The 72,089-nt window shown below is 37.1% G+C and overlaps 3 protein-coding genes across 6 annotated transcripts; 1 reads left to right on the top strand and 2 right to left on the bottom strand.

Annotated features, from left to right (window-relative positions):
• Positions 1-35,819: 35,819 nt before the first annotated feature.
• LOC141639761 (putative ADP-ribosylation factor GTPase-activating protein AGD11) lies at positions 35,820-42,434 on the bottom strand. 4 transcript variants are annotated; one of them, XM_074448808.1, is made up of 10 exons: positions 42,041-42,433; positions 41,781-41,929; positions 40,554-40,718; positions 39,070-39,154; positions 38,509-38,584; positions 37,462-37,625; positions 37,139-37,379; positions 36,939-37,055; positions 36,748-36,843; positions 35,820-36,314 (listed from the first exon to the last, which is right to left on the bottom strand). In XM_074448808.1, the coding sequence occupies exons 2-10, from the start codon at positions 41,824-41,826 to the stop codon at positions 36,033-36,035; spliced, it is 1,272 nt and encodes a 423-aa protein (XP_074304909.1). In that variant the 5' UTR covers positions 41,827-41,929; positions 42,041-42,433; the 3' UTR covers positions 35,820-36,032. The 4 variants fall into 4 exon arrangements, with proteins under 4 accessions (XP_074304909.1, XP_074304911.1, XP_074304910.1 ...); XM_074448810.1 differs by having other exon boundaries at positions 40,554-40,697; XM_074448809.1 differs by having other exon boundaries at positions 40,554-40,710; positions 41,785-41,929.
• Positions 42,435-44,732: 2,298 nt separating this feature from the next.
• Positions 44,733-49,211, top strand: LOC141639731 (uridine 5'-monophosphate synthase). The gene is made up of 7 exons (XM_074448782.1): positions 44,733-45,347; positions 46,236-46,572; positions 47,240-47,323; positions 47,498-47,580; positions 47,675-47,762; positions 47,929-48,183; positions 48,804-49,211. The coding sequence occupies exons 1-7, from the start codon at positions 44,884-44,886 to the stop codon at positions 48,930-48,932; spliced, it is 1,440 nt and encodes a 479-aa protein (XP_074304883.1). The 5' UTR covers positions 44,733-44,883; the 3' UTR covers positions 48,933-49,211.
• Positions 49,212-50,103: 892 nt separating this feature from the next.
• LOC141639727 (protein LNK2) lies at positions 50,104-58,645 on the bottom strand. Its single transcript, XM_074448779.1, has 8 exons — positions 58,328-58,645; positions 57,508-57,793; positions 56,355-56,484; positions 53,968-54,256; positions 52,974-53,241; positions 52,510-52,835; positions 52,269-52,426; positions 50,104-50,590 (listed from the first exon to the last, which is right to left on the bottom strand). Exons 1-8 carry the CDS (start codon positions 58,355-58,357, stop codon positions 50,320-50,322), a joined length of 1,758 nt encoding a protein of 585 aa, XP_074304880.1. The 5' UTR covers positions 58,358-58,645; the 3' UTR covers positions 50,104-50,319.
• Positions 58,646-72,089: the final 13,444 nt, after the last annotated feature.

The raw sequence follows: 72,089 nt of genomic DNA, 5'->3' as shown, positions 1-72,089 counted from the left end.
CTGTGCCAGGTGGAACATCACCCTGAAGAAATCAGCACCCAGGACTCCAAAGTCTAACGGACAAACTGAATCCAGCAATAAAATTATCATGGACAATCTGAGAAGGAGGTTACAGGAGTTAGGAGGAGAGTGGGCAGATGAATTGCCACTGGTGTTATGGTCAGATAGAACGACGCCAAAGATTGCAACAGGCCAAACACCCTTCAGCCTGGTGTTTGGTGCGGAAGCAGTCATTCCATCAGAAGTTTTGGTTCCCACTCAAAGGTATGGATGTATAACAGGGGAACTGAACAGTGTAGAGATGGTCAGAAGCCTGGACACAGTAGACGAGCTGCTTGCAAGTGCAAAAATACGTCTAGCTGCCTATAAGCAGTCAGTGGCCAGGAGTTACAACAAGAATGTGAAAGTCAGGCTCCTGGAGGTAGGAGACATGGTTCTCCGAGAAGTGTTCCAGAACACCAAAAACCGAAAGGCAGGTAAATTCGCCTACAAATGGGAAGGACCATACCAGGTAGAAGGAGTTGTTGGCCATGGTGCATACAAACTGATGACTATGGACGGTCAAATCATACAACGCCCATGGAACATAATTCAACTGAAGAGACATTACTTTTGATAATAAGTAGATTTTAGCCTACAAAGTCATGTACCATGAGAAGCTAAATTATTTTAAGTAAATAAATAAAAATCCGGCAGTAGGCATACTACCAATTCCATATCACTTTTTGGTACCTTTGTTTTCTTTTAATTTTCAAACTACTATTGGACGATATGTTCTGACAGCGTCCTGGGACCACAATTGCTCTGGTACCCCATTAGATAGCGTCAGGGACTTCATATCATTCCAATAGACTTTTCTGTTTTCAGGCTTCCCTAAGTACATCACTTTGAATCCTAATGTCTATGGTACGTTGAAAGTGTATCTAGCAGGACTGTCAACTGCCAACGCGGGGTGACAAGGCACATGGCACTCCAACATGCCTAACCTACTTTCTCCACTAGGAGCACCCTCACCAGGCGGATTGTGGAACATACGAAAGGGAGCCTGGTTGACAGCTAAACACGCTTACCCAGCTACCCCTGATACCACCCCCTAGACGTAGCTCGCACTAATCGCAATTAATCAGGGCTCCAGCATGCATGCACACATATATGGAACGTATGGATCTCTGCGCTACCAGAATCCTACAGCGTCCCATCGGTCCTAGAACGACGATAAACTTGCCAAAATTACGCCCTTGTTGGCTTTAAACGTGATGAACACCCCTTGCGTCATGAACAAGGTTAAGTAGTCCAAAACCTGCGGCATACGCCTAAATCAGTCATCAGACTGACACGGCAGCTAGCTGAGTCTAGTTCAGCCTCTTCAGGCTGACTCGACTGGTCTAAATCAGCATCTAAGGTTGACACGGCCACCCCTCATTACAATGCGGCACATGCCTAAATCAGTCAACAGACTGACACGGCAGCTAACTGAGTTTGAGTCAGCCTCCTCAGGATGACATGACTCACCTAAATCAGCCAACAGGCTGACACGGCAACCTCCTAAACTAAGAAAAACGAAATCTAGCACACAGGATGTAATCTAAACTTGCCTAACTATGGCAAGGAGTATTCCAAAACATGGCCGAAATACGGCCCCAAAGTTTAATGGCCACCTTGGCGAGCTACCAGGAAAAGTTTAAAAAACTTACAAGTCTGCCACCACTGGGCCAGACTACCAAAAACGTTCATTGATAAAAAAAAAACTTAATTATCGGTCACATTAATGACTTCCACTTCTGGCATCTCCTCTGCCTGCTGACCTTCTATTTCAGGTACCAGACCAGCTTGCGCACCCTCAGCTGCCATAGCTTCCTGAGCTCCATCGGCAGCATCTTGGGGTAATCCAGCATCTCCAGCAGCAGCCTGCTCAGCCAGCGCAAGAGAATTCACCTCCCCAACTTCAGGCATCAGCGCACTCAGATCAGGTGGGGTGGGGTAGAGCATCTCCAGCTGCCTCTCCTCCTCTTCTATAGCTTGCTGGGTTGGAGCCTCCTCAAGAGCAGCACGCATACCGCTGATTTTTCCCCGCCAAGTAGCATAGGCAACAACATTGGTGGCCAGGGAGATCAGCTCGCTGATTTTCTTGTCAGAGCGCTTGAGGGAATCAAAAAAAGTGTTGCACACCTCCTGAGTACGTGCCAGCTGATCAGCCCCCTCCTTCAACTTCTTCCTAGCAACAGCAAGCTCAGCCTTCAGCTCCACCACGCGTTCCTTCAGATCAGATCGTTGATGTGCCAAGTCGACTGAAGGGTCTGGGGCAGGAAAAATTAAAAGTTAGCCAGAAGAATCAAAGGTAAAAATTTTTAGAACAGGTGGAAGACGAAGATCACTCACCATGAAAGCATTATGCACATCATTCTCAGCCATCTCCTCTGAAGAAAATTCTGAGAAAGTCTCTCTTAGAGGAGGAAAAAGCAACTGGTTGATCTCTGGCCAGTATGGCACCTTATCAACGTTCCCAAAGCCCTCTGGGAAGTGAGCAATAGTACCTCTGCTAGCTGAGGCACGAGGACTGGTAGGAGGAGTAGGGGGATGGCGAGACAGCGGGTCAACCTCCAAAGGTTTAGGCCTAGCAGAACTGGAGTGAGTAGGAGGAGTTCGGAAAGAGGCGACAGAAGCACTCCTCTTGGAGGCAGATGCCACATCAGGGCTGGCGGCGGATCTCTTTCTTTTCACGCTCTGAAGGATAGCTTCCAAAGGGTCAACTTTTGAACCTGCGAGCAGACGTCATTTCAGGCGTCAGGAAAATTAAGTTGTCAATAAAATTGCATGCAAGATGAAACAACAGTAGAAAAACTTACCAGAAGACATGCTGTGAGCTAATTGAAGGGGGTTGGAGGAAGAGGCAGGCGAGAAACCAGGAAGCAGGTCAGGAAACTTTATCTCGGATTCAGAGGTGCAGAACGACTTGTTGCGGGCAGGGATCTGAGCACCTATACGGGTCAGGTAACAGGGACCTGCACGAAGACGATGAAGTAAGCTAGTAAGCAGCAAGATAAACAAATTAGGTGCCAGGGAGGCTACTTACTCGAAGTTATAACCCATTTCTCGAAGATGTAATCAGCAGGCGGCTGGATGGAGTCCTTCCTCACGAAGAAGAAGTCCTCAAACCATTTCTCATCTCGAGATTTGGACACATGCCTGAAGGGAGCCTCTCCAGAGCCCCGGAGTGAGAATTGGCCCCTACCCAGGGACCTAATATTGTACATATGGGCCAGATCACCCAGGGAGATGGAATTGCCGGTATTTTGACAAGCAGCTAAGGAGTAAAGAAGAACCCTCCAGACAGTGGCAAAAATTTGTGCCATGGCAAAGTTGTTTGTAAAGATGAAGTCTTGGACGAGTTTAGGAAAAGGGAAGCGAAGACCATATTTAAATGGGTATAAATAAAAGAAAACCCATCCTAGACGAAGGGCATCAGCTTTTTGACCCGGTTCAGGGATGACAATATCCACCCCGTCACCAAGGCCAAGCAAACTCTTGATCATAGGGATATCAGCAGGGGTCAAGGCAGAGTCACAGTCATGGGGGTGAGTGAAGAGTCCCCGGGAAGGAAAGACCGGATCAGGGTTACGGTCGGAGAGTGTGGGAGTCGATGATGAGTGTCGGGTTTTTCCCATGGTGGGGAAAGAGAAAATGGGAATTAAGAAGAAAGGATGAGAGAAATACCTGGGAACGACGGGGGTAGAACAGTGAAGCCGACAGAGAAAGGAGGGAAGGAAGGTTAAGGATTTGAGAGAGAGTGGGAGAGTTTTGGGAAGTAATTTTGTAATTAATGAAGTGAAGAAAGGAGGTTGAGGTTATAAAGGAAGAGAGAGGGAGTAGGGTGCGAGAAAAGAGGAGGTGGGCGGCTGAAATGATGGATTTGCATGAAAAGGAGTGCAAATGACGGCTTAGGCTTTTAGCAGTCGACTACGTAAATTCCTTGCTCGACACCTCAAAGCGTACTTCACAAGAAATTTGGGGCAAACTGTTTGGGCTAAAAATCACTCAATAGGGAGAGGCCCATTTAATGAATAATGGATCATATAAGGAGAAGGGGAGACCGCGGTAGGAGTAAGCATGGGGGAGAGGGAATGGGCCGACACGCACAAGCAGGAGAAGACCGAAGCCCATTGAAGGAAGCGTTTGGATTTAGGAAAGAGGAGTCAGGGAGAAGTCAGGGAGATCAGGGAGAATTGAGGGAAACGGCCAAACATGGAAAGAGTTATTATGGAAGTTATATTCCCTTTCCATAATCGAAGTAGGATACATCTAGGGTTCTTACCCTATAAATAGCCAATGAAGCAATCAAAGAAGGACATTCATACACACATTGATTCAAGACCTCGCAATACTACGTGCTAGCAAGATTAGCATTACGACTCAATTGTATTCATCCTCCTATTCAAGAATAGTGCAATATTTGGCAGGGTACCGTCCCTCCCGCGGTTGTTCCCACATTGGGTTTTCCGCGTCACCAAACCTTACGTGTCAACTTACATTACGAGCATTATTTCCTTATTTTATCATCATACAAACAATTAACCGAATAACCAACGAGTAAGACCACATTGACCCGAATCATCCAATTCGGTAAAAAATACCTAAACAGTAGATATCGTAAATGAACCCGTGAATTTTCATGGACAATTAAACCAGTTTTACAATAATAAGTCGTTAATTCACACAACCAATCCCATTACAACAATTGCATAATTGAGACATATTGACATTGTCCACGTTAAAAAGAATATCAAAAATATGTTATGGCTCACATTCATTTTTGGAGTAAATCAGCCTAGCAATAAATAAACTATCGTAAAATAATCTCAAATAAGAATTTGTGGAGAAATAGGAACATACATCGGATATGTACTACCTCAAACCTCATTAGTTTTTGAGCTTATGTGTATTTTTTCTGAACTTTTTAAAGTTTATAAGTTACATTTTATTTTTTTACCATCAAAACTCTAATTTAACTGAGCTTATATGTAATGTTTTTGAGTTATATTGTAATTTTTTGAGCTTAATGTCTAATTGAATGAACTCAGAAACTTTATAGTAAAAAAATCAGAAACTTTAAAACAAAACTTGAAAACTTTATTGTAATACTCAAAAACTAAGCAATTGGTGGTAATACATCGGATGTATAATCCACTTACTGGAATTTGTGTATTCCCTCCATTTTGTTCTTTTGTTTACCTCTATTTTTTATCGTTTCTTTAAGCATTTTATATTTCAGAATGACGTGTAAATTTTTTATCCGCTTGCTTAAAAATTAAAATCTTGCCCAATCTAATGATTCTCTCCTTATACAACGAAAATAACTAGTCTGAAACCTAATCCAACCTGACATCAAAATTACAACCCGAAGTTAATTTAATGTAGAAGATGATTGATGACCCAATTCAATATAACATAATCTCGAAATGGCCCAGAGCGATTTTAAATTGACTCAATTAAAGTTAATAATTTCCAATTTCTAAATTATGATCCAAACTGATTTAAATCTAAAACGACATGAATAATCTAGTTAATAATGACCCGGCTTGGAGAAAAAAAAAAAGAAAAAAAAAGCTCTCTAAAAAATTATCTCGAAAAAACCCTAACCTCCATCAATCATACGCAGGGGTTCCATCAATAATCAGTTGATGGTAAGCCCCAAAATTTTTCACCTTTCAATCAATAGTATGCATATCTACCTTTTAGTCAATAAAAGTCTCCCTTTTGGTGAGAATTGTTTTTTAGTTCTTTATTTCGGGGGTTATCATTTTCTTCCAGAATGAATCAAACAATGGATACCCTCATCAAAAGTTGCATGATAATAGCGATATGAGGCTGAGCCGAATTGTCAGATGCTGTTTTGAGATCCCCTGTTTATAAGAGAATTATTTTTGTTTGGTTTCCATTAAATTGGTTTTCGATTATGCATATCCTTTGTAAGTGTCGTAAGTCGTTCTATAATTAATTGTTCTTTTCTTTCAAAAAAAAAAAATAATGACCCGACTCCAAAAATTAAATTTGAATAACCAAATTAAACTAAATTTGAATAATCAAATTGTCTGGTCAACGCTCCACTTTTTTGGCATTCGTATCAAAAGTAACGATAACCAAATAATCAGAACACTACTACAAATATAGGCAATAACAACGGCCCTTTAACAATGCATATTAACGCGAATTGGTAATAACGTTATTAACTGTATTATTTTATTTTCGCGGAATTCAATGTAAATTAATAACAACGGTTACCAGAATCAGAACCGGTGTAATTACTTATAACAACAGTTATATAAATAATAACCATTGTCATTAATAAAATAATAACAACGGTTTAACACGTAATATATAATAACATTGTTAACTGGATTATATTATTTTGGCGCAAATCAGTGAAAAATAATAACATGGTTAACTTGTGAAAATCGTTGTTATTAGTAATGACAATGGTTTATAATATACAAAACCGTTGTCAATACTTTCAGTGTATAGAAAAACAAAAACAAACAAACACAAACACAAACACAAACAGAAACACAAACACAAACACAAACACAAACACAAACACAAACACAAACACAAACACAAACACAAACACAAACACAAACACAAACACAAACACAAACACAAACACAAACACAAACACAAACACAAACACAAACACAAACACAAACACAAACACAAACACAAACACAAACACAAACACAAACACAAACACAAACACAAACACAAACACAAACACAAACACAAACACAAACACAAACACAAACACAAACACAAACACAAACACAAACACAAACACAAACACAAACAAATACAAACACAAACACACTCTCCCTCACCGTCAAAACTCTCCCTCGCCGTCGCTGTGTCATCTTGGTCACTGTTGTCGTCGTCGTCTCTTTGTCATCGTCTCTATCACTGTTCTTTCTCTAATTATCAGGTATATATCTATCTCTTAATGGTTTTAGGTTTTGTCATCTCCGTCATTATTGTTCTTTCTCTAATTTTGTTTTTTTTTGTGTTTTTCTCCGTCATTGTTCTTGTTCTCTCTCTAATTATCCGATTAGTTTTTCTGCGTTTATTAGTAAAACAAATCAAATCAAATCAAATAAAACAAAGAAGATGATGAAGAGGATAGTAAAACAAATACACATTTAATATTCATAAACTTAGTTAATTGATATACAAAATAAAATAAAAAACTAAACTAAACTACTACTTAGAACGGATTTTAGGAAGACATTCTCTTCCATGAGAATGATCCTCTCCTCCTTTGCTATTTGGAGGTCTCGTAAAGCAGATGCAATATCTGCATGCATCTGCTCCAAATCCGGCACCCAGCCACGAAGGGTGGCCTCCTTGAGTGGGATCTGAACAGCATCAAGGAAGAGCCTGGTCTTCCTCTCGATTTCCTCTAAGCGGCGTATGAAACATTTGTTGTACTCGATCGTTATTAATGTTAAACGAATGTTCTGATTCATTATTGAAGGAAGTTTGGAGTTTAGATTTTAAAGATTTAGGGTTTGGAGTTTAGGGTTTGGGGTGTTTTTAAAGAAAAATGAGATAATGGATTGATTGAGATATATATATATATAGTGGAATGAATTTATAATTCGTGTATGTATCCTTTCATATGCCAAGAATTGTTTTTTAATTAATATGTTTTGGAAATGACAATGTGTGTCCTTTAAATTAATATATTTTCGTTTCATATGCCAAGTATTAATGAATTAAATTAAATTAAATTAAATTAAATATTATACGACGCCTTGTTGTTGTTACGTTCATGTTGCATGTTGCTGCTATATGCTACTCTAACATATATGTTTTCGTTACTGTCTTTGTTTTCAGTATGTCATCAACGAGCCACATGACCCCGAGTACAAAAAGCAACAAGTACGTCCTTGAACATTCGAATGAACACTAAAGAGGTTTAGACTTAGAGCTTTAGGAGAATTTTGTTAAACATTACAATAAGACCCTGATATTATTGTTGCATATTGTAATGGAGAAAGTTTAAGTAATATTATTATTGTAATGGTGATGTTGCTGTTAATTGATGCAGGGATTTTGGCAGTAATGCATTGAATTTGTAATTTTTTAAAAAAAAAACTCCAATAAAAAGGTTATTAAACAAAAAAACCGTTGTCATTAGTAATAACAACGATTATCATACAAAATTCCGTTGTTATTAACATCCCTACAATAAACTATTAAGCGCGCGCATTACTATCAACAACGGTTTTATGTCATGAAAGCGTTGTTATTACTTTCCCACCAAAAATGTATTCAATACAGGGACTTCTTTTCACAACGGATAATTAATAACGACAACGGTTCTAAACCGTTAATAAAACTGTTGACAACGGTTATTAGTAAAAAAACGTAACCGTTGTTAAAACTTTCACTACGCCAAACTAAGACCTTCAATAATGGTCAAATAATGCAATTAACTTTTTTAAATAGAAACACGGGACCGTTATTGCAACAACGGTTGTTAAATATATACCACGGTTGTACAATTAACACGCGACCGTTATATAACATCAATAACGGATCTATAATACCGTTATCACAACTCAAGAACCGTTATAAAATCTTTTAAGAAACCGTTATTAAATCTTAATAACGGTTTCAAATCCGTTGTCGTAGTTTACTATTGACAACGTTTTATCGTTCCAAAACCGTTGTTGAATATTATATATGATAACAGTTCATTTCGTTATCAATTGAATGTCAAAATTTAACAACGGCTTTATTGCATGCAAAACCGTTGTTATATTTATCTGTTGACAACGGTATGTAACCGTTATCTATTTTTATTGATGAAACTTTGACAACGGTTCTGCTTAAATAAACCATTGTAAAAGTTTTGAACTCGACAACGGTTATCGTTCGTTATCTTAAATTTCTGGCGGTTTGAATGGGAGGGAAAATATGTCAACGGTTATTTATCTAAATAAAACCGTTGGCAAATAATTATTTGCAACGGGTTGTTTTTAACCGTTATCCTTTTTTTTTTAAAAAAAAAATGATTTTAGCTTGTTCTAGCAAAATCTTTGAAATGCTATTTTTTCAAAGCGGCGTTTAGCAGCGACTCTTTGAAATGCTATTTTTTCAATTTCTTGCTAAAAAATAGCATTCCAAAGATTGTTGTACTCGCAAAAATTCAATCGTGCATCAAAATATTACACCTCGTGATCAATTAAACCCACTTTAAAAACAATACAAACAGGATGATCAAAAGCCAAAACACAACTTCCTCAAAAAAAACAAAAGAAGTCAATACGCAATGGCTCTATATATACACACACGTACATAAAGCATGAGCAAACTATTGAGAATCCGCTAATGAAACAACATAACTGGCCCACATATTTCTCAACTGGGTGATGTCCTCTGGCGAATATTCTGGGGCTTTGTTGAGTATTAGTGGAAATAACAATTCAAAATATACATAATCAAAATAGATATAATACATGGGAGTATACAGAATTGAACACAATTTACGTCTAAAATAGTTTTTAAATCACACTAACCCGTATTGGAATGGTAGAAAGTTTTCCGTTGATAACCTCCCAGATGGACTGACAAACGTAAAAGGCGCATTGTTTGTCGCCTGGTGCTTCAGGAGACTATTATATCAATCACACACAAATCAGCTAAATTAGACAATCAACCTCTCACATAAACATAAATTAAATGATACGAGTAATTATTAAGAATACACTTACTAATGGCGTGATAAAAATGGGAACAGTGTTGCTTTCATATTTCCCAAGTGGACATAATCTTGTTTTTTCTTCAAAAACACTAATTCATAAATATACACACATGCCATTATTATTTGCATATATATGGCTCAAGTCATATAATAACAAATGACATTATTGAAGGTTGTAAACTTACTCAGTTATCATCTTTACACAACTGTCAGAGGGTTTGCCTTCGCGAGAGTCAATCCAGTACACTGTTTTTGTTTCCACTTGGATTGCCAGTAGCACCTAATGCTTCCTATTAAATTTGGGACATTGAACTGTTAGTTCATTTACACGCATGTAAGCATGTTAATAATAAATTTACAGAACCCTGATTCATTACAATAATCACGTACTATACATACATATTCTCATTGTAGGGGCAAGCCATAGTTTTTTTTTCGACATCAACCGACGAGCGATACTATTGATTTGTTCTTCGTATGAAATTCTGTGCACAGAGAACGCCTTAGGACTGAAGAATCAGTAGGCATGAATTGGGACCTTCCACTCAGCGATCTGATTATTCAGGTACCTATTATGCCACATGGAACGAAGAATGTTATTGTAATTGATAATTTAAACAAACGTCATTATTCGTAAATAGAAAGGACTAAACAGTTTTATTAATAAAACATACTTCATCCAAATCAAAATGTGAACATCATCTAAATTGTCAAGGTCGAAAAATTCCATCAGTTGCTTCGGGTCCAGTACGGCTATATCAGCTGCACCCATAATTTCTTCTTCAATGTTAATCATGACTACATCCCCTCTAGGTGACTTCTTTACAGCCAGGTTGTGCAAAGCCTTTAGCGAAGTAGTTTTCATTTTTTTTCTTATATTCACATGATTCATAATAGAAATCATAAGCAGGCTTGACTGCAACAACTTTTGTAGTTGGCTTATATTGTATGTCCTGTGGTTTTGTTTTTGGGGAAGATGTAGTCCTTTCGGTGACTTTGTCCGTTGACGTAGTAGTAATTGCTTTAGCTTCCGCCATGGCTTTGCTTAACTTCTGCAAATGTAAAGATTAAAGTACTTACGATATGTTAATATTCGTACCCTAATATATTTAAAGAACAAGTAATAATTAACGTCTGCGTATAGGTAACTCGGAGATGACAACATTGATGAGGTTGTTAGGCCATTGCACATAAGAACTTAGGGCTTCTTTCAAATAAGTGACCTCCTCATTAGGAAATGGTACTTTTACTTTCTCATACTCGTCTTTATATAATTGGGACACTTCCACTTTCCTGCATTTGTTACGAAGGGGTATACCATGAACCTTAACTTGTTGAAGCCGGTCGTAAGCGAACACGTATCCCCTGGCAACAACAACTTTCTATTCCCCCTCTAAATAGAACAGACGACAAGCCACCTTGCAATCACCCTTCACGACAGCTTTAATCAATTAGTACACATACATTCACTATCTTTAATAAATTTCATAAGTAAAAAACGTGTACTGAGATGAATAATTATAAACTAGCATCTATTACCTTTTTCGGTGTTGAGAAGAGCGTCTGATCATCAACTACCACTACAAAATAAATGCGGAAAACTGACGGAAAAAAACCGTCACTACGGCCTGTTTTCCGTCAGGAATGGTCATTCCTGACGGTTATTCCGTCAGGATTAAAGCGTCACTACAAATGGTCACAGAAAACACTTTCTGACAGTATTTCCGCCAAGAATAAACACTACTGACGGTTATTCCGTCATAATCTCACTTTTAGGGTGACTAGGCAAGTCAACGAAATGTTGACTAATTCTGACGGAAATTCCGTCAGTATTGGGCCATTACTGACGGAAATTCCGTCACAATAGTCAACAAGTTGTTTGACTTATATGATGGTTATTCCGTCAGGATTACAGCATTTCTGACGGTTATTCCGTCAGTAGTAGTCAACATTTTGTTGACTTATGTGACGGTATTTCCGTCGACTTTTTGGGCGATGGCGAAAAACAAAGAAATGACTTGCTGCCCAGCCACAATGCGGATTTTGCATTGTTTTTACGCACCAAACCTGCAAAAACCAAATACGGCCGTCGACCGCCAAGCGGGAATCCATTATCATGTCGACCGCATGAGCGCGAATCAAGAGTAGACAACGAAAGCAATGAAAGAAAACCAAACACAATTGGAAGACCGAAGTTATTACATAAAAGCTAAAGGTCAAATTTTTACATGTCTCATAAAATAATGTCTTTTACATACCAACTAAACTACTAAAATCCATAATCATAAGTGTCCTAAGGTAGCCTTAACTAAACTACCAACATAAGAACATAGACGACGGTACTAATAATTACCTGGAGGCTCAATAAAGTCATTACCAAATCCATGCCCGCCATCCTCATTGTCTTCTCTACGGAAAGGGCGGGGGAAACCGGAGCACGAGGGAGGGGGTTGAGATGCTCGCATCTGAGCCATTGCTTGTTTTATTTCTGCCATTTCCTGAGCTTGGAGACGGACTGTTTCCTCAAGACTTTGTCGTGCGGTTCTCTCATTGTTTAGTTGGGTGGCAAATTGAGTATACTGGGTAGGAGTGTAAGAGAATGATCGACGAGTACCTTTGTTACACGGACGTTCAAACCATTGTTCGGCCGCTACATCACCGTTCCCGAAAAATCTTCCACGATTGTCAAAACCATCGACCGCTTTGTAGAACGAACGGTACTCGTCTGGAGCCTCTCCGGGGGGCGTTGGTTGACTCATCTCTTCTTGATAAATGGCCTAAAAGAAAAACAAATAAGGAAAAAATGATGTTATATTTAAAAATGAGGAAAATATAATAACTATTAACATTATGAATTAGAGAAATAAAATAAATATTAACTTACGTCGGTCTTAGCGGCTCGAGGATTAACCCACTCCCCCTTCTTGTTTTTCTTGGTCTTTGTAAACAACTTGTATGGTGTGGCCGACTCACCCTGAAAGTAGCATAAAAACGTAAATTGATTATATTCGGCAATCAATAATACTTGTAACCAATTTGTGAAAAATAATAAATTTGGAGGGAGTATAATACTTACCAATTCCTTGAAAGCATCAGAGCAACTCTTACGGCCTAGAGTATGAGTGCCTAGTGCTTTCCCGTCCTTAGCGCCCGACATTCTATTTGCCTTATTTGTCTTAGAACTTTTGGCAAATTCAGGGTCTTTTTCTTCTCTTTCCTTCAGATTCACCCACCAAGAGAGCGGTACCCACTCGGGTTTGTTCTTTAGATACTTGAGTCCATTAATAAGCTTGGTAATCCGCCTCGTGACCTCCTTTTGCCAATCGGGATAAGGGTTATACTCTTTATCGACGGACTTCACATGTTTCTATTTCAAAAACAAGTATTTAATTAGTAATAGAAGATGACTTTAATTAATAAAAATAAAATAAAAATTATTAACGTAAAGTAAATAATAGGTAACTTTTAAATTACCCTAAACCAATTCCACATCTTCAAACGCTGCGCGTGGCTCGCCTCACTCCATTTGGTGAAGTACTCTTCATCATCAATGTTATTTGTGAACGACCAACTGACATATTTTTTTATGCACTTGTCATTCCACCTGAAAATTAAAACAAACATATATTGAAAATTTAAATAAAATGATTTGAATGATATATATTTCATAAAGCTAAAAATAAGTTTTAGAACACTTACCATTTACCATCTGGTTTGTTTTGTGATAGAATTATCTGCATATTATCCGTTTCCGGATTAAATGTCTGAACATCGTCATCATCATTATCAATCACATCGTTCTCCTGGTTACGGCGACTTCCCCCACTACCGCTCCCTATTATCTTTCGAATGAAACCTGCCATATACTAATCATAAACAACAGAAATTGTCAGTTGAATAAAAATCGTTAGTACAAATTGGAGTGTCATGAACAATATAATAAATAAATAATTAACACAGCAAATTGGTAGTCCAACAAAAATGAAGTGTCATAATTAAAATGCTTCAATTTGATTCAATGATTAAAATTCATACATAGAAATGATTTCATTAAAATTCATACATTAATATAGTAGAATTACAACAACTCCCATCACTCATCACTATCACTATCACTATGAATCAAAAGAGGTTCATCATCATCTGAAAAAAGCATTCCGACTTCTTCATCTTCTTCCCCATTTTCCTCTATTCTATTTTCTTCAACTTCAACTTCATTATCCTCTTCTTCTCCGACATCCCCGTCATATTCCCTTTCACCCATTTCCACAACCACTTCATATTCATCTTCAGTTTCTGACTCTTCCACCAAAATTGGTGAAGATGCGTGATCATTGACAACCACATCCTCTTGGAAGACAATTTCGTCAACAGGAGCATCAACATGTGATCTTGCCTTGATTTTAAAAACCGCGGACCATTGCTGATTACCTTTCTTAGTGGTTGGATAAGGAGCATAACAAACTTGATCGACTTGAAAAGCTGCCACGAATGGGTTATGTCCACGAAACTTCTTTTTCTCATTTACATCTACAAGTCCGTATGGCTTATGGATATTAAGTCCTAGTTGAGAATTATCAAACCAATCACATTTAAACAATATCACCCTATAAACCCTTTTCTCGGTATAATAACCAAGTTCAATTACTTCATTTAGGGTTCCATAGTAGTCCAAACCTTCTGTAGAATTCACACAAACCCCATTACTTGAGGTAGCTTTCGAACGATCAACTCCCTCCTTATAAGCTCGAAATTTATAGCCATTGATAGAATATCATCTTCATGTCTTCACCTTGCTACTAGGACCTAATGCTAGAGCTACTATTAAAGGGTCCTTTAATCTATAAGACTATCAATAAAACAATATGTTAATTAATGTGTTATATATATTAATAATCTCCATAACTAATGATATGGACAAACAAAACAAATGGATTGGTATATGATAGTATGAAACGTATTACTTACTTCATTTCGGAACCATTTCGGATAACTTTTGTCATGTTTGCTCCAAACATCATCAGAGGACATGACATCAGGAAATGTGAGTTTGATATGTGTCTCAAATTCCCTATATATAGGGGGAAAATGTTTTAATTATGTATTACCTATAATTTTGATCTTATTTGATAATTAAAAATGCATTGAGTAATGACGAAATAATAACTTACTTTTCATAAGGCTCTAACAATTTCCCACAATTCCGTAGCACATAAAAATGAGAATCTTCATACTCTTTCTGACTCAAGTGCCTCTGAATACATTTCCCAGTTGTAGTATGTAATACCCCGTACTTTTAGAGTAAATATTTATTTTAATAAACACTTTAATGTTTTTGGTTATTATTTAGTAGTGTAATAGTGAAATAGGGAAGTGATAACAATATTAGAGAGATTACAATATTAATAAGTGTATTGTATTATGCAGTAATTATTTTAATAAATATTAAACTATACTAATACTAATACTAATATTATGCCCTAATATTTAATACGGAGTACTATACTACTATTATTATAATTGGAACACAAGCCTTTATTTTGACCTATTACGCTTGTGTTTCCCGTATTGCCTCTAACAAACAACTAAAAGCACGAAAACAGAAAAGTGAGAGAGGGAGAGAGAGGCGGCGATCGATCTAGCAGTTGCACAACGTCATCAACACGAGATTGACCACCTTGGTTTCTGTCACCATCATCCTCTAGTTAAGCAGGTAATATGATACGTTTCTTTTATTATAATAAGGGAGGGTAGGTTGTCTTTAATACCGTAACTTGTTGTCGGGTTTGGGTAGGTTGTTGGTGGATCAACGGGTCGTTACTTAAGGCTGAGTTGGGACGTTTTGATGGTTGATTAAACGTATCTAGGGCGTAGGTTGTGGCGATATTCGTGATTGTTTAATAGCAAGTTAAGGGCTGCTACTTTGGTCTGTCCTTGGCTCGTTTTGGAGTTGTTTTTTACCTCTGGTTTGAGGGACCCTTGGCAGCAGGTAAATCGTAGGTGGTGATGCTCTGTTTTTTTTTCCGCCGTTACGGCATATTTCGCTGGCGTTTTGCACCTCCTAGGGAGCGAGTTAAATTACAAGCTTGGGACCATGTCCTAGTATAGTTTTAAGGAGTATCTGGGTAGTCGAATAGGGTTGTTTATATGGTAGTATCGCGCCTTTATTTTGGACATGTTTTCGATTCGTTGTGGAGTCGGGTCTTCATAGGTGTAGGGTTTCATGGCTGTTGACCGTGAGGGAGTGGTGGTGAAGGTTGGGTCTTCGATTTAACTGTATAATCGTGTGTTCGGACTCTTGTGCGTGGTATCGCATGGATAAGGGGTAGAGCAAGCCCTTGATCAACAAATATTATGGCAGTGGAGGTTAGTTCGTAATGATAAGATAATCATTACATGATAAAGTAGATGACCCAAAGTAGTTTATTATATATGGATTAAGATGGTTAACAAACAGGGATATTGGTTACATAAGAGTGTGATAAATATTAATCTATTTATTTAGTTAATGAATTTTTTTGGTCAAATCGTAATTTGTATAGGTAACGAACTAGTTAGTTTAGTTATTAATTGTTATATGTTATAATTGTAGGTTCTGACCTTTTCAGACGATTGTTACTAATTGGCTTGTGTGCGCGGATTTGCTAAAAGGTAGGGATCCCCTACTCAATCTTGTGTTATTGGAAGTTGGGAGTTCGCATGGTTATTATTGTATGCTGTTGTGATTATTATTCCTATTGTTATTGACGTCGGAATGTGACACGTAAAATTGGCCTTGGGCTCCGTGAATAAAATAAGAATAATTGCCATTAAGTTGGTCCGAGTATGCCATTAAGTTGGTCCGAGTATGCCATTAAGTTGGTCTGTGTATGCCATTAAATTGGTCCGTGATTTCCATTAAGTTGGTCCGTGATTGCCGTTAACCGGTCCGTGAGGTAATGTCGTTAACTAACGGTCTGTGATCGCTTCTAGATGGTTTAAGTTTATTGAATGTGTTTTCTCAATGTTATGTTTATCCCTACTCAACCTCGTGGTTGACAGTGTATTCATGAACACCTGTGATGAACCATAATGGGGAGCAGATTTGACAGGTACTAAAGATTAGCTGACTTGGGAGCATTGGGACGTGAGCTCGACTTGGACCATAGTTGCTGTCTAGATCACTTAGTGGCTTATACAATATTATTTAAGTAATTTCCGCTGCGTAATATATTGTAATGTTAAGGTTTAAATTTAATCGGTTGGCAATGTAATAAAACCATTATTTCAATTAAAGTTATTATAGTACTTTGGTTTGTTTTAATTTGTATTATTTACCTCGGGCTACCGAGATGGTAACAGTCCTATTTATTGGGAATGTCTTGCTAAAGGCTCCTAAATAAATGGGGGTGTTACAAAGTGGTATCAGAGCAAAACGATCCTCAGGCCTAACCAATGAACATAATAATGAACATAGGGTGTGTCTAATAAAATGAACCCGGATAGAAACTGTTAGGAGTCCACTTAAGGCTTGGGATGAGTTAGGGGCCCCCCTCACACCAAACTTCTGGCCCTTTCAGTTTTGAACCGGTTACCTTGAGAGATAATGAAGAGTGGGGTAATTTAAAATGAATTTTGTTTGTTTTCTTAGGAGTAATTGTTACCCTGGATGTGTATTATTTTCATTGATGAGCGAGGTTACGAGACGTAACCTTGATTTTAAGGAGAATAGGATGGATGAAATAAGAATTTGATGTTGAATTGTTTTGATCAAGATCATGAAAGTAATTGTCGAATTGGTATTGCTTATGTGATTGGATGATTATAGTAGTATCATGTCTAGCGATATGCGGTTATGTGAATCCCGAAATCGTGCTATTTATAATATTATGAAATGATTAAAATGATGATATAAATACTTTAGAATATATGCTTAGTCATGTATGAAAGTTTGATGACCAAGTTGTGTTACTACAAGTATAGGAGGGTGTTAATAAGGATTATGATTTAGTAAAAAGTAATATAGAAGCTTGACCTTATTTGTCAGATTTTACCCCTATTTGATTTAGTTGCCGTGTAACCTCTGTTTATCGTATAAGGTTGAGATTTTTATGAGTGTAGACACTGTGAGTTAGCTTTCCAATGTCATTGGTCTCATATTTAAAGGTTTTACGGTTTGGGAGAAATAAATATTTTAGTGGACAGTCGTCGGAATATTTTTTTGCAGTTAAGTTTTCGACAAGCGATTTTGTAAAATTTCCCATTTAATTCTTACTTAAGATTTTTGTTTAATTCCAACTCCACTGGTTAAAAGATTCAAATATTTTTTCAAATTGATAAGCCACGTTGCAAGGTGAATTTTTGACAATTTCTAGTGATTTTTACAATTTGACCCAAGTTTTGACAAATTGCTGATTGGTTTCTATTTGGACCAACTGGATTGTAAAAATTTTTATAAAATGATTATTCGGGATTTGGGCGTAAATTTTTTTTTTTCACGTTGAAAACTCTTTATATTCTCTGGAAAGTATAAAAACTCGTCGTGGAATGTAACGGTTATTTACTGGCGATTTTTGAAAGTTACAGCTTGACTTTGATTTTTGAAAATGAGGGATTTACCAAAAGTTCATTATAAATGCTCTATCTATTCTTAACCTATGATAGTTGAGAGATGGGAATAATGATAGGAGGACCTATGGAGGGGGTAAGAAAGGATAGAATTGATCGCACTTTATCTTTGTAAGTATAGAATAGTTAAAATGTTAAGCAATCTTTACTCGGGTAGAAACTTATGTTGTATTGTTTTACTTTTATAGAACCATGCCTCCAAAGAATCTACACCTACACCCTCTACCATGTCCCAAGAGGAGATCGACCGTTTGATAGCTATGAATGAGGCTTTGACCGCGGCATTAAAGGCTAAAGGGTCAGTTCAGGATCCAGCAAAGATGAGTGCTAATATTGCAAGACATAACCCGACGAAGTATGACGGATTAGGTGAACCATCTTTACTTGGAGATTGGCATAGAGAGTTTGATAACCTTTTTGAGTTGTTAGGATGTCCGGCGGAGCTGCAAGTAGACCAAGCTGCTTACTATTTGAGGGGAAAAGCGGGTTTGTGGTGGAATCGTAGTAAGGAGGTCTTAAGGGAAGCTTGGAGGGAGAGTGATGAACCTTTTATCACTTGGAAGGGTTTTAAGGAGACTATGAGAGCTGTATTTGTGCCAGAACATATTAGGAGTAAGATGAGAGCTTAATTTGATTCTTTTAAGATGACTGATGAGATGACAGTAGAAACTTATTATAACAGGTTTATGGAATTGTCAGAATATGTAGCTGATTTGAATTTTAGTGACGAGATGTTGGCACTCAGGTTTGAGAAAGGATTAACAACTACTATTAAGAAGAGGCTTGCAGCTGGTCAGCCAAGTACCATGGATGATGTTTATCAACGAGCTGGACATGCAGAGAGGATTGTTGATATGTTAAAAGAGGAAAAGAAGAAGAAAGGGGTGAAAAGAAAAAGTAAAACTGCTGGCGAAGAGCAAGCGAGTAGTAAAAAGCAAATTAATACTCAAGCTAAACAATATTCGGCCGGGGGAAATAATCTCAGTGGTGGAGAGCGATCTAATGATACTCTGAGGCAGCGAGTGTATCATTGTACCAAATGTGGCAATAACCACCCAGGCAGAAGTTGTGAGGGGTATTTAGTGACATGTTTTGGGTGTGGGAAGAGAGGTCATCGAGCGTATGAGTGTAGAAGCACGCAGAGGAGTGACAATGGAGAGGGGAATCAAAGGCAGTATCGAATTCCCACACCAAGTATTGGGAGCAATAGGTATCGGGGACAATGGAGTACCCAGAGGAGCTACCTCAATAGGCAAGGCAACGGGAGAAATCGGAGTAATGGTGGAAAGATTTTTGGTACAGCTAGTACAGTGCATGGGAATGGGGAGAAGGGTAACTAGTTTTATTAGGAGAAGTATAGTCTTATCATTTATAATTATTTATGTTGTTAGTAGTTTTAATAAAGTAGTAGTAGTTCCGAAATTTCGGGACGAAATTTATTTTTAGGGAGGTAGAATGTGACACCTCATGTTTTGAGTTTATTTTGAAATACAATTTTGTGTGTTAACTTTATTGTGATGCATTTTGATAAAGTTAATATAGTTTGATAATAATAAAAGGTTAATTGTGTTGCAAATGATCAGAAGTTGGCATGGTTGGCATGGTACCCAGTTGTAAGGGTGTTTACAGAAGTTCTTGTAGTATTTCTGGGTGAACTTCGGGACGAAGTTCCTTTTAAGAGGGGAAGACTGTAATACCCCGTACTTTTAGAGTAAATATTTATTTTAATAAACACTTTAATGTTTTTGGTTATTATTTAATAGTGTAATAGTGAAATAGGGAAGTGATAACAATATTAGAGAGATTACAATATTAATAAGTGTATTGTATTATGCAGTAATTATTTTAATAAATATTAAACTATACTAATACTAATACTAATATTATGACCTAATATTTAATACGGAGTACTATACTACTATTATTATAATTGGAACACGAGCCTTTATTTTGACCTATTACGCTTGTGTTTCCCGTATTGCCTCCAACAAACAACTAAAAGCACGAAAACAGAAAAGTGAGAGAGGGAGAGAGAGGCGGCGATCGATCTAGCAGTTGCACAACGTCATCAACACGAGATTGACCACCTTGGTTTCTGTCACCATCATCCTCTAGTTAAGCAGGTAATATGGTACGTTTCTTTTATTATAATAAGGGAGGGTAGGTTGTCTTTAATACCGTAACTTGTTGTCGGGTTTGGGTAGGTTGTTGGTGGATCAACGGGTCGTTACTTAAGGCTGAGTTGGGACGTTTTGATGGTTGATTAAACGTATCTAGGGCGTAGGTTGTGGCGATATTCGTGATTGTTTAATAGCAAGATAAGGGCTGCTACTTTGGTCAGTCCTTGGCTCGTTTTGGAGTTGTTTTTGACCTCTGGTTTGAGGGACCCTTGGCAGCAGGTAAATCGTAGGTGGTGATGCTCTGTTTTTTTTCCGCCGTTACGGCATATTTCGCTGGAGTTTTGCACCTCCTAGGGAGCGAGTTAAATTACAAGCTTGGGACCATGTCTTAGTATAGTTTTAAGGAGTATCTGGGTAGTCGAATAGGGTTGTTTATATGGTAGTATCGCGCCTTTATTTTGGACATGTTTTCGATTCGTTGTGGAGTCGGGTCTTCATAGGTGTAGGGTTTCATGGCTGTTGACCGTGAGGGAGTGGTGGTGAAGGTTGGGTCTTCGATTTAACTGTATAATCGTGTGTTCGGACTCTTGTGTGTGGTATCGCATGGATGAGGGGTAGAGTAAGCCCTTGATCAACAAATATTATGGCAGTGGAGGTTAGTTCGTAATGATAAGATAATCATTACATGATAAAGTAGATGACCCAAAGTAGTTTATTATGTATGGATTAAGATGGTTAACAAACAGGGATATTGGTTACATAAGAGTGTGATAAATATTAATCTATTTATTTAGTTAATGAATTTTTTTGGTCAAATCGTAATTTGTATAGGTAACGAACTAGTTAGTTTAGTTATTAATTGTTATATGTTATAATTGTAAGTTCTGACCTTTTCAGACGATTGTTACTAATTGATTGTGTGTGCGGATTTGCTAAAAGGTAGGGATCCCCTACTCAATCTTGTGTTATTGGAAGTTGGGAGTTCGCATGGTTATTATTGTATGCTGTTGTGATTATTATTCCTATTGTTATTGACGTCGGAATGTGACACGTAAAATTGGCCTTGGGCTCCGTGAATAAAATAAGAATAATTGCCATTAAGTTGGTCCGAGTATGCCATTAAGTTGGTCCGAGTATGCCATTAAGTTGGTCTGTGTATGCCATTAAATTGGTCCGTGATTGCCATTAAGTTGGTCTGTGATTGCCGTTAACCGGTCCGTGAGGTAATGTCGTTAACTAACGGTCTGTGATTGCTTCTAGATGGTTTAAGTTTATTGAATGTGTTTTCTCAATGTTATGTTTATCCCTACTCAACCTCGTGGTTGATAGTGTATTCGTGAACACCTGTGATGAACCATAATGGGGAGCAGATTTGACAGGTACTAAAGATTAGCTGACTTGGGAGCATTGGGACGTGAGCTCGACTTGGACCATAGTTGCTGTCTAGATCACTTAGTGGCTTATACAATATTATTTAAGTAATTTCCGCTGCGTAATATATTGTAATGTTAAGGTTTAAATTTAATCGGTTGGCAATGTAATAAAACCATTATTTCAATTAAAGTTATTAAAGTACTTTGGTTTGTTTTAATTTGTATCATTTACCTCGGGCTACCGAGATGGTAACAGTCCTATTTATTGGGAATGTCTTGCTAAAGGCTCCTAAATAAATGGGGGTGTTACAAAGTACCCATGTCAGCATTGAATAACTCGGGTAATTTCATTGAATCTATGTCGTCATCGGAATTCACACCAACATCTAAATCTTTCGCTTTTCTGTCAATGTGACTTTCAAAATATAGGGAACAGAAATTTGTAATTTCCTCTAACAAAAAAGAATTGCATATGGAACCCTCCACCCGAGCTTTGTTGCCAATCTTTCTTTTTATATGATTAAGAAATCTCTCAAATGGATACATCCATCGATATTGAACAGGTCCTCCAACCTTCGCTTCATAAGGTAAGTGAATTGGCAAATCCTCCATGGAATTGAAGAAAGATGGGGGAAATATCTTCTCTAACTTGCATATTATATCCGGAATGTTATTCTCTAGACGTTCCATAGAATCAACTCTAATGGTAGAAGTACACAGGTCTCTAAAACATTGGCTGATCTCAGTTATTGCATTCCAAGAATTAGTTGGGAGCAACTCTCTCAAGGCAACAGGGAGTAGCCGTTCCATAAAGACATGACAGTCATGACTTTTCATGGAATGCAACACCTTATTTTTATGGTCAACACACCGACTCAAATCCGAAGCATAACCATCCGGGAATTTCAATTTAGCAACCCATTCACATAGAGCCTTTTTCTCCGCAGTTTCTAAAACAAACCTAGATGATATTGGCCGTTTATAACAAAGTTCATTAAAGTCTAGTTTTTCCTTAGGGCCAAATTTAGTTTTACCTGGTACATCCATCATCGTGTTGATAAGTTGTTCGAAGAAGTTTTTCTCAATGTGCATAACGTCTAGGTTGTGTCAAATTAACAACGTTTTCCGAACGGTTCCCAAAGTATGCTTTGTTTCCACCAACCTTCATTCTTGTCTTTCAATCTTTTCAATTCTTGATCAGAAGCATCAACTATTTTTGGCAAATCCTTAACGGAATCCCACACTTCATCACCTGTTAATTTCGACGCGGCTATGCGATTCTCGGTTTTTCTGTTCTTTAGAAAATGCTTACAATTGTTGCGGAAAGGATGATCAGGTCTTAAGAACTCACGGTGACAATCGAACCAACAAACCTTTTTGCTATTTTTAAGCCAAAAAGATCTATGTTCTTTTTCTTGACAATAAGGATAAGCACGGTACCCACTTGTGGACCAACCGGAAAGCATGCCATATGCCGGGAAATCATTGATCGTCCACATTAATGCAGCCTTTAATTGGAAATTTTGTTTCTTAGAAACATCGTAAGTGTACACGCCGGTTTCCCAAAGTTCTTTCAACTCTTTAATCAACGGTTGCAGGTACACATCTACATTTGTCTTAGGGTTCTTAGGACCTGGAACGAGCAGAGATAAGAACATAAATTGTCGCTTCATACATAACCAAGGAGGTAAGTTGTATGGAGTGACAATCACAGGCCAACATGAGTAATTCCTCCCAAATTGCCCATAAGGATTAAATCCATCTGTACACAAACCTTGCCGAACATTACGAGGCTCACTTGCAAATTCTGGATGCTCTCTATCAAAATGTTTCCACGCTTCTCCATCACTTGGGTGTGCCATTGTCCCCCTTTCTCTTAATCGAGAGTTTCTATGATGCCAACTCATCTCACCTGCTATCTGCTTGGTTGCATATAATCGTTGTAATCTTGGCGCAATCGGGAAATAAGTTAACGGTGTACAAGGAATTCGCCTCCCACTTGAATTTTTTGTACTTTTATACCGAGATGCGTGACACTTTGTACATTCCTCAAGATTAGCATTTTCCTCCCAAAAAAGCATGCATCCAGTAGGACATGCATCAATCTTCTGGTGGGGTAGTTGGAGTCCCTTAAGCACATTCTTAATCTCATTAAAATTGCGCGCCATGTCATTATTCTTTGGAATAATGTCACCTACGAACGACACAAACCCATTCGCGCATCTAAGAGATATGTTATTCTCACATTTGAGTGTTACCAACCTGGCTACCGCTTGCAACAAACTCATATTACTTCCCTCATACACTGGTTGTTCGGCTTTTTCTAGCATTTTATAGAAGGAAGAAACTTGGGGGTTTGGGGTTTCATAACGCACTTCTTCATCGCTAAGGTCGTCGGGATTCAGTTGCTCCTCCAATATTTGTTCAACATTATCACGTAATGCATTTTCCACGAGCTCACGGTAAGGATTTTCACTAACTACGATACTACTTGAACTTCCTTCGGTAGGCATTTCCTCACCGTGATACGTCCATACATAGTAATTATCGGCAAAACCATTCGACCAATGATGATCTTCAACTACTTTTTTCCCTTTAAAAGCTCTGTTATTGCATTTCTAACACAGACATCTTATTTTACCAAAATTCTTATACATACTACTTTGTCCCACGAAGTTAATAAACTCTTTCACCCCCTTTGCAAATTCACGCTTCGGTTTCTTTTTTTCGTCTAATCTTTCATACATCCATTGTCGATCTAATCTTTTCATGTTTATATATATCTACAATTCAATTTGTTTGTATATATGTCATAAAAACACAATAACAACCAAAAATAATACTCAATAAACATTATCACCAACAAATAACTATTGTCAACAAGTAGTCTTTTTTTTTTGAATTGGGTCCTTATCACTCCAACCTAAACCCATCAATGTACGTTTCAAGTCACTAGCAAACACACACTTGTAATTTATTAATGAGGAAAAAATTCGGCAGCAATTCCCCTTAGTTCTCCAAATACACAATGTAGAATAAATAATTACTCCACATATGCATTCAGAGAACATTAAAGGAATTGTCACCGAGCTCTTTCCTCATTAACAAATCACAAATACATGTTTACTACCTAAGTGACTTGAAACGTACAAAGACAGTCCCAAAACGGGGACTATTCAAAAATTACTCCTAATGAGTAATTTTTGAACGGGTACTAAGTCAATATGAACATTAATTTCAATAATATTAAAAACAAAACATACAACAATGACTACTTTCTTAATAATGTCAATTAACAAAAACTAAGTAACATGACTAATTTTTCATTTTAAATATCTAATCTAATTAACATTAATTCAAATTATCATTTTAAAAACATTAACATTACACAAAATTTAACAATTCACAAAACTACTACTAACTATTACTAATTAAGCTAATTAAGCTACTACTAACTACTACTAACTACTACACAAAATTTAACAATTCACAAAAAACTACAACAAAATGGCTTCTATCCTAATTCAACATGCATCAACACTAACTAATACTAATTAAGATAATTAAACTAATTAAACAAAAAAATTAATTAAAAAGAGATTATAAATACCTAATTAATTTTACTACTAAGTAAAAAGGAAGGATGAGAAAGAAGGTGGAGGGTGGAGTGGTGACGGCGGCGGCGGCGGTGACCGGCAGTGGTGACGGCGGCGGCGTTAACCTATACAAATACAATAAATAAAGACAAGAAAAGGAAAAACGAAAAGGAAAAGGAAAAACAAGATATAAATGACAAACCTGGGGTGGTGGTGGCCGGCGGCACGAGAGAGTGGTGATGGTGTGGTGGTGGTCGGCGGATTTGGGGAGAATAGAGTAGTAAAAATTGATTTGGGGGAAAATAATGACAATGAGAATGAGGATGGCTGTCGCGGTATTTAAAAGAATCCTGACGGAAATACCGTCAGGACTCCGCTTTTTTGGAGACATCTGACGGAATTTCCGTCAGATTCGTCAAATTCCTGTTTGACTTATGTGACGGAAATTCCGTCAGATGTGTCCAAAAAAGCGGAGTCCTGACGGTATTTCCGTCAGGAGTTTTCTCTCAATTATTGTTAGTTGGGCAATAATTGAGGGAGATTCAGTGAGGGAATTACCGTCAGTAGTGCTTCCTTGTGACGGATCATCCGTCAATAGTGGCATACTTCCTGACGGATTTTCCGTCGGATATAAATGGCGCCTTTTGATTTTTTACGCGCTAGTATTATCTGACGTCGTGTGACGGATATTCCGTCACTAATGGACTTTTGACGGATTTTCCGTCACAAGCCCGTCAGTTTTTTTAAATATCTGACGGACTTCAAATTCCGTCACATCTACCGTCACTTTTCCGCGTTTTTTTTGTAGTGTACCTCAATCTCATCATGTGTCACGGCATTCCTGGCTTCCTCTTCCTCTTCAACTGCCTGATATCGATCTTCGGCTCCCACCTCAGTCTCCTTTGCCATTTCCTTCTCTCTTGCCATGTCCTCCTCGGCTTCCTTGTACATTAACACTTGTTCATATAACACATACTGATTTTCCAAATCATATAACACATTGTATATAAGACATAAATATTATTACCTCTTTTTCCTCCTCCTCCTCCGTGTCCTCCTCCTCCTTCTTCTCCTCCTCGTCCTCCTCATCCTCTGCTTCCATTATGACTTCTTGAACCATATCCAACTCTTCTTCTGATGGCTTGTCCCTAGTTTCCAACATTCTCAGCATCAACCTGGCTATTTTCTGTAGCTGTGTAGTAAAAATTAATGTCAGCATATATAGTTATAAATTACATTGGTTCAAATACAGTATTTATACGATTACTTTCTTGGAATCATCACCACTCATCATCCTTCGAGTAGTTTTTCCAAAATACTTAGTGATACCAACATGCGTCGATATCCCTCTCACACGACCTGGATGCTCTGCTTTGCCGACTTCCCTAGAAAGAATGTCATCACGTCCTTGAGGCTTCCATTTTCCTTCCTCTACCTCGTTCTCACAGATCCTCTACATACGCAAAAACCATTAAGCAACTAAATTTTATTTAAACTCACAATTATATAACTCCGACCACCGGTAAGCCGTAGGAGTGACATATTAAGTCAAACTTACAATTTTCTCTTTGATGTCCTTATCATATTAAGTTTCCGTCTTTCTATTCTTAGGAGTGTGACCTTCCACCTAAGCGTCGTGACGACTGAATTTTCCAAGCTTTGCCTATAATTCACTCATCACATTGATATCCTCTCAAAATATGTATGATTACTATGAACATATATAACATCTGACTAAAACACCTAATAGTCTAATACTATAAGAATTATGTACTTACAAGTTTCGTCTTAATCAATCTATAACCACCCCGGGAGCCGTAAAAGACAGTCTTTTTCTTTGAAATGTTCGCCTTGTTCCTCTCACTCATAACCTTCATCAAATAAATTGTATCAAGAAACGTAAGCATGACCAAACACTAAACTAAGTATACTTCTTTACTTATTATTATTAAGTTACCTTAAACATTTCAGACTGCCTATAAGCGATATAGCTATTCCAATGGTCTTGACTGACATACGGATACTTCTTTGTTGGTGGTTTCTTGTTCATCTCCCCGGTTTCCTTGTTGAACAAGTGGTTCTCAGCAATCTTTAACTTCCAAGAACTGAAGGCTTCCCCTGTCTTTTTTTTAGGTACTTATCATACTTTTTGGGGACAACGTAAACTAACTACATATATGATGAGCATAGTTGGGACAAGTGTTTCGGCTAATACACATATCAAGTAGTAACTTATTTTCAGCTAAAACATTTATTATTGTATATACATACCTTTATTCTGTTTATTAGCATGGTGTTCTGTATTTTACTCAGTTCACTGATACACGGTGTGCCGAGAGGCACATACTGTCTTACACAACAACCAATCCAACTCGCAAAATACCCGGCATTCTCACCATATGACAGCCCCGCATCTTTATCTCATTGTAAAAGATTAGGTATCTTTGAATTTATTGCTTCTAGGGAAACACTGTGGCGCATTCGACCCGCAGTGTGTTGCAAATTATTTTCATCACCTGAGTCGTCGCCTGACGCATTTCCATCGTTTCTTTTCCGCTTTTCGACCATATCTAAAGCAGAAATTAATAAACAAATAATAACAATGCATACTTATAATAACAAACAAATCTCTAGAGAGGAGGGTTTATTACTTCTTTAAAGAGGAGAATCCGGATTGATCTGGCGGCGGCAATGGTGTTGATGACGATGACTGCGACGACGATGGGGTAGGCTGGTGGTTTAGGGGAAGATCAGTGTTTGAGGATATTATGTGGGGGAGGGGAAGCTCAGAGTATATATGTGTGAATAATACAACACTTGCAAGACCTTGTTTAATGGAAACTAATAAACACGGTATAAGAAAAACCTTTGTATTTTGTTTCCAAACAGACAACGATTTTGCTTGAAACCGTAATTGATTAGTATTATCTACAACGGATTAGAAATAACCGTTGTCTTAAAGATTTTCATTTTGTTTGATTTTCCCGGCAAGAAATAAAGCATCATTTTTATATACATAACAACGGCTTGAATCGTTATAATTGTATACGTACTGAACAACGGTTTAAGTATAACCGTTTTATTTTATATTTCATTTTGTTTGATTTTACCGCCAAGAAATAAAACATCATTTGGTATATGCCAGCTAATTACAATATGTTTCTCGGAAAATCTTGCTTATTTCCATTAATTTAAAGGATTACAAGTTTACACATAAAGAGTACAAACTACCACCATATATAATAAACTAGGTAAATAACAATTAGAAGAAGAAATTTGACAATTAACTTAAGCCATGACTCATTATTTCTGAGTTCTACGATATCCATGGTTAACTTCGTGCATTCTTCTTTTGCCTTCAATCTTTCACTGTCATTTCCCCACTTCGATTCTTCAAGTTGATGTAGTATACTTCTCACTTGAGTAATCTCGATATTCATGCTTTTTTTCTCATTCACTAACCTGTTTATAACCTTCCTTTGCCACTCAGTCATTGGTTCATCAACCCACTTTAAGTAATTGCATCCACGCATTTTAGTCTAAGGATTATAGAATTTGCGAGCAAGAAACTTTCTTCCGGGATTTTGCAAAGTCCAAGAAGTCCGCAATGCTGCCGGAACAGAGCAATTACATGTCCCTGTTGAAATAGAGTAAGAATAAGAGCTACCACTTGACATAATTTGAGTAATAAGAAAGAGAGAGAGAGAGAGAGAGAGAGAGAGAGAGAGAGAGAGAGAGAGAGAGAGAGAGAGAGAGAGAGAGAGAGAGAGAGAGAGTAAAGAAAGAAAGAAGGTTATTTTAAATCTATGTTATTCAGCAAATTGCATAATCTAACACGGTTCTTATAAGAACCGTTGTAATTATATTATTAATATCTTCCTATTTCCATTTATTTTTAGAGGTGTTTATATTCTAACATGGTTCTTATGCACTACCATTGTCATTATATTATATGTTATTGTAATTAATGTAACCTAAATCATTATTATTGTTTCATTCATTTGTTTGTTCGCAAGTTATTTAAAATCTATGTTATTAAGCATTTTCATGTAATAAAGAGTAGAACTATATATTAAAACGAGTATATCATACAATGGGAAAAAAAAACCAGTACAACAAGGGAAAATAAAAAAGGAAACACAATAGAAAATAAAAAACCACAAAAACAAACAACTAACTAAGTAAATTAATTAAACACCCTAACAAGAGTTTGACTAGGAGGTGGGTACTGAGGATAAACTTGATTATAAATCAAGCTTACTACATCGGCATCAAGACGGTGATTAAAATGAGGCACTTCTTCGTCTTCCCATGATTTCGGTACATTAATAAAACTGTACGAAATGAACCTTCTCATCAGATGAGCGTCCTCAGCAGTGGCAACCCATAAGTAAGGCCCAACATGTACATAACGATCTTTAGGGTCGTCGGCATAAAAGTCACTTTTGCCCCTTTGATGGTCACGTGATGCATACCTTGCAGGGAGTTGTTTTGCTTGGCGAAAATCGTCAAGACCATCCCCTCGAAACTCGATCAGAGCATATCCAAGAAACCCACGACCAGAAATCCAAGCCGGGTGGATTGACTTAACATTTGAAAACCCATTCTCAACAAGGATGTCCATCAATGGGGTAAGGATCTTAGATCCAAAGCTGGCTTCCCAGCAGCATCGCGTATGACTGGGAGATTGTGAATTATGCACGTAATCGGGTTGATATAGCGGGTTACCGATTGCTGAGGAGGTGCGACTGCGGATGATGAAGACGAAGACATTTTAATTATGATATATATGTATATGTATATTATTTAAAAAGTGAAGTAGAAAGGTTAGTAATAATAAAGTGATTCTTATTGTTGTTACTGCAAATGTGATGCTATTTATAGTATAATAAAGCTATAATTAATTAGATTAATTTCATCCATACGTTACATTCAAACTTGTATTAATTGTGCATGCATGCATGAGGTGAATAATGGTCAAACAACCAATAATAATAGGGCATGCATTGCTAAAACCACAAACTTTTCAGTTTTTACAGTGGATCTGTATTTACAATGTTTATAAGAAAAATCGTTGTTTATTGGTGTAATATGACAACGACTTTAAAATAACCGTTGTTGATTTATGTAATATGATAACGGCTTAACAAAGAACCGTTATCATTTTGTGTTATACATACGGTCAACCAATCAATACTGCAACTTTGAATCAGAAAAGGTAAAAATTACAGGGCATGTATTAGTCAAATCACAAACACTGGAAAATCACAAATAATTAAAAAATTTATTTAAAACGGGTTTTGTCCAACCGTTGTCGATATATGTAATATGATAACGGCTTAACAAAGAACCGTTATCATTTTAAGTTATAGATATGGTCAAACAATCAATACTGCAACTTTGAATCAGAAAAAGTAAAAATTACATGACATGCATTAGTCAAATCACAAAAATTACAGGGCATGCAACCGCTGTGTTTTTACTCATTGGACAACGGTTTTTTGATAACCGTTTTGTTTTCACTAATTGGACAACGGTTTTTTTATAACTGTTGTGTTCTTACTCATTGGACAACGGTTTTTTGGATAGTTGTTGTAAGTTTATATGTTTAACACGGTAGAGTTAACCTATTCTTATTTAACTTGTACCGTTTCCACTTTCCAATTCTTAACTTGTTAAGTTTCCAATTCTTATCTTATTACACCGGTGCCAATTCATATTATCTTATTATACCGTTTCCAATACAACCAAAACTCATTATAAGTAGAATTATAATTTTCCCTCTTTAAAAAAAAAAGCTAGTCCTCCATTAATTTTCCACATCGATTAAGTCGTCAAGTTCATCAACTTATAGTGGTTCATATTATTCATCCGCTGATGCTGATGATGATGATGATGATGATGAAGCATCATATGAACCTCTTGCAGGACCTCCAAGTAGAATTATGTACGCTAAACCCTTTACGTGCATCATTCACAATCTCTCGTATATAGAGGACGGGTATGGAAAGGCTATACTCTCGTATAGCCTTGACTGGTTAATAGGTTTGATTCGGTTAGCGGGATTGAATTTAGTTCAAACTATCTACCCGGACAATGATTCGCATGATGGCTCCGGGCGGTGCGCCCTCATCGAGTTTGGCGGGGGTGATGAGCGGGAATGCTTTCGTCAGGCTCGCAAACTTGAGCGGGCATTCTATAACAATGACTCTTCGAGACTCTGGTTTGATCACGATCAGCAGCGGGTAGGCTCATATTTATGGGTTGCGAATGAATCTGATCGTCTCCTACTAATTCCGATTCTGCACCGCCAAGGTCGCAGTGCCTAGCAGGGGAGAGTGCTGTTGGAATGGGAAAATGACTCTGTAGATTGGACTGAAGGTGAAAGAGACATATATGGTGATATTGTCTCTGAATTCCAAAGGATGGGGTAACAAAAAACATACTCCCTCCATTCTACTCCACACTACACATTTGCTTTTTCACGTTTGTCAACGCTTGTTTTACGCGATAAATATCTTTAGCTTGATATTTTTAATGTACTCCTAAAAACCTAAGTCATTATAATAAAAGTTAGATATTTTTCAGGTTTGATATTGTCGCTGAATTCCAGAGGATGGGGTAACAAAAAACATAAATAATTAAACTTTAATTCAAACCACCACCAGGCCATACTCCAAATACAACTTATAATGCCAGATAATAATTAAAGACTTAATTATTAGAATCTGCTGAAGTATTAGGATACTCATCATGAATTTTGGTATAGAGCAACTCGTAGATCGGCTCTTCATTATCACCGGGAAGCGCTGGTGGAATGACCTATTTCTCCCATGACATAGGCACAGTGGCAAGAATGTGATGCTTCCTGTTATGTTTTAGCAGATGATGATCAAGATGGGTCTCAACCCATAGATAAGGGCCTTGTTGTTTATCATCCGAATAGAAGTCCTTTTTCCCCGCATCTGCCCTCGCAAATCTAGCCCCTACTTTTATTGCCTGACGAAAACTATCATGGCAGTTGACTTCGTCAAACACGATAAAAGCGAAGCTTACAAAACCTTGCTTGTTTGTAGACACAGGGTACACTTTTTAACCGCGGTGAAACTTGAGTCATGAAGCATTTGTGTCAACCACTCAAAATTAGGGTTTAAACCCTTTCCATTCACATCATAATGAACCGGAAGATTATGGAGAATGCAAGTAAAAGGCTGTGCGTAACGAGAATGTGATTGTAGCTCCGATACACCAGCCATATTTTTTTAGAGAGAAATTTAGAAAGAAATTAAAGAGTAAATGTTTGATAATTTAGAATTTGACCTAAAACATTATGAGGACATATTTATAGAATTATTTTGAATATTTATTAAAGTTTTGAATGCAGTAGTCAAACTGAAAAATCTAATCAAATACTGACAACGGTTGAATTGAAAAACCGTTATTTCATAATAGAAAGTAATAACGGTTACAAAAAAACCCGTAGCTATAACATAACAACGGGTACCACAAACCCTTGTTGGTGTTAATTTAGTAACGGTTTTCGAAATGCCGTTTTCTTAAACTAGTAGCGGTTTTCTAACAACCGTTGATAAGAACGATTCTATAACGAGTTTTTGGAAACCGTTAAAACGTTATTGACAACGGTTTGTTAAGCAGCCTTGTCACATAATAATAACGGTTTTCGAGAGAAACCGTTATTCCTATTAGCGCGGTCTAGGTTTCCGCCAATATTTGGAAAACGGTAATCTAAGTGTCGTTATTAAATGCATTAAACCGTTGTGATACGCTCCTTATTGATTGCCAGATTTGGCGTAGTGTTTTAACAACGGCCCGAACAACAACACCCGCTTTTTTCTATAACAACGGTTATCAGCCGTTAGGGGTGTTCAGAATAAACCGAACCGCAATAACCGAAAAACCGTCCATTTTTAAGGTTCGATTAACCGAACCGTTTCGACAAAGCGGTTCTTTGAACCGAACCGTTAACTTTATTATGGAAAAGGTTCGGTTAAGGTTCGCAATTTTAGATAACCGGTTAACCGTGAACCGAACCGTTTCACAAAAAAGTAAGCAAAAAATTAAAATATTATATAAAAAACTGTTCGTTCGTTTAATTTTCTTAGTGTATCCAAATTTAAAATTTTTTAAATTGATTAATGCTAAAGTTTAGCTTATTAACTTTACTAGTATTGGTGCCCGGCTTCGCCCGGGCTATCTCTACTTACCATTAGTTTTTTTTCATTAAATAAATTACTTAAAGTTCTTATTAATGAAATAATAGTAATAACATTTCACTACTTGCCCGTAACCATTGTTACTTTCACTACTCCCGCCGTAATTATTGTTACTGCCACTACTGCCGCATTAATATTGATAATTTCACTACTTCAGTCGTAAATATTTTTACTTTCAGTATTGCCGCATTAATATTGATTATTTCACTACTCAAGTTGTTGTTTCTACCACTTTCATTAATCTCGCTGATAATATTGTTACTTTTACTATTCAAATGAGTGATTACTATTATATAACTATATTCAATGTTACTACAATTCTTTTCTTTATTGATGAAACTACTTTTACTACTTAGGCATACAATTTTAAGAGGATTATATATTTATATAAATATATTTCATATATGCATTAAATCAAATCGAAAGAATTATGCAATATTATATATTATGGAATCTAACTTGAATTATTTATAACCTTCTTATATTATATTTGTGTATGTTAAATAATTAACATTTCTATACATCTAATAAACTATAAAGTTTAATAAAATTGCATAAATTTTAAATTTAATATATAATTTTATGATTATAATAATTAATACCATAAGTGTGCATGTTTATACTAAATAATTATTTTATTTTAAGGAAATTGACCATCTTCTAGTCTTCTATAAATATTTAGGAAAATTACCAAGCATCTTCTTTATTTTAGAAATTGTCCATCTTAATTAATTATTTTATTTTAAGGAAATTGACCATGTTAATTAATTAATTTATTTTAAAGAAATTGACCATGTTTTACAAATGTTTAGGAAAATTACCAAACTTCCATATAATTTAATTTTAAACCAAACTATATAATATTTGCATTGAGATCCCTTAATAGGGTCCATCACACGGTGCTAGTGATTTAAAACTATATAGTATAATTAATTTGTATAACTTTCTTTAATTACATTAAAGTCCCTTGGTTTCTGGAATTAATATATAGTATTGATTGGTGGGTATAATATATAATGAAAATTTAATTAAACTATTAGAAAAAATTTCCAAAAATTAACGAAAACTGAAAAAAAAAAAGTAATATAGAACGATTATCGGTTAACCGGTAACCGAACCGCTAATAACCGTTTAAAATGGTTAACCGAACCGTTTATAACCGTTTCTAACGGTGCGGTTTAGGTTCGGAGTTTTGCCGAACCGAACCGTGTGCGAACCGAATTAAATTAGAGGTTGGATGAACCGAACCACGAATGAACACCCCTATCAGCCGTTGTTATACACCATATCTGTAGTAGTGGAATGAAGGTGTATATTCTACATATACACTTTGTTTTTGTATTTATTCTTTTAAAACTAACAAATTCTTAAATGAGACCGTCTCACACAATACAGTTACATAGACAGTCTCATTTACCTCTTTGGCTTCTTATTTCTTACCTATTTAGCGCATTTACACGTGAGTCTGCCTCACACGCTTTAATTATAAAGTGTCAGATGTGTTCAGCCCCCCGTCTTTGTGAGAAATGCGCCAAAATTATTCGAGCTAAGCATCTTGATCAATACCTTCATTCGCCAGCCAATCTGCACAACGATTTGTCTCAAGGTGGGTCAAATGCTCACACTAAACCAGATCTTCCATCCTTTTCTTGCAGTCCAAGGCCATTTGATAATGAGCTCGATCGCGGTCCAAATTTGATATGACATGCTTGAATGACTCCCATGTTTACACAATGGCTGAGAACAAGAGTTAGCTCAAGTGTAAAAAGTCTCTTTCTCCAACTATGAAATTCGGGGTTCGATTTTCACCCGCGACATAAATGCGCTCATTTGAAAAAGAAAAAAAAAATGATTACGCAGCAGGTTAGCTCGGCCTTCATGGAGGCTCAAGGGCATTTAGGATTATCAAATTTGTTCTAATTTGCCAAGTTATACAAAGATGGGAGAATGAACAGATGTTACACAAGGATACTACACTACATGTGTCAAAAACTCGACGGTCACATACTTCCTCGTCGCAATTCCACTGAATATGCAAGAGAAGGATTCCGGGTGTTTTAAGCAATGGAATTTTGTAGGAAAGTACAAGAGTTGTGTCAGAAAGCGATCGAGAGTGTTTCGAGTCCCATAGAGAATAAAGACAAACATTAGATGGAGATATTCATTTTTTTTCAACTAAGCTCATAGCCGAGTGTCCCAACCTGGTCGTGAAAATATACAGTTTATCACTCACTATGCAAATACAATCGTTTGACCTAAATGGGACATTTTCCTACCATTTTTTTCATCTATCCTATAACAAGTTCAATGTACATCATATAACTTGAGAAGGAATCAATGATGGCCTACTATTGTGTAAGCGGGACACATTCGATCTCCAGCTCAAGGACCCCTCTCTCCACATTCTGCAACCTGATTGACATTTGCTGCTTCACAGCCCCACCGACGAGGGAGATTATGCTGTCTTTCACAAGGGTGTTTTCTTTGCTTGCTACCCATTTTCCGAGCTGTGTTTCCTCGTGGAGCGTTGATCGCTCATAAGCCTTGGCTGCGGACACTAAGGGTTCAATGTTGATCTTGGCTTGGCCCATAAAATCATCAGGCGTAAATGTATCCTTGTCATACACAAGCTGAAAAGCTAACCATAATTAAAACTTCTCTGATATGAGATGGAAAGCATGCTCGAAACAATGAATGAAACGAATATCAAACAACTTAGGTAGTAATTATAACCCAAGCGGATGTGAGTTAGCTTATACTCATAGCTGGTAAAGTCATTGAGAAACGGTACTTATTGCCCAGGTTCAGAACCCGTTCAACACTACCCCTGCAACTCTCTTTAAAAAAAAAAAAAAAAAAAAAAAAAAAAAAAGGAACAATCTACTTCTGCCTAGAACACATTGATACATTGTCCCCCTTGTCAAATATTTTCCACGTTCAGACTATTGACGTACAGACAAGGATGGAGGTGTTAGGACTCTAAGAGTGATGATGGAATATCTGATTTATCATAATTTACAAAAATGTTGACCAAACTGATTTAAGATAAGCAAAACCACTCACCAACTTTAAGGGAGGGATACACTCAGGAATTGATAACATCAGCTTCTCGTTCCACACTGGGTTTAAGTTGTTCTTTATGACACGGGTCTTCACCGACTTTAAAGAAAATAAAGAAAAAGTTTGAAGAAAAGTAAGAACATAAAACATGAGTATAGCTGGATAAATGGAAAATCCAAGGGAAAAATGCTTACCTGTTGTCCCAGAGAGAGGATTACATATGGGTCACTAGTTATGATATCTCGAATAGCAAGATTAGTGCCTCTGACTACATTTACTTTTATCAGTCCGACAAATTCAATCATACCTGGCTGTTAACAAAAGAATTGGACTAATTAGATCATGTAAGACAAGGACTTATTGGAATATACATAACGATAATTTAGAGAATTACTGATGTGTCCCCCATTTTAGAGCCTTTAGTCTCTTCTTTTCTCCTCCGGTTGCAGCGGAACGGATGACCGAATCCCGAAATATGAAGGCTGTTGCTTGCTTGTTTGTCCATATGTTTCCTTTCTAGTGTATAAACTATATTCTTAGTTGACGCATTTAAGCAAGATGATGAAGTAGGGCGTGGGTGCGGACAGTTCGCGTTTTCGTCCAAGTTCATAAACTGTTGCAACTCATACTTCCTCCTGAAAGCCCAAAATGTGTAAGCAGATGAGCATATAGCCTCATATGTTCCGAAAATCCATGAGAAATCAATGACCAAATTACCTTATAAAATCTAGTCTCTCCTCTGTAGAGGAATCTGGTTTTAGTTTTATAATGTTTCCAGGGATGTATGCTTCATACTTTCTGTTTGCTACTCTATTTCCTCCCATTTCTGATAAGCTACTAATTTGATCATCTGTCCATTCGTCTAACTTCACTGATAAAACCTGAAAAAAAAAAACAAAAACAAAAGTGTATCCACCATAACAAATGCTTTTAGCAAGACAAGAATTATGCGAGTGACTTCACAAACCCTCAACCTAAAATTTACACTAGTTTAATGTAACACGAAATATTCATGTCTAACAAATTTAGTAAGAGCTCTAAGTCTTTAACCGATATAGATATATTGATATAGCCAATGGTCTACAATCTACTAAACTGGGTAGACTGCCAAAATACTACAAGTAATTCTTTACAGATGATGGAAATTAGAGGCATTTTTACGGCCTGAAGAGATTCTCCCTGAACAGTCAATGGATTAGTGATTACAATCTACTTAAACTGTCGACTGCCAAAATATCCTCCATTAAATTGTTTAAATTGCAACAAAGGAAACTATGACGAAGCTGCACAACAGTCAGATATGGCTGAGCTTAATGCACTATGAGGCATGAGGTATGCTCATCAAAGGTTTCAAGTTTTCAACATGGCTGATTTGTTAAATACTCCCTACATTCATTTCATTCATTTTTAAAATGTTTAAATGAATTCAGTACATTTTCACTCTGGGTAAGACATAACAGAAAATTTCCTCCTATGTGAGTGTGGGCCTCACTTGCTTTCCACCTCCTCAAACATTGGTAAAAAAGCAGATGTATGAACTGAAATGGAAGGAGGGAGGGAATACATCCCTATCACGGAGATGATAAGCTCCTACTTATTTTATTTTGACATAAGAAAGGAGTGATGAAGAGTATTGAAAGTATAACGAGTTCTTGCAAAAAACAAAATATAATGAGTTTGGAACATAGCACTATGATGATGAGAACCCAGTTTGTTTTCAAGTTGCTGATATTGATATTGTAGAAAAGTACCATATTACCGTACCTTTGTTATATGCACTCCAAGACTTCTGTGCACACCGGAGCACTTGATACAGATGAACACACCGGCACCCAGGGACCTGAAGTTCAAACAGAAATATGGTATTCATCACGTCTAAATAATTTCCACCTTTAGGGCTTGCTCCGGGAGTAATATGTATATTACTTTCTTTTTATGCTTGGTATGAGAGTAACTATTTATCCCGGAATCTTTACTTCATAAAAGGGTAATACATTGACCCACGCATTCCCAGATCATGATTAATGGGGTAAAAGATCACCTCAATAATCATTACCCTTAAATGTCAAGCCTATCATCAAGGAACCTATTACTCTAGCAATTAACTTCCCTCATAATTATCTCCCAACTAAAATTTACCCCCAACCTATTCCATGCATTCTAGGCAAGTCCATGTAATTATAATCCTGGATGCTATTTGTTGTGCCCACTGGAATCTGGATCACGGCACTATGGCAATAAACTCTACAAGCACTTTTCTTATATGATCTATATGTGTGAATCCAAAATCTAGAAAAGTAAAAATAAAAAAAATCCAGAACTTACACCCATTTAGGATTTGGAGAGCCACAGTCTGCACAGTGTTTATTGCCGGCATGAGATAAAAGTTGCTCTAATTTTTTCAAACGACCTGATGCAAGAAGAAGCTGACATAAACTATGGGCATATACAGAAATAGTAAAAAGCATATACAGAAATAGTAAAAATCAAATTTAGCTTCAGAGCGTTAGTAGACCAACAATTCAATGTTTAAGTGTACAGAACAATAGCTGATGGGAGGCAAGAGAGTCGTTAAAGAGTACATAACAACAGCTGATGGGAGGAAAGATACGCACACACACAACAGAGTTTCTCCCCTTACACTAGGACAATAGAGATTGTGATTATTAGATAATTTTTTCCTGTTAAGCAAGTTATCAACCGGAAATTGCTAACAACATCTCAAAGAGTGGAGGGGGAAGGAATAATGATCCATCTTGCACCAACTGAGGGTCAAAGTGAAACAACATCACTCTGTCACTGTAAAATGCTCGTAAATGAAATTGGTTCTCAGGCAGGCACACGGCATAATTCATGTCACTCCCAGTAGGTGGATGAGATATGCACCCAAATTTATTTTGAAAGAACTGGCATTTGGAAAGATAAATGCTATCATCAAAAATATGTATACTAAAGAATACACCCCTACATAGAAGCAAGTCACTTTAACAAAATCTGAGTAACCAGTATCTGATATTTTTTGTGGGTTATGGGTTGGAGAGGGCCCAGCCCCTGTTGTATTTTTAAGTTTAAATACACTTCAGTTAGTAGTACATGATCTAACATTGGAACCCCTTTAGCTCAATGGTCGAGGGATGAAAATTTCATATATGAGGTCAAGGGTCCAAATCTTGGCCCTATATCATAGTTTTAAAAGGCGTGAGGCGCACTTAGGCGAGAAGGGTTCTGAGGCAATAAAGCGCAAGGCAGAAACCAAAGGCACGCGCCTCATAGACACTAAGTCCACAGTTTTTGCAGACAGATTACGGAGTATTATAAATAGTGTTTTTGGCATTTTTTTTTTATTGGATTTTAAAGATGGTTAGCATGTAAAATACTAAACGTTAGGGATAAAGTGCCAAAGAGAAGGGAAAAATAAAAGAACTAAAAAGAAAAAATAATAATAAAATTAGTAGTGCGTCTAAGTGACAACACCTTGTCTAAAAGCGCACTTGTGGCGCATACGAGGCGTTTTGGCTAGTACCTCTCTGACCCTTGGGCTTAGTGTGCCACTAAGCCTCATATTTTTTGCTCCAAGATCCGCCACATGGTGTAATGAAAAATACATCTACATGGGTCGACATTTGACAATATTATATCTGACAAGTGATGGATGATTAACAAAATGGAGAACACAGATACAAAAGAGGCCGAGATGCAAGATATATACAATAATTGAGGCAAGCAAAACATTTCGACCCTTAAACTCAGCTATCAAACAAGTTTTACTATCACATAGAATCACTTCCAAGAAAAAAAAATCCATTTACCAGACTTCTCTTTTCTGGATATAAAGCTTTTACTTGAATTTTCCTTCGGCTTTCCAAGGTCTTGTCTCTCTGGAGGCTCTTTATCTACCCGTTGCCTTTCTCTCTCTAGTGTTTCGGCATGTAGCAATTCATAGAGAGAGCACCCTGTATGTATCGTCTGATCAACTGTTAGAGTAAACAAGCTTCACTACTGAAAAGACAAATTTGGGGTCAAGAGACGAGCAAATGTCGAACAATTTTTCCAAAACCTGCTCGACATACAGCCTGATAGATGAACTCAGAAAGAAAAGTTATAGAGAATAGATCAGTAATAAAACCTTTTGCCAGTTAGAAAGTACTCTTTCCTAGTAAAAAAATATTTGATACAATGCCGTTTATTTAAAAAAATGACAAAATTTGCCTGAACTCCTGAGGTAAACAAAAAGAAAGTTCACTTCATGCAGCATGGTTTTTGGCATGGCGGAGGGAGGCAATGTGAAAACAATTAATTGCTTGGGGGTGAATTAACTTTTTGAACGAAGCCTACCAAAACGTCATTAATACTAGAGAAAAAAGGATGCAATGTTGATAGCAGTTCAAATCATATGCAGGTCAATTGTAGTTGCATTAGAATTGAAGGGGATGAGATACTTTCATTAGGTTGTTCGACAAGTTAATGCCAAATGTGGTACACGAATATTTTTACAAAAGTCGCACTCTCAAATTCACATAATGGCTCACAAAAACATCATGCTTCCATTGCAAGAAATTGGTACATTCAATATTTCAAAAATGGAATGGAAATTCGAACACCAGTAAACCGTCGTTGTGCTTCTTGGCATATACAATGCTGGAATACATTTCCAAGTTCCGACCACCATCTCTCATGATTCTCTTGCAATTAATGCTGTATTTATCCTGAATTCCCAAATTCCCTCTTCAACCAAATCAAGTATCATCCCATCACCAATCCCTTAATCCCTTCTACATTCCTACATAGCTCTACCAATAATCAATCCAATTTCATTAAGCCTTAGAATCCAACAAACCAGTCAAGAATAGCAATTGATGAATGATCATTTACAACAACAACAATATTACCCTAGTGCCCAAAGGTCCCGTAAATTGTGGGGTAATGGGGGTTAGATGGCGCAGCCCAACCCATTTGTTACCAACACAAAAAGACTGTTTCCGAATGACCCCTGAATGAAAATTGCAACGAATGTCCCAAGAAATAAAAAGAATTACCTACAACATTAGTTTCATTTACATCTTCTTCTTGTTGGGTGGTCATATTATAGCCTTCCTAGATCACAAAAAGAAACCAGGAAAACTTGTAATCTTCAATTATAGAGTATACATTCAAGGAGCCGCCATTTTTATGCAAACTTCTTAGCCTGCAACCACCAACAATTAGGTGAATTAAAAACAGTAACCCAATTATAAAATATCTGCAACTACCAACAATTTTTTTTTTAAAAAGACAATCATTTAAAGAAGGTGCTTACAATAATAATGTTCTGAGAACAATGAAAAGCAACAGAGAATTAGATTCTCAAACTACTCAATAAAACCATTAAAAACAGTTTAATTTGGATGAAAAGGGAAATTAAAAAGATAGAATTGGAGGAACAAATATTTTGGTTGCAATAGTTGTGATTTTTCTGAAAAAAGTATGTTGGTTTGTTTTGGTGGCAAGTTTGCCTCATATCTGTTAATTATAGAGTTAACTTTTTATTAACAGTTTAATTAACAGGATAAGACAGCCATTAGCCACAATCTTAACTTGCTGCCATCTTTGTATTAACATTAACATATGTTTTCTGGCATTTCAAAGTTAGTTTTAGGATTTTATCTTCTGTGTATCTTCCTATCCATAATGAAATTTGTTCCACAGCTATCTGAGACGTACATATTCCTCTAAGTAATCTTAAAATGGGTCACTTATTATACTCCTTCTTATTCTCTAACATCTTCCACCTTTCCTGAAACGGCAAATTCAATAAGATTTTCCACTTTTCTTATTTGTCTATCTTTTGTGGTTACAATATCTTGTGTCCCCATATTCTCTCTCTTACTTTCATTTACATCCACATGTCATACTCCCACTAAATTCTACCCAAAAACAATTGTGGAAGAACATAGCGAATAAGAGGGAGTATACAGGGACGAAGCTCGGACCACATTTCACCCTCGGCCGAAATTTGTTACGTCCACTATAAAACCGCCTTTATATGAAGGCTTTACGTAATAAAATATTATGTCATTATGGTGCGATTGTAACCATTTTTCCTCTTAAAAAAGTCTGTTATTATAAAAATTTTACCCGTTATAAACTTATAACTATTAAAAAATATACTCCGTATAACACTAAAATTATACGGAGAACTCAAAATTAATTAAAAGGTCAAAATTAAACTCACTTGACTCTTGATGCCCGAGAAAACACCTACTCTTGAACATCTACCCACCATACTTACTCATCTAGGTAACAAACACAAAATCAATAGTTTTAACTCTACCTCCCCATGCATGTATTTATTAGTCCATACACTCTTATTACTCCTCAATGAATTTACAAAAATTTCTACCAATATGCGACATACAGTAATATTTCTAATCAAAAGGAAAGATAAATAAATTAAGAAGAGACATTACTTTAGTTGGTCTCCGAAAAGTATTAACTTATCAACGCAAATCGGCAATGGAGTTTCTATGAATTTTTTTCTACTAGCTATTTGTTTTATTTACTTTGTTTCTAGTAATAAGTCACATAATAAAGAAAGTTTTAGTTTTTTTAATTATGGTATTTATTCGGTAATTAATTTTGTACATATTTAGCTTTGCTTCTATTTGTAACGCAGCAATGAATAGGGAAAAGAATCAAAAGATGGACAATTTCCTTTTTAAAATTTTTCGTAATTTCTTTTTATGTATAAAGGATTTTCCGAAAACCCGCCTAGCCAGGCCTGTGCTTCGCCTCTGGGAGTATATAAGACAAAATACAACGGAAATGTATTGCGAGTAGCAAAAGTTCGTCCCATCTATGCAAATAGATTATTTTACCAGTTCTATTCTTAAGACGATATATATTTCTTAAGAAAGATCTACTTTTTGGGTTAGCCATGTTTATCTTTTAGTTGTGTATAGTATCATATTAAATGAGAATTTGGGTATTAGTTTTGGATCCCCACCCACACACATTGGAAAAATGTTAATGATGGACGTTACAACACAGGTCCTTATCACTCAACAGAATAACTTCAGGTCCTAATTGGATTATCGCTAAAAGAATATAAAGCTATGTTACTCCGACACTTCACTTAATTGTCGTGTCGTGTGTCAGTCCGATACGACACGACACTTCAACACTTCAATTTAGACCACAAAACAGAAAAATTCACCCCAAATAACCATGGCGGACACCAACACATGTCGACGTGTCTGAGTAACACAGATATAAAGTCCACGTCTTCCTTGTGCCCTTAGCTCAAGAATAACGTATTTGATTTCACTTCATCATCATTTTTTACTTCTTAAATCTATACATGATTTTACGTCATTTCATTAAAAATAAGCTACATTTTTGCTACTTTGTCAAATATTTTTTTTTTATACAATTAACTATTTTATCAGTTTCTAATTTTCAGCTACCTTATCAATCATTTTAGCGTTTAGCTACCTTTCTAATTAGTTTTACCTAGACTTGACAAACGGGCAAGTCGGGTCGGGTTCAGATCAGACCAGCTCAGTTGCGTTATATTTTCGGGTTAACTTGGGTCAGGTTAGATCATGTCATTTTGGGTTTGGGTCTATTTCGATATGTTGGTCGGGTCATTTTCGGTTCAAACGGGTCGCATTATTTCCGGTCGAGTCATGTTCGGGTCGATGATTAAGTGAAAAAAAAAGGCATTTCAAGTATTTTTGGCTCAATTAGAGTCGGGTTTAACGGGTCAATTTCGGATCGGGTGACGTTGGATCAGGTAATTTACGTGTCATCAAAGCCCAGATCATGTTCGTTGCGGGCAAATCAATTCGTATTTTAGTCACATTTGGTTGTAGACTTATAGTAGTTCTGAGTCGGGTCAATTAGATCGGGTTTATTTTACCGGGTTTAGTTTTGCCCAATAAAGCCCAAATATTTACATATTTTGAATTTGAAGGGGTGAGTATACTCTAAACAAATTAGCCCAAATATTTACGCATTTACGTATTTTGAATTTGAAGTGGTGAGTAGCTTTACGCCTTTACTCCTTTAGTGGTCATTTGTGGCGACTTGTATCCATCCATCCGCCGCTAAACCTCAAGAAGCATCTCATTCCCTCTCCTCTTTCATCCTGTTGAAGCAACAATGGCGACGACAGCAGCATCAATGGAAACCCTAATTCTGAAACTCCACGAAATCTCAGCAGTGAAATTCGGGTCCTTCAAACTGAAATCAGGAATAACCTCCCCAATCTACATAGACCTACGTCTAATAGTCTCATACCCAACACTCTTAACCTCCATCTCCGAAACCTTAATCGCCGCTGTTCGGTCATCTGATGCCACATTCGACGTGGTATGCGGCGTACCGTACACAGCACTCCCCATCGCCACCGTCGTCTCCGTCGCTAATAACATCCCCATGCTTATGAGACGTAAGGAGGTCAAGGCATACGGTACTGCTAAGGCCATTGAAGGTGTGTTTACTCCAAATCAAGCTTGTCTCATTATTGAAGACCTTGTTACGAGTGGCGCTTCTGTCCTTGAGACTGCTGCTCCTTTGCGTGATTCCGGTCTCCGTGTCTCTGATGCCGTCGTTTTGATCGACCGGTCAGTTCTTTCTTATTCCATTTCAGATAATTGAAATCGTTTATCGTATCGTATCATATTCGTATAATATAACCGCACTCTTTTCTTATCTTAGCTCTAACTGAAAGTATCAAGTAAATGAAACTGTTTTATCATCAAATGTAAGTACTAATCTTGTGCTATGATTTTCGACAATTTACTTTGTTTTTGTGCGTATGAGCCAATTCGAGTTTAAATATTTGCGGCCTTGGTTGTTTTTTTTAACTCCGCAAGAGTGTAACTTTCGGCATATAGTTTTTTACGGGTTTTTTTATGTTTAGTTTTTGTTTTTGAGTGTGTAAATGAAATACTGAAGTTGTAATGGTTATTTTCAGTGAAATATGGTGAGATTAGCATGGAATATTTCACTATCAATGCCTCAATGGATGTTCACTTTAAGATTGTTTGGATATCAATTCGTAGCCGGTCTATGCTAAAATGTGCGCTTAAGTGTGAAATGCATAAGTCCTACAATTTCATTTAAGGTCCTTCCAATTAGTGAAATCGACTAGATATTAGTCCCTCCATTGCATTGATGATGCAAGTGTCCTTATTCGCCTTGGTGGTCTATAGATATCAACTTTGACCATTAAACTTTTCAGATATGTGTAGATATACAAAGTAAAGTCGTCACATCTGATTTATCGAACAACTTTATTCATACCATCGCTTCATGAGACGATTAAAGTGAAATATCGACAATAAAAAAAGGGATGTACAATGTGGAGAAGTCTTTTGTCATTCTTGCTATGTCTATCAATCGAAATTCAATCCGTTAGTTTTAGTTTTTCATTTTTCTTTGAATTGGGTCATTATCTTCCTGTTCATGGATCTTATTCTTACGCCAATAGTGGTAAATCTGCGTCACAGGGAACAAGGAGGTAGAGAAAATTTAGCAGACAATGGAATTAAGCTTCACTCGTTGTTGAAGCTGAGTGAGATGGTTGGAGTTCTAAGAAGATTGGGTAAGGTGGAGGAGGAAACAGAAAAGATGGTCCTGAAGTTCTTGGATGAGAATAAGAAGGTCTCTGTGCCAAAGGTAGAGAAAGAGGTACTTGGAGTGAAGTTGGGTTATGCAGACAGAGCCAAGTTAACTAAGAATGAGACTGGTAAAAAATTGTTTGAGATAATGGTGAAAAAGGAAACTAACTTGTGCTTGGCTGCTGATGTTGGTACAGCTGCTGAGTTGCTGGAGCTGGCTGATAAGGTGATCCTTTTTTTTATTCATCTATCTTACTGTAGCAATTTATAATAAGATCTATGTTACCCTAATTTGGAGCTTCATTTTTTGGTAGAGCTCAAGTCTTATATGAAGTATCTTCTATAGAAGTGTAGAACTCTTATGGAGGATTCAAATATTTTATCATTTATGCCTGTCCTCTTAATGCACCTGACACATTCTAGTATGACTTTAAACTTAAATATTATGTCTGACGTATGTAAGATTGTCGTTAGATTATTGGTGCTTTTTTATGCTGTCCTTTGAATTGTTTCTGTGAAGTTGTATTTGCAATCTGTTACCAAGGCCGTTTCCTGATTATTATCCGAGAAACACATGAAATGGTCACTTCAGGAGTTTTATGTATATGGGCATATGGCATCGATTGGTGAAATCTTAGGTATTGGCTGTGTGCAATGTCCTTGATGATCAATCAATTCCTTAAGAGGCAAAACGAGTTCTTAGATTACTAACTTTGCTAAGAATTATGATTTTACCCGGCATCAAGTCATCAAGTGACATATGTATTATATTAATATTGATTACATAAAAACTTTGAGCTTGATATTACTTTGGAATGCTTGACAGGAAGTTGTATTTCCGAAGATTTACACTGTTTTGTGACTTGTTCTATTTGGGCCATTTACTGTTGCAGGTTGGACATGAGATCTGTTTACTGAAAACTCATGTAGATATTTTGCCTGATTTTACCCCGGATTTTGGTTCAAAGCTTCGTTCGGTAATGTTCCAACTCTTTTAGCTCTCTCTTTAAAAGTTTCATATTTGTTCTTTTAGCTCAGCTGTTTGAATCTTATTAAAGAGGACTGATCTTTAACAGAGTGCTGTGTATTTAATTCTTCTAATATTTGTCTTCATGCTAAAGATTTATCATATTGGTCATTGAGCTTGACAGATTGCGGATAAACACAACTTTCTGATCTTTGAAGACCGTAAATTTGCTGACATTGGCAACACTGTCACAATGCAGTATGAAGGGTAAGATATCTTACTGCGTCATACCCGTAGTTTGTATTTTCTATTTTCTATTTTCTATCTTCTGTCTATTCTTATTACTTGTTGTCTGTTGTAGTGGCATCTATCACATTTTGGAATGGGCTGATATAATCAATGCTCATATTATCTCAGGCCCTGGGATTGTAGATGGTCTTAAATTGAAGGTTAGAATTTTGTTATTTATTTAAGTCAAAACCTATGTTACTACGATACTTCATTTTGGCTGCTTGTTGCATGTTTGATAATTGATACACTGACATTAGGACATTGCAACTGAGTCAGAGTCTTAAAAACCATTAATGTTCTGTTAACCTTCTTTCTGAATTTCAGGGCTTGCCTCGTGGAAGGGGTCTCTTGCTGTTAGCCGAAATGAGTTCTGCTGGTAACCTAGCTACAGGAGAGTACACAGCCGCAGCTGCGAAGATAGCTGCGGATCATTCAGATTTTGTTATTGGTTTCATCTCTGTCAATCCAGCTTCCTGGAAAAGTGGACCGGTTAACCCAGCGCTCATTCATGCTACTCCAGGCGTGCAAATGGTTACTGGTGGCGATGCCCTTGGCCAACAGTACAACACTCCGTATTCAGTATGTTTATTATGTTATTTTTTTCTTGGTCCATATTCAGATGGACAGTCATATTGAAGTAAAATAATCTGGGGCTTTTTGGTGATTGTTGCTGAGATGGACTATTGTCATTTGGAGCCAACAATGTGAAGTGAAAAGCAATGAAACATTACAGAAAAAAGGAGGAAAAGAAGAGTCACTAATTCATGTTTTTACGACATGTCCATGCCCCTCTGTTTCCAAAAACAGAGAAGAAAAAAGACGGCCAGTGCCGAGTAAACAAAGGAAAGTGAAAGAGCTGAAGCAAGAAGAGAGGAAAAAACTTGACATTAAGTACCACGGGGAAGAGGTGTAAAAAGGAAACATAATAGTGGCGACATAAACATAAACAATGAAAATTCAGAATGCCCAATGAAAAATTAGCTAAGAGAAGACATAAAGAGGGGAACTATGTGTGAAATGATGGTGTGAAAGAAATTGATGAATGATGATGAACTATGTGATTCATGCTGTTTGTCTCACTTTAGATCCACTGAAACGAGTCAATTTTCTTGTAAGGGGTTGTGGATTTGTATGCATGGTATTACCTGTCTTACTTTGTGAACATTATGCATCTGACTGAAAATGGTTGTATGTTGCAGGTGATCCATGATAGAGGCAGTGACATTATAATTGTCGGACGTGGAATCATTAAAGCAGCAAATCCTGCAGATGCAGCTCGTGAGTATCGGATCCAAGGATGGAATGCATACTTGTCTAGGTGCTCTTGAGACATTCCAGCATTTGCCTGGACTTGCTTAGTTTTGCAATACGACTGGCAAGTTGCTTTGGAAAGCTCTATCTGTCGTCTGATCTAGGGTTCAAGTTTCAGATAGGGCATTCGATTTGGCTGAGTTATTTATATAATGTGTTTCATGTCTTTTTTACTGAAGCTTTTGACTGCCACCTTCTTAATTATTAGAAATAGCCAAGGCAAATGGCAACCTTAATATTATGCATCTTGCTTGTTTGATACATAATTCATAATAAACAAGGCCTTTTTTTGGTGATGGCTTAAAATTCCCTGGATGAGGGGTCTCGCCGTTCGCTCGTTATTCCATGACGCAGATGCTTGTTTTAGGAACTACTGTACACTGGGGGTATTTGGCTATTCGCTATTCATACCATTATTTGTGGGAACACCAGATCTTTCATGTGTCTCGGGGTTTTGCCTCCTCAGATAACACCGAAATCTCTCTCCGGAAGTGTGTTAGTGTTCAATCATTAGTACACTACTGTGATGATTTTTTTTGGCCAGAACTGTCACGGTAATTGTATTACTCGTAAACTAGCGTTGATCCCGTGCCAAATGCACACATTGATAAATTCACACTTTGCAACCCAGAGGCCGCTAACGAGCATGCTGGATCTTTGATTAAAGAGTTTCCCAATACGTACCCTTATCCCTTGCTCGAATCTCTTGGATATCCAATGGTCGAGAGGCACTCTAGACATGGAGTGCTACGGGGAACGAATATGCAGCTTTAGTGCTCGTGTCAGTTGTTCTGCTTTGTGCTTTAGTTTACATAGACATAAAGTTGATTCGGACGATTTCCAAATTTTCCACATTAATTTGGGGGCGACTCTAATTGCAAGCTCGTGTCAATCATTTCATCGGTTTTGAGCTTTACAAATCGGTATCAATCCATGACGTGCTGAACTCTGTTTCTCTTTCGACAAAGGCGGTTCTGTGGGCAAGTGTCGTCGCGGGTGCGAGCATGGGGTTGTGGGCGTCAACCAAGTCATAAGAAAAATGAACCGCTTGTGAAGTATTATGGCACTAAAAAGACGTAAAACGTAATACATACAAACGCCTCAAAAGAACTCACATCCGGATGTCATAGAACTAGCAGCATGACACAAGATGATTCTTAGCCTCGGTGAATTTTCAACAGTTCATCAAAACCAAAAAGCGAAATATATGCACTACAACTTACTATATTCAATAAGAATACAATATGAAGTCACGTAGTTTCATCCGATATAAGTAACACACCACTAGTCATGAGCTTTGACAAGGTACATACATATAAATGAACAAAGACAGGAGCAAGGAAACAATTACCCTTAACATGATAGTTTTTCTACCATTTTATAAAAAGTTGAATGACCATGCTCTTACATGTTTTGTTTTGTTCTATCGAGTTGCATCTCTGAGTGAGCAAGTTCTTCCTGACATGAATCCACAAATGGTCTCCGAAGATCGAGATTTTTGTCAGAGCTGTTCGCCTTTGAGTCGCTTTTCTCTATGCACACTTTGTTGGAATGAGAGGACTCTGGTGTCTCCGCAGGTTTAACCAACGCCTTGAAAGGTCGGTGAAATAACAAATGAGCTACAGCTCGGTCTATGTGGTTTGTCTCGGTTTCTGCAGTTGCATTTCCAGCAATCCTGAAATTAATTGCATACCTCAAAGATTGAGAAATGATATCATCTACCTCTTTCAAATGTTATGTTTAGGCATTTTAATTAATTACTCGGCAATAATATCATTTTCGCGACAAAATTAGATAACCTTAAAGACCGAGGGTATATATTAGATATGAAAAAAAATATAAAAAAAAATAGTGGTACAGCCACAAGAAATTCCTAACATATATTTAAGAGTTTCAGCTGAATGCAGACCAAAATCCACACTTCTCAGTTAGAAATAGTTTTGACAATCTGAGTAATTTCAGTTATCAACTTATCATCACTGTCCAGCCAACTTCATCAAGACAGCAAATTTCTCTTATCTGTGAGAAAGGACTCTTAAAACCCATGAAGACATGAAGAATTTTATCGTTTAAGCAGTCTCAAGTTGCAGCAGTCATGTTTATATATCAGGAGAACGAGAAAATTTCACAGTATCATCAAATGTTAATTGATCAATGACTTGATGAAGCCAATTCCTCTGCAAGAAACGACTCTCTAAACCCATTGGCGTTTTGAAGGATTTTTAAGTATGTACTTCAGTTGCAGGCTTGCTGCTGTAATGTTTATCTTATGGAAAAGTAAATATTCCAAGTACCAGGACAGACATGTAACACAATTCACAGTTACACATTAATGAAAGACCAATTTCAGCATCCGCAATGAGGTGAAGACAGTGATGGAGTTCTTAAGGGGTCGGGGCGTCCCTCATTATTTGAGTGTTCATATTCTTTTCAATTTCTATGGATAGAAGTAATTAAAGCCATGAAAATCATCTAATAAGGCAAAATCGTAGTTACTATTACTACAAAGTATTATTACCACTATAATACCACAACCACCACCACCGTAGGAGGATCAGATCCCTCATCTTTGCACTTTCCCTCCTTACAAGCAAGTTAGAAAATCACCCTCATTCAGTTTCAGAATCTCGCTATATTTGGCAATATGTCCCAAGGGTCTCCAAGAATCAAAGTTTAGGATTGGACTCCTAGCTTAATCAGGAAATCCTATAGTACACCTTTAGACACAAAGCGACAAAATCCAAGGACTTAAATGTAAATAAATCTCCATAGTCACTTCCCTCCTCCGTCTAGTGTCTACATGTTCAACACATGTAGTAATGTTACTCAGTCTAGGCTTCATGGCTAGAAGTATCTGGTACTGGTGAGTGTCCAAGGGCCAGAGTAACTAGTCGTAACTAGTCTGAAGGAAAAAGAAATCTTGTGTTTGGGCTTAAAATAAAGTGTTGACATGTCCTGCACTCATACCAATGTACGAGCGTCGAGACGTTGGCAAGAGTGCACAATGTATTATGAAGACTCAAACTAGGGTAGAATATCATATGTAGCACCTTCCTAACGAACAAGACATCAGTATATTTGACTTCCTACACCTTTATTGATCCAGAGATTTACGTATATGCCCTTCAAAATTTATCCACTGATCAAGAGAGCATGTATCAAGTCTTTGTAATTTAATGCCCTGGAAAATATTGATTTACAAAGACATTTTCCCTCAAAAATACCTTTTGCAATTCAACATTTAATATTAAGCACAATGAAACAATCAGAGTCTTGCAACAGCTTTGGAGAGTAAGCCCTGCTGCCCTATTTGATGATTCGATACATGAAAGAAATAAATTTACTTTACTAACCTGTCATGACTGCTTAAATCTTCTTCTGTAATCTCAGCGTGAGAAGTACTACTACTACTTTTCGCAGCATTCGCATCACTTGCATAGTGTCTTTGTGTGGCACTATGAGCCAACCGAAATAAGCTATCCTTTATGCACAACCTTACTCTCATATCCAGCTTCAAAACAAAAATGAAATTTTTTGTTTTAAATGAGGCCTTCAAACTCAAGGAAGGATAAAATCAATAATATGTTGACATACTCTTGCAATGATATCCTGAAGCTGGTAAAGAACCATATCCGCTGATGAATATTCATCCATGTCACATATCGTACTAACATTTGCCTTCGTATCTGAAGAACCTGGATTACATGAATAAGGGCTTAAATTCTCATTCACTTCTAATTCGGCCTTTTCCATGCGCAGGAAAGAATCCTCTTGATAAATCTTCTGAGAAAGTGGATAATCAACACGGGAAGCTTGATGACTTAGTTGCTGCTGTTGCTTGTGAATAGCAAGCATTGCTCGCATTTGCTGACGCCGCCTCAACTTCTCAATCTTTTCTTGGGGTGTCATATTCATGGGTCCTGCAGAAGTTTTCACAGGTTTATTAAATGAATTTACATCAACAACATCAGAGCCTTAATCCCAAAATAATTTGGGGTCGGATTAAAGGAAATTACATCACTTCCAACATATTTTAGGATTAGCAAGGATGGACTCACGTTCATCATTGATTGGTTTTACCATACGATTAGCAGAATGCTGTCGAGGGAGACTTTTGTGCTCAAAAGGATCTACATATGTATTACAGAAATCACTGTGAACAGCAGATGGGAAATTTGGTACTGTGATTGGGGAACGCAGGCGATCGTAATGCGAATAAACTGCAGTATATGAAGGGCATGTATCATATACATCCCCTGATGGTGTAGAATCAGTTATCTTCTTGTTTATCTGCTGGTATTTTGGTGGGTTTGTAGACAAATCATCCTGTAACAGGTAACAGAAAATAAATGCATCATTTCAATAAAAGGACGTATAGTTACTCCTAAGCCAGATAAACTCTCTTTTATCTCTTGGGGGTATGTGGTGAGTAAACTAATGCACAAAAGGGTACCGTATGAATTTGATCAACTAGAGGGTAACACACCGGTGAAACCCCGCTATTTTAAATTATCAAAATGCATCACGTGCCCTTATAACAAGATTGTGTCCCATGTCCATCCCCGTGTCTTGTTCTCGTGAAACATTTGGTGAGGACATCAAGAACCCAGCGCTACTTTAACTGTTAACCGTGGAGCCACTAAGACCATTCTGAGTTAACTTCAGGCAAATATACTTGGTTGCATCTGAAAGAAGATGTACGTAGTGTGAAGATTGTGGAATCTGCAATTAGCCATCCTATAAAAGACTTGTGAATGATAGGTATTGGATTGGGATGAACATTGAATTTCACGATTGTACCATAGATAATTGCAACACTGTCGTTTATATAAGCCAACATACTGAGAAAAGGGATTTAAGCAACCGCAGAGGTGGACACTAGAGTCGCCTTACTCAAGCAAATAAATCAAAGGCATTTGTTTTGGGCACTAATTCATTTAACTATCATTTCTTCTTAAATCATAAAAATACCGTATTAAACGTCAGCCGTTCATAGTTCATGACCACTAAAAATAATCGTTGTGAAAGGCAAGTTCAGCTTAATGTTTATACCTTTTCCTCAATCAAAGCTGAAGTACCCATTGTGCATTCTTGTTCCACAAATCTCCCAGATTTACTGCTGTCAGTCTTTACAAATCTCATTGCTGCAGAGGTCCATTCATGCATGTACTCAGAATTGAGCTCAGTTTTAGAAGAGGTATTTTCCAGTTCTCCGAATTCCCATTTTTTTGAGCCGAGATCTCCAGATAAGGATTTAAATGCTCCCCTTGTGAGATCTTTCGACGACGGCCATAGCTCATCTGGGCCGCCAAGACTAGAGTGGCCATCTAATTTGTCATTGCTGCAAAATCATCACTTGTATGAAGATTTTGTCAGATGGATAACATCAGAAGATTTCATTATTTAGTAGCTCCATAATAAGTTCTACAAAATGAGCATATGCGAACGAATACAAATCCTCAAATTCCTCATACAAAGGGCATGTGGTTTTGCATGGAAAACCACACAGAAAACAAATGACCTTTGAGTAAATGTACTATGTTATTATGTAAGTAATAATCAGCAGATAAAAAGTCGTAACAAAATGCCCGAGAAACCATTTCGAATTTACTCGTTTCACCTTATCAAAGATTCTATCAATGAGAAAAGGTCCAGAAAAGTCGATATGGTATAGAAAATTCAGTTCAAGAAAATAAAGTTTAAAACAGCATAAAATCAGACACGGTTAGATTAGAGTGTTCATAAAAGTGATTTTATAGGGATGAAGGTGAGGCAACTTGCGGTTCATTTGCCAACAAATCAGATAACCGGCTTAAGTAACAGACATCTGTATAAATGATGTCATAATACCAGAGCTTGACATTCCTCATCAAGTAACCATCGCCATTACCTACTAAATCATCAGAGTTTTCCAGCATTTGTGCCTACTAAAAGTCACTTAGTTTACCTTGAGCAAGAACTCCAGGATAGAAGAAGAAAACAGGCCCAACAGGCAACCAGAACATCCATTTGTCAACAGACAAGACACACTAAACCAGTAAAAACTCATTGTATTGAGTTACAGAAGCCCGAAGGCAGATGTCCTGAATGATAGATGAACCAACTCAACCAAAACCTTAAGGTGATGGTTGAGGCCCAACTATTATAAATATTCCTATTAGGCTCCCTCACTCAAATGCCCGTTGGGCTTGAAGAGTGGTTAGTTGTGCACCGGCTCCCCCATACGGTGTGCTGGGTTCCACTTCGAGTTTTTGAGGGGTTTTGAGGTTGCCAGGATTTGAACACGTGACCTTCGGTCACACTGGCTCTGATACCATGATAGAAGAACCAACTCAACCAAAACCTTAAGGTGATGGTTGAGGCCCAACTATTATAAATATTCCTATTACTGAAAACCTCCTTCTTTGGGACCTTTAAGTTCCAGATATCAAAATCAACATTAGAGAAACTTAAAGGGAAAGACTTTACCCAAGACTCCTTAGGAATGATGCTAAAGGCCTTGATGTAAAGAAACCACAAACATCTTACCTAAAATAGCGACACGTTGATTGGGAACCTACCACCAAATATTTTGTTTTAACACCCATGTAAAAGAGATGAGACAAGCACGTCCATTAAAGAAGTGGAGTACAAAATATTCAAGTTCCCAAAAAGTTTGCCACCATCAAAAAATCAGAAACAGAGTATGGGAAAGTGATGAACAGGAACGAGGATAGAGAAAGGTGTCTCCCGGTACCCACTTTATTCGGCATAGCAATAAGCTCCTTGGATTTTGACAATGTGTTACATCTTTAAAGGAGCAATGGATGCACTATCAAATGTGGTTTTTTACTGTCATTGTAAATCCTTATAATAGACCACTTAAAATTCACTTATGCTCAAGGAGGAGTAGTAAACCTCTTTTTCCAAATACAACCTCACAACTGTAATATAGTTTATGTCCCACTGTTATTGAGTGAACGAATCCCACTCCACAGACATCGACATTTGGAAGTTCCCTAAATAATTAGTCTCTCAAGTTTAAGTTTATGATACTACTCTGATAAAATTATGGTGTTGGTAGACTGCGCACTTTCTACTTACAACTGCATCCATACAGTGATACAGGGCAGACATATAATCTGGACTGAAGCAGAAATAAATAGTAGCATGCCATAAATATCCAACCCCACACCTCAGTCACCACACACCATCACGCAGATGCACACGGACAGACACTATAAATCACAGATACTGTCTACTGTATCTGAATTGAATTTGTTTTCTTTATAAACAGAGAGACAAGGACACCAATTGTTAAATTAGATGACCGACATAATGTGTTTTCTAGTTTTGTCATTCCAGCCAGCATTAAAACAAATAATGACGAACTGTTGATGGACGAGACAAGGACGAACACATGTAACAGGAGACAGTATGAATAAGAAATTTCACATTACCTGAACATTCGGTCCAGATCGTCAAAACTTCCAATGTTAGCCCAGTTGTTGCCAACAAGTTCACCAAGTTTCTTGTCCTCATGCTGATTCCCAGAAACCTCGGGATCAATACCTAGCTCAGTTTCCTCAGCTAAAGAGAAGATTACGTTGTAGAAACATAAGCATAAGAGATCATGCATCCTTTAGAGGACTAAGGGCAAGCGCAACAGAAAACATACATCTTGATAGGGATGGCAAAAGCAAGGTGTCGGACAATGTTTCATCACTTTCATGTCAGATAGAATCAGATCATATGCCAGATCAAACTAGCTTAAGACTGTACAACAACATTACCCTCGTCCCTCAAGAGTTTCCACAAATTGCGGGATAAGGGGTCATATGTACGTAGTCTTAATCTGTGTTAGCACACTGAGAGAGGCTATCGAAATGATCCAAAATGAATATTGGGTCAAGAATTAGGTTGAATGTCTGCCTTCACGATAAACAGAAACAAAACTAGTTCAAACTTTAAGGGTGTGTTTGGATAGATTTTGGAGGGAAAGGAAGGGGAGGGGAAAGAAAGGAAATAATTTTCGTTGTTTTGTAAGCAAAATGGATGTGGTGGGCTCCCCCTCCATTTCCATCCTACAAGGCAAAATGGAGAGAAATCTAACTCCCTCCATTCCCCTCCCCTTCCCTTTCCTCCTTTCCTACTTTCCTCTACCAAATACAACCTCAATACTGTAATATAGTTTATTACCTACATCATGACAGGTCATTGTAAAGTTTGAATAGAATTTCAAGCATGAAGGAAGTCCATTTACTAGTCCCCTGATAGTAAAGGATAAAAATGTTCATTCTTGAGCACTGAAGTTTCATATGTGAAATTTCTTATCTATTTGGAGGCAGGGGGCAAAAACAAAAGGTATTCTAGCATGTAATTTCATACGGAATCTCTTGCAGAGTCCTAAATTAGTAAAGTAGAAGAAATGATGATAATAAATTGAAAGTAATAATGGCAGAAATGCAAATAAATGACACCCTATGCTTGAACACCCATTACCCAAATAACTCATGAAAATTTTACCTCACATCCACTATCCCTCCCAAAAGAAAAGGGCCAAATGCTTTCTGTTGCCATCCCTAACTCTGATGTGGAAAAACATTTGAGTACCTATGACAGCATAGTCGATTTTTGAAGTTGAAAATGGAGGAGAATCAAGCTGAGGATCCTTGGCGGTTCCTGAAGCAGAAATATGGACACCGTCATTTTTGTCTTGTGAAAGCAAATTAGAAATTGTTTGGGTTTTTTCAGCGCCGTTTATATATGTGGCTTCCTGATTCAGTGTTTTCTGGTCACTATCTCCAAGATGTGCCAAATCATTTTCTCCAATGTCTTCTGGATAAGGCACAATATGATCATCAGCTTCTGTATCCTCACCCCATAATATATTTGCTAACTGAGATATATATATATATATATATAAGAGAGATTAATAATAAGTTGAGCACCAAAAATAATCATACAATCAATCCATCATGCTGAAGACTAACCAGTGTAAAAAAAACATAAACTGTACAGAAATTATCCTGATCTGCCAACTGCCATCATAAAGTTTTGCCTCTGGGAAACAAAGCAAGGAGTACCCACTTAACTATAAACTAGTCCCTTCACTCGTTTTCTAGCGATGTGGGACAATACCCCAACACACACATGGGAATTGGGAAGAGACCTCAACAATTGGTGATGGGAGGAGCCTCACTTGTTTATGGGCCGGTCTGTTGCACCTACTTTGATAAGCCGGCGGCAGAGGACTCAACATATGTGTGTGTTCCTCGATATACAGGATACAACAAAGGTCTACTCTGTGAAGCTATTAGAATACACGCAAGAGACCGGTTTTGAGGGTATGACTAATCTTAGCGACTTGACACCAATAGCAAAAAAAAAAAAAAAAAAAAGAAAGGAAGGAAGAAGAAAGGGAGATAATAACCTCCTGGTCGTCCCAATCAAACATCTTCATGAAAAATAATCGAGATTATCCCATTTTGCTACACCTTTCCACACATTTCCAATATTATTATTATATTATGGATTAGTAAAGCAGAAGAAAGGAAGAGTGAATGAAAATGGAGAAGTTGAGAAAAGAGAGGAGAGAGAAGGAAAAAGGAAGTGAGTGACACGTGTGAATAGAGAGAGTATCAATATATGTGGTCAGGAAACATTCATATCAATTCTTCACTTGTTATTGGCCTTGGAATTTCTGGTTTTTCCTTTTTCCTTTTTGTTTTCTTAATTTTCTGGGGTTCCCGGCTTCCCCTTGACTTTGTTTCTTTCATACGGGTTTAGGAGGTGACCCTACCTTCTTTGCTGCGTGGATGGTATCACACACTACGTTTTTTTTACGGATAATTCACACGGTACCCTTAAATTTTGCCACTTTGCACGAAATACCCAAATTTTTGATCCGGAAAACTTAAAAAGGCCATAACTCGTGTTTACGAACTCAGAGCGTGAAGATTTTTTTTTCAACTCGATCATCTTTCCGAGAACTACGATTTGAAAAAAAAAATTGACGATTTTGGAACACGTAACCAAGAGATATGATCATTCAAAGTTTGTTCGGTCGAAAAGACTTTGAGACACAATAACTCCTAGTAACGGGATCAAAATGTGACAATTTTTTTTTTTGAAATAGCAGTTCTCGGAAAGATGAGCGATTTAGAAAAAAAAATCGTCATTTTCTGAACTCGTAAACACTAGTTATGACCTCTTTAAATTTTCCGGATCAAAAATTTGGGTATTTCGTGCAAAGTTGCAAAACTCAAGGGTACCGCGTGAATTATCTGTTTTTTTTATTTTCCTTCGTTATCCACCATATCTTTTTAGACGCGCAGGTGTGTGTGTGTGACTGTTGAGTGTGTAATTGACTAATTGTGTATCACGTTACAGTACTTGGGGATGAGGAGGCAATACAGCTCGCAAACAGTAGTTTGAGCTAGGGGTGATAGTTTTTTTTTTTTTTTTCTTTTTTTTTTTGACAATTGTAAAAACAGGTTCTACAATTTCATGGCCTGTCGTGCCAGGCCATGTGCTATACTATTAAAGTGTCTCGGAATATAATTGAAACTTAAATAATGAAAAAAGACATAAAGCCTTTGCAAGTCCTTCAGAATGCTTTTAATTAGGTGATTTTCCTTTTCTAACCCCGTAATCTGATTTATAAGTGGTAAGCAGTCTGATGAAATATCCAGACGGAGAGTACCACCATTATAAGCCCAAAGTAAGACATCTCGAATACCCAGTGCTTCAGCTTGCAACGCCGACTCAGCTCTTGTTTTCACCCGTCTACGCATGATCTCCCGGCCTGAACTATCATATGCCACCCATCCTATAGTTGCCTCATAATTTCGTACCCAGCTAGCATCCACTTTTACACGCGTCACCGCGCATTGGCCATGCTCACCTATCAGTCGTGCCGGATGCCCGTCTTGTATCCCGGACAGTCTACACTCAATCGATTCATCACCCCTCCCTCCTGTCACCACATTAAGCTTTTTTCCTTCAACCTGATCTCGCAAAATCCGCACATTTTCCTTAAGAGACGTGTACAGAGATTTAGAGAATAGTTGCGGATTCATTGGCATACCTTTAAAAATAATATTATTTCTCAGGATCCATATTCCCCACAAGATCGCCACAAAATTGATCACACGCCACTCCCCCTCTTCCATACTAGCTAAATATCGGATCCAGTCTATAATCCAGTCAGTGATACTCATTGTCAACGCATTTTCAGTTCTAATGCCTAGCTCCGATCCTGCCCATATCCTGGTTGAGATCCAGCAGTCCCTGAAAAAATGTTATGTGGTTTGAACCCTCTTATGTTCGTCACCACACATGCTGCAAAAAAAGTCCATCCCCAATCTGCGCTTCTCAAACTCCTTCCCAATTGGTAAAGTGTTTGTAATGATCTTCCATATAAGAATTTTCCATAACTTTGGTACTGGCAAATTCCACAGCCTTGTTTTACAGAAATCTTTTCCCCTATCGCCTATCCTCGTTTTTATCCTTGTATAATCCCTTCTTAGCCATGTAGCCTGCAAACACTAAACCATATCCACTCTTGACTGTGTATACTCCATCATTCGTGTGTGGCCAAAAAACCTCATCATTAGTCCTTGTAGCGCAAAAAGGAATTGCGAGGATTTGTGTAGCATATTCTTTTGTAAACAGAGACTGCACAAGAGACCTATTCCACCTTTGGCCTGCTTGAATCAGGTTTCTCACTTGCAGATTTGCCAATTGAACGTTGTCATGTCCTAAGACGCAGTCTTTTGGCTCCGGACACCTACCATCCACCCATTTTGAGATCCAAACATTCATCTTCGACTCAGTCCCCGATTTTCATCCGATGTTCTCCATAATTACTTCTAACCCATGAAGAATGTTGCGCACTCCCCACGATGTACCTGTGCCCTTAATTGGCCTCATCCCTTCAAGAACCTCACTCCCACCAAGCAACTTCTTCCTGAATGTCCTACAAAAGAGCGATGTTTCTCTGGACATTATCCTCCAGCTATGTTTAGCCAACAGAGCCTGATTTAAACACTCAACATTCTGAATCCCAAGTCTTCCTGTAACACCCCATGTTAATTAATCACGATTTCTATTTATTTTATTTTAATAAAATTTGATTATGAAAATTTTCCAATATTTTGAACTATTCTTTTAAATTAAAAAAAAAAACTTTAAGTCCGATTCATAATCTAAAGTAATAAAATAATATTAATTATATGTATTTTCAAACTAATAGAATTGGACGATTATTAAAATCAAATTTTCTAATTTCGTATAGAAAAATTTACCACACTTTACTTTTTGACATAATGTCATAATCTATAATTATTTCCGCTTCAAATTGACCCGATTAGATTTCAAATTTATTTTATTCATCGTCTATGAAATACTTTACGCTTTTCAAACTCGGCATGTGACATTTTAACACTGTTGGAATTTTAATCAAGGATAATATATTAACCGCTATTTTCACTTTACAGACGATTTCGAACCCATTATTACAGACGCATATTAATATATACTGTTTCACCGCCCAAACTCCCATAGAATGGAAGTGGTAGCTTGTTATTATGTACAAGTGGACGAGTTACTTCTCCAACTATCCAACTTCTTCCCTGTTCATTCACTGCAAAGAACAAACATTCTCTTTTACTCATTTACACCTTATTTATCATGTCACTGTTCAATCGTCATCGTTGTTAATTTCCTCGCCCTATAAATAAGACCATCACCATCGTCACCCATCACCATCTTCACATCCTTTAAACCACCATAAGAGTCCGACATGATACTAAAACCGAGATGGTCACCTAAATGCCCTTTACTTACGTTGTCCCAGTAAAAATAAATAAACCCGAAACGATTCGCTGTAATCGTACACTACACCGAACACCACCATTCCCGTTTACCACTCACGACCCCATTTACCACCACCATTCACCACCTCCTTATCACCCACACAAACACCACGCCACCATTCGCCTCCGTCCCGCTGTTCCCATATCGCAATACGAAATAAACCCGAGTCAGCCTCGTGACACAACAAACCACCATCCTCTGTAACCACCATTCACAAATTCAATTACCATCACCATCAACATTAACAAAAATAACTAACAACACGAAAACCCGAACTACCCTCACCACTACCATCGATCATAAAATCAAAACCGTTAAACCTGTTTTATTCGTCGTCGTCCATTACCCGGAACTCGCCGTTGATCGCCAAACACCGTCGTCAACTGTCGCGACCTTCCCTGCCCTGTTTCCCCAGCCACGACATCCCCTTCCGCCGCCTCGCCTTCGTTCAGCTACCCCTGCTCCGTTGGTTTTCCGTCGAGTCCAGCACAGGCCGCGACCACCGCGTCCTCGTTGCACCACCCGTGAGCCACCATCTCCCTTTCCTCCTTTTTCTTCTCCTTCTTCTTCTATCATCTATCATTTCCATTTTAATTCTTTTCTGATTTTGTTCTTCTAATCGACCACCGCAGGTCCGTCCTCGTTGTCGCCTGAAACCGCCTGTATCGCCGTCATCGGGGCTGCTTGCTTGTCCTTGTCTATTAATTTGAGAAGGAAGATTTTGTTTTTGTTTTTTTTTAAAAGAAGGAAAGTAGCAGTTTGGTGGGTTATAAAGGGAAACGTGATTTCCAAAGTGAGCTGGGACAATTGATGACGGGATTTATTTATACACGCGGACCATCAATAACATATACTCGGGTTGAGTTATTTACGTTTCGTAATAAGACTTGCATCTATGACAACATACCTTAATAATTGAGACGGTTACCTTTGACAAGTTATTTTTAATTTAAGAGGGTAACCTAATCTTTCTCTTAACCTTCTTAATCTTACAAAACTTGTTTATGTTAATTATATTGATTTTGTTTAAACTTGAGTTCCATAAGTTTGTTTGTTGTTAAAAATGAATTTGAAACATTAGACCACTTAATTTATTTATATCATTTGCAATTGTGTAATCATTATCATAATTATTAAATGGCTAAATAATTTAATTATTGTAACACCACTTATCATTTACATATTAATACGTCATAAAATATGAGTTATACTATCATTCATTCACATTTTATATCCTTTAAAGTTTAAATACATAATTTTAATTCTAGAGAATAATTATAATATAATGTGGTTGTATTATGAAATGTGTTACTTGCCAATGGATGATTTATCTAACTGTTAATTTAATGTTGTCATTATATTTAACATCTTATTCATGTTGCTATTACCATGTTACCATTATAAATATAAATTATGAAATGATTGAATAAACATCCTTTATGGATAATAATGAGCTTTAATACAACGTAGTCTATTCTAATGATCCATATCGTGACACTGTCACACGAGGTAAGAAATGAAATGCGATTAGTTATGTGTAGTTACATGGGCGACTGTGCTATAATGATACTTAGGAGTCTTAGTATACGGGATAACTCGAGAGGTGTTCTTTTTGGGGCCTTCGAGTATAGAACATACAACTTATTGATGGAGTTGTCTAATGAGAAGTGTCGATCGGCGTACGAAGGGCACAGGATATGTCTTTTCGGATTAGCTGGGAGCATTCGCTGGTGTTCCGAGAGTAGCGAGTGTTTGGCATTCATAGACAGGGACTTGATCAGGTTTCGTACTTTCTTTAGATATCACCAGCATTATGCTTTATGCTAGTGTGCACATTCGCGATCTTTATGGCCGGGTGTGCGAGGTGCCGTGACCTGTGGGCTATTAGGCCCCTTGCAGTTCACTCCTTTATGCTATCAGATAAGCAAGTTGATTCATACTAAGGATTCCGGCCCTGCCGAGCCCTCTGGTGTGAGATTTAAACCATCTTAGGATTGGCACGGTCTACGAGTATGGTGGATAGTTGTACATGTCAGGTGAGATGCAAGTCGGGCATTGTGGACATGGGCCACAGGCCGGCCTGCGGGCGCGATGCCGCCTGTCGGTCCGTAGTCACGGGCCACCTGCATGCCAAGCCAATATGTGGACATGCAGCGGTCTTTTGAAAGCCACGCTCGGTGACGTAAAAATGCTTTCGACCGGATCGCTTTAGATCGGTCGATTTCGTCTCGGCAAAGGTCTTGAAACGATGTTTGAGATGTTTGGAGTCGCCACCAAGCATTTGTGGGATGCTTGGAACCAGTTCAAAATCCACTTTATACCTAGGTCAATCAAGGCAAAAAGCGGTGTTTGACATAGGTACTAAAGATAGGGACTCGTCCCCCTTTTAGCATTCTATGCCTAAAATGACTCTCGTACGCCCTGGATAAGGCCATCCACTATCCAAAGATTCTGAGTAAGGGGTGAGGGTACGTATTGGGAAGCCCTTTAATCAGACACCCAATCCCGCCCGCATTAACGACCTCTACTGATCGATCGTGGTTGTTTAAGTGCAAGAGTTGATAAAACGGTTTAAATGCATGAATGCGCATCCAAAAGCTTAACCTAACATGTGAGAATTTGCTAAGTCGGTTTGTTTATCCACATAGCATGAGATTGATGTCAAAGTTGGATTTAGATTGATTTGCATGTGAAAACGGAAATTAAACATTCATTTACCAAATTCAGATTATGGTTCTTAACACGATCCATTATTTAAAATAGGGTGTCAAATGACAAAGTATAAAAACGTAAGCTTGTCAATCTGATCCGTCATGTATTCGGATTAACCGTAATCGGGATCGTCGTAGACAAGTACCAAAACGAAACAGAATAGTGTCAGGCAGCCCCGTTGGGGCGCGAGCCTATTGGCGAGGGAAAGGGGTCTGCCCAGGTTTTGAAATGTGAAAGCAGACGGCTCCTTGGGGCACGAATCAGACGATGACGACCCAAGGGGCGTCTCCTGGTTGTTAAAAAGGTTGTTTAAAACTGATTTTTGTAATTAATGATTTGCAAGTATGATTCGTATGACTCGGAATAATTACTATTATGTTAGTAATATTCGTTGTCGGATTTTCATGTTTGAAAAGCATAGTTTACAAATAAAAATGTAAAATGTTTGATTTGAACTAATTATGTTAAGTTCATTTCTTTGTAATTAGTCAAGTTTGTCATCGTACTCAGATTAAACCGACATGGTATAAGGAACCAAGGATGATTATGAATTATGACTAATATGTTTACAAATGTAAATAAATGAGAAAAATGCTAAATAAAAGAAAAGGGTGTTAAAATACCCATTAAAATGTAATTAACCAATAATATCATCGAGTCACGGAATAAACCCTCACGGTATAAGGAACCAAGGATGATTTTTGTAATGGTCAAAATATTTGTTATAAAAATGAATTAAAAGGGTAAAAACCGTAAAAGGAAAGAAGTAAAAATAAAAGAAAGTGTTGAAGGAAAGACGAACTCAAACACGTTTGAGTCTGACCCGGACACCCACAAGAGGCGCGAGCCTCCCCGCATAGCAAGGAGCTTCTGTCTCAGGCCAAAACTCGGTTTTGGCTCGTCTAACCTATGTTTGAATCGTGTTGTGCATTGTTCATACTCATAAACTCATAAAAACAGTAGAGACGTGAAATAAGTGAGATATTTACACCCTCAAACTTACGTGTATTGATGTTTGCGACGTAGATGACTTTAGAGATGGTTTTCTCGTAGCGACTACTCACGGTCAAAGAAGTTTAAAAGAGTGCCTTAAAAAAGGATTTTGTTTTGAAAATATGTTAATTAAAACATGTTGATTGATGAATTGAGTTGGTCAAATGGGTCTGTCGAATGCACGGCGACGGTACCAAACAATATGTGTAAGGCTTGTGTTTACGATTGGTAGGTCGTAAACACGTGTCGATTTTGTGACTTAGGAAGTCGGGTGATACGTGCATTTTATATAGTCCTTTTAGGCCTTTTTATGCACGTATCTCTATGCTATTATTGTAGTTTTATGCTACGAAATGTCCCGAATATGCTACTTTGGTTTGTTTTGTTCTATTTGCAGGAATGGACCAGAAAGCAGTGAAATCAAGCCTTTTACCGTCCGTTTTGCATGCATTTAGAGGAAGAGTGAATTTGGAGCGAAAATGTTGCTGTTACGGGATGCGTGAAGCCATTTCGGGAGCTAAATAATCAAGTCAAGCTGAAACTAAGGGAATAAGTGGTTGCTGAAGTCAGATATAACTCGATCGAGTGCTTTACATGTCGATCGAGTGCTTTTGGATAGAATAAGAAGTCGATCGAGTACTTTCTATGGTCGATCGAATAATTTCATTTTAGGGTTTACTCGATCGAGTAGTAAGTTTACTCGATCAATTGGTTTGAGCTTAATTCTGCTCGATCGAGCAGTTCTAAAGGGCTCGATCGAGCGATTCCTTATTGGGCTCGGGCTTTTTAGCTATTAATTCGTTATTAGGTTAAATAAAATCCTATTTTCTTATAAATAGGAAGGAGAGACGTCATTTGTAACTCTCTTCTCTCTATCATCTATCACACATTACTCTTTACGTTGCCTTGCTACTGTTCTCCGTCTTCTCTATTTTCCGGATCTACTGTAATTCTTTCTTTCCCTTTTCTCTCCTTTTACTTAATGCTTATTATTTCTCTTTCCTTTGTTTTTGTTCTTCCCTTTACCATGTCTAGCTAATTCTCCCTGCTAGGATTAGGGGATTCGATGAATGAATGTTAATTGCTAATTAGTTCATAGATTGTCGTTGTTGTTTTAGTCTATGTTGTTAATCGCTGCTTTAATTGTATCTTGCTGATTGAAATCGATGCAATTAGCCTTTTTAATTTTGGTAAGCCTTGACCTAGACTGGAAGGTGAAGGAAATCTAGATCTATATATACTAACATACTCATATATGTTATAATTTAATTTGTCATAAAATTAAAGATTGATCTTATGCATGCAAACTTTAAAACAAAATAAGGAAGAAGCATTATTCTTACATATGGATTTTCGGTTTATGGGCACAAGAGAGATCACCTTTCTCTCTTGTTCTTGAGCTTTCCAATAATGGATGAACATACAAAAATCCCAAAGTAAAGATTCTCCAATTAGTAGCACCCAAGACAATCCCTTAATCCCACAAACTAACATGTACTAGATGTTTATATTGTGGTTTACCTTAAATTTGATTACTAATACTCATATATTACTTTGATAATTTTAGTAATCTTTTGAACAAATTTTGGATTAAAATCTCATCTTTTTGATGAAGATTAAAGAGAGAGAAGAGAGAAAAGCATGAACCTTTTTGCATGTTTTGTAAGAATGAATTATATCATCATATGAATGTGTGTAAGGAAAATAAAATAACCAACAACCCACAATAGAGAGGGAGTGTCACGGTTGGAAGAACCAAAATTGGCATCATTTCTTTTCCTTTTACTCTTCTCAAAAATAGTAGGTGTGTAAGAGGTGTAAGACTAGTAGTAGGTAGGCATCATTATGTTTATTTTATCAAATAAAATAAAACAACCAAAACCCACTAACACACCCTCCATTTTCGGTCCATATACTTAAAATGGACTACCATTTTATTTTGTCAATTTGTCATTTGTCACACAATATGTCACATGTAGTATGATACATGTTATTAATTAATTTAATGCATATTTATCACATAAATATCATTTTATGAATTAATTAAGTTACTTTCAACAAATTGACTAGTGATACTTGATCACGTAAATAAAATGGGTCATATAATTATAATTCACAATGTCTTGTAATTATAATCAACCATTCATTCTTATCTTTATTGTTTCTCAAACAATAAACAATTTTAGTAATAAAGCATTTTATTTACTAAAATAAATCTTATTTAATCCCATTACAATAAGATATCAATATTCTCTCTCACAAATTGAATTTGTTCAATTTTTAAGGAATTAATTAATCTGTATCGGTATACAATTAATTAACCTTTTTAATTAAGGGAATCGTCCTTTAGGTGTGACCTCAAGGATCAATCGATCACCACCGTCGCACGACGTAATGTCAAACTCTAGCCAGCCAATCATTACCGATATGTGTGGACCAGTTGACTATATGTGTAATGTATCATCCCTTCCGTATTCTTGAAATGAGATTTAATAATGATATTTAAATCATGTGATCGCACTATTGTTGAGGACACATTTCCCAACAATCTCCCACTTGTCCTCGACAAGTGTGCGTCACCAATTCTCTTGTCCTATTACTATCTCCCACTCAATGCAAGGTGTCTTTCGGGTCGTACTTGCAAGTGATCATATCGAGAGTGGTTTCCTCGATCCGGAGAATAATCGATTGACCGGAATTTATCCACCATGGATACCTTCCGAGCGTGGCCACGCATTTCCACTTCATTACTCCTCGAGTGGCCCTGAGATATTGTTTTAACCCCCGACAAGGGGTGGACAATTCCTATTGCACTTATTCCCTTCGACTAGCCACAACCATCATAACCCAAAATATGCCCATTTGACCCCATTTACGAAGGTCGTAGTAACACAAATCAAAGTTAATCAAATCGTGCCATCTTAGGTGAACAGTCTTTAGTCAAAAGAATCGACTCATTAGAATACTATAGTAGCTCTCGCCACGACCAGGCTATATAAATTTGCCGAACTCTATAAGCGGTCACTGCCCGACAAAGTGTTCCTAACATCTGCCTATGTGATCGACTAGTCATCTCACATGACTCTATGGCACTTGAACTTGCCATCAATCGCATCACACTCTAGTCACTTCGAGACGTCACCTCATACAAGTGACTATGGGCGAATACAATGCTAATCCGTGTTCACTTTAACGGGGTTCAATGTTGTCTCTACAACCCGTTTGGATGTAACAAAGTATAAAAGAAGAGTTTTAGAGTAAAACTCAAACGACAAATGCGATTATCACATATGAATAGTCAATGCTTGATTACTACTTCATATTCTATAATCTAATTTGATCTTTTATGTAGTTATTCATCTCAATTTAATTGAAATGACATGACTCATCATGTTAAGCCTATGAGAAGGCTTTGGTTAGTAGGTTTTATCAACTTCTTGTACCTTACTCAACCTTACTACATACTCGTTTTCCTTTGTAATGTATACATTTGCATTACAAAACTTTCTGAGTACGTGTCGAGATCCAATCAAGACATAGGCCCTCTAGCCTAAGAATAGCTCCCACTGTTTTCACAGTGTGCGGGACTCATCCTTCTTGCACATCTCATGATCGCAAGTGTACTCAATTTCCGTTATAAATATCTCTCATTGTTCTTTATTGCCTAGAACGATTCTAGAAAATCTACTTCTTAATTAACATTGCCACAATGGTATCTTAACCATCCTAATGTGTTTTGATTATGGTTTTGTCGGAAACCATGCGCAATCTCAATTGTCAATTGTCACTTGTGTAACACCCTTACACAATATTGCATCATAAACACTTTGCTTTACTTCCTTAATGCTTCTGCAAGCACTTAAGGGTAATCTTTATAGCTTACTTGGTAAAGATTACTTAAATTCGATTTTTGAAAACAATTCATCATACTCAAAGCATATGAAGTGTTATACATCATTTCTTTTTAATTGATTCGGCAGCCGAAGCAAATGAAATCAATCAAATATGTTCAATTTAATTGAACTAGTCATGAATCTTATCAACATAAAACTTCTTACTGACGCTAATATCATGTGGATTTATCTTCATAAATCCGGATATTCAAGATGTATTATAATACTCCAAAAGTCTTAAATCATTCTCAATGATCAATATGTCATCCACATATCGGACTAATTAAAAATTCCGTAACTCCCACTAAACTCCATGTATAAACACAACTTCTCGACTTATCGAGAAATGTTTTATCACATGATCAAAATGTTGATTCCAACTCATTGATGTCCTACTTAAGATTCTCTCTTAAGTTTCACATTATCTTAGGATTGCAAGAATCTATAAAACTTATGACATGTATTGAATACATTCCTTCTATTGAAGAAGTGGGTTTTAGATTCACTTGTTGTATGCATATCCTCATAATGAAACACAATCCCTAAGAAGATCCAAATAGACTTAATCATTTCAATTAGTGCAAAACCCTTTGCAACTAATCTTGCATTGAAATATCTCTTTATTAGTGCAAGACCCTTTGTCACTAATCAAGCCCTTTCGTTTCGGATTTTCATGGCTCTAAGCCTTGTATTGAGTTGTGACTTTAAACACTCTTATGTAAGTCATATGTTCATTACTTTCTAGAAGTAATCAACTTAAATCAAACAATTTCTTTTGTAAGTTATAAGCTCTTTACTTTCTTAAGAGTAGCATGAATTCATCATCTTTAACAAGTGACGAATTTAACCTCCTAGGTTTTAAAGAAACAATGTATAATGTCTTACACAAAACGTCTCATGTAGCCAAGAAAGACCAGTTTCTTGCGACATAACATTCTTCGTGGCATTCTTTGTGGCTCTTGAATAATTTCTCCCACTCTGTCTTCTAAAAATAAACTTGTATTTCAGAAAGACAGCTTCATGAGCCGCAAACCCGTCGTGCTCGTGATAATTGCAAGGGAAAAATGAGCATTTGTTTCTTGTGAAAAACTTACAACCATGGTACCCTTACCATTTCATATCTCATATGATTCGATTTAGTGGAAAAATAATTTAGACAAAAATGATAAAATCCCCAAAAGGATCAAGTAACTCAAAGTAACTTGATTGAAGTCCAAACCATATGGAATAGCGTTTGATTTCTTATCCATCCACACATTATTTCATAATGCGTGCTAAGAGAGATTAACTTGTGATACTATATCACATTTCCTTTGGCTTATATCAAAGTCTTCACTTTGATAATCCCATCACGACTAAATCGTGATTCCTTGAACTCTTGAACTTCTTCAAAGATTTCTCTATTTACCTTATTAAGTGAACACACTAGAGTCAACTTAAATCGTTGGTAAAAGAGAATGATCAACCTATTATGGATCAATGATTTATAACCTCGATCTCCTTTTCAACCAAAAGGCACGAGACATCTTGCTTTGAATACAAGATACGCATATACCATTAACAATCTAATGGTTTCAAGAGTACTCGTTAACTCTTTGCGTTCATTATTCCAAAATTTTAAGGTTTAATCTTGGGTTACCAATTTGAGTCTTGCATCATCTTCATGATATATTATTCTAGTTTGGTTTAGAATATAATCACCTTGATGATGGGCTAGCCATACATCAAATCATGGTGTATAGGGTCACAAAAGTGAAACCTCTTTTGTATCTATAACAAATTGTATTCTTATTTAGAGTTTATGTACTTAATAGTCACAATTAAGTACAACTCCAAACCCGAAAACTAGATTTAGTACACAATGACTCTATCTCTTGACTTCATTGTTGCTAGTCGTCATATTCTAATCATCCTATGTATCAAACATAATGATGAAAACCACCACCGGTTTCTAATATTGACGAAGTAATACTAGCAAAATTTGTGTTTAATCAAATAAACATTTAACGAAGAAGGTCCCATTAGATGTCCCACAACTAACTTGTTGATTCTTCAATAATTTGGGGTAGTTTCCTTTCTCGTGTCCAACATTTAAGACAATGGAAACTTTATCGGTCGGGATTGATAGGTTTAGTATCGTCATTCTCAACAACTTTACCTTTAACATTACCTTGTATCAATTCCATTTACTTCTTGAACCTCGTCCTCATCTTAACAGTTTAAGAGAATGCTCCCCCTTATTTCAATGAGTCTTTGCTTTGAGAAGCAAAATTGAATTCACGAAGATCACTCTTCATTTGTTCGTTTTAGTCTTAAAACTTTCATTGAAGTGGTTGCGTTATTTTGGTCAATTACGAATTCTGGACAAAACTAATTACCAAAACAATTTATCGCTTCAAGGTACTTAATTCATTTAAGTACATGAAAAACAATCCATTGTAAGTAGATATGTTAGTCTAGAATCAAAAACCTGTTTGATAATGACTAACTTTAATCTATACTCTTTACAAGAGATCCTTAGCAATGGTTCATATGAGGTTTTAGAAGCAAATTCATATTGTCTTTAGTTACGATGTTTTAATGGAGTTTTGAATCGAAATGATATCGTATATGAATTGTGGTAAAGAAATAGAACAATATAACAACGGAATAGTGGAAAACTTAACATTTATCGTTTCATTAATACTTGTAAATGGTCAAATTTCTATTACAAGTAAA

The sequence above is a fragment of the Silene latifolia genome, unplaced genomic scaffold, assembly GCF_048544455.1.
Source record: "Silene latifolia isolate original U9 population unplaced genomic scaffold, ASM4854445v1 scaffold_57, whole genome shotgun sequence".
In the NCBI taxonomy this organism is placed as follows: domain Eukaryota; kingdom Viridiplantae; phylum Streptophyta; class Magnoliopsida; order Caryophyllales; family Caryophyllaceae; genus Silene; species Silene latifolia.
This window is presented reverse-complemented; position numbering and strand designations above follow the sequence as displayed.

Coding starts and splice junctions, on each gene's coding strand:
- LOC141639731 (XM_074448782.1), top strand. CDS start 44,884: ATGGCGACGACAGCAGCATCAATGGAAACCCTAATTCTGAAACTCCAC. Junction 46,573..47,239: donor TGCTGGAGCTGGCTGATAAG/GTGATCCTTTTT, acceptor TTACTGTTGCAG/GTTGGACATGAGATCTGTTT. Junction 47,581..47,674: donor GTCACAATGCAGTATGAAGG/GTAAGATATCTT, acceptor TGTCTGTTGTAG/TGGCATCTATCACATTTTGG.
- LOC141639727 (XM_074448779.1), bottom strand. CDS start 58,357: ATGAAGATGTTTGATTGGGACGACCAGGAG. Junction 52,427..52,509: donor TTCAGGATATCATTGCAAGA/GTATGTCAACAT, acceptor TTTGTTTTGAAG/CTGGATATGAGAGTAAGGTT. Junction 50,591..52,268: donor GATTTAAGCAGTCATGACAG/GTTAGTAAAGTA, acceptor AATTAATTTCAG/GATTGCTGGAAATGCAACTG.
- LOC141639761 (XM_074448808.1), bottom strand. CDS start 41,826: ATGACCACCCAACAAGAAGAAGATGTAAATGAAACTAATGTTGTAG. Junction 37,380..37,461: donor GAGAGACTAGATTTTATAAG/GTAATTTGGTCA, acceptor TTGGGCTTTCAG/GAGGAAGTATGAGTTGCAAC. Junction 37,056..37,138: donor CTAAAATGGGGGACACATCA/GTAATTCTCTAA, acceptor TTTTGTTAACAG/CCAGGTATGATTGAATTTGT.